The sequence below is a fragment of the Pipistrellus hanaki genome, assembly GCF_964339955.1.
Source record: "Pipistrellus hanaki genome assembly, chromosome: 5".
Taxonomy (NCBI): domain Eukaryota; kingdom Metazoa; phylum Chordata; class Mammalia; order Chiroptera; family Vespertilionidae; genus Pipistrellus; species Pipistrellus hanaki.
Genome location: NC_140507.1, coordinates 80,136,261 through 80,197,208, shown reverse-complemented (window position 1 = coordinate 80,197,208; position 60,948 = coordinate 80,136,261). Strand labels below are relative to the sequence as shown.

At 49.0% G+C, this 60,948-nt stretch overlaps 2 protein-coding genes and 1 long non-coding RNA gene across 4 annotated transcripts; 2 read left to right on the top strand and 1 right to left on the bottom strand.

Moving 5' to 3' along the window:
* The first annotated feature begins 789 nt into the window (after nucleotides 1-789).
* On the top strand, nucleotides 790-45,874 carry MED26 (mediator complex subunit 26). 2 transcript variants are annotated; one of them, XM_084885937.1, is made up of 3 exons: nucleotides 790-1,159; nucleotides 41,930-42,004; nucleotides 42,424-45,874. In XM_084885937.1, the coding sequence occupies exons 1-3, from the start codon at nucleotides 1,088-1,090 to the stop codon at nucleotides 44,056-44,058; spliced, it is 1,782 nt and encodes a 593-aa protein (XP_084742063.1). In that variant the 5' UTR covers nucleotides 790-1,087; the 3' UTR covers nucleotides 44,059-45,874. The 2 variants fall into 2 exon arrangements, with proteins under 2 accessions (XP_084742063.1, XP_084742064.1); XM_084885938.1 differs by lacking the exon at nucleotides 790-1,159 and adding an exon at nucleotides 38,382-39,102.
* Nucleotides 32,450-46,920, bottom strand: LOC311623708. The gene is made up of 3 exons (XR_014795198.1): nucleotides 46,648-46,920; nucleotides 36,486-36,571; nucleotides 32,450-34,517 (listed from the first exon to the last, which is right to left on the bottom strand). It is a non-coding gene; the product is annotated as an uncharacterized lncRNA (long non-coding RNA).
* Nucleotides 46,921-47,016: 96 nt separating this feature from the next.
* SLC35E1 (solute carrier family 35 member E1) lies at nucleotides 47,017-58,620 on the top strand. The gene is made up of 6 exons (XM_084885968.1): nucleotides 47,017-47,480; nucleotides 47,779-47,849; nucleotides 50,641-50,778; nucleotides 52,516-52,641; nucleotides 56,572-56,817; nucleotides 57,285-58,620. The coding sequence occupies exons 1-6, from the start codon at nucleotides 47,072-47,074 to the stop codon at nucleotides 57,513-57,515; spliced, it is 1,221 nt and encodes a 406-aa protein (XP_084742094.1). The 5' UTR covers nucleotides 47,017-47,071; the 3' UTR covers nucleotides 57,516-58,620.
* The last annotated feature ends 2,328 nt before the right edge of the window (nucleotides 58,621-60,948 follow it).

Here is a 60,948-nt window from a genome sequence, read left to right as displayed (position 1 = left end):
CCTCCACCCCAAGCAGGGTGGGTCTTTTAAAGCCAGTGGTTCTCCAAATGGGGAGATTCGGCCGGCCCCTGGAGGAGCAGAGACCAGCACGCTGCTCAACACCCCGCCATGAACAGGACGGCCCTACAAAGGAGTGATCCGGTCCCAAATGTCACTGGGGCACAGGTTTGCAACCACGGGGGCGGCCCAGGGGCTGGCTTGGAAGCTATCCCAGCTGGGGTGGCGGCTCCTCCGAGGGACGCGTCTCTGTCTCAGCTAGGGCGGTGCAAACCCCCGCCCTTTGGGGTGCACAGGGACGCGGGCGGGGCGTTCCTCCGCGCCCCTTGGAAGACCCTTACAAGCGCATCACTCAGTGGGCGGCTGTCGCCCTCGCCCCAGAGAACGCCGATCGAGAAGTTCGGAAGGACCCCTGGCTCGGAAAACTTGGCAATTTCTCCCGCCCACGACCCCTGTCACCTCCGTCAGTGCGGGAAAGGCTTTTCTCCCCTGAGGGGGTCCCCACAGCGCTGGGTTCAAGGACTCCGCGCACATCGCGGCTATCCGTCAGGAAGCTCCGCCCACGACACGGACGGGGGCGGGGTCTCCAAACTGCGGCCGTTGCCCCGCCCAACCGCCTCTCAACGACTCCCCAGGTTGGGGGGTGGGGCGGCGCTGGGTTGCGGCGAGTGCGCCTGCGTGCGCCTGCGTTCAGGCGCGGGGCGTGGCTCGCGCGTGGCCCCGCCCAGGCCTGGCGTCTCCGCCCGCCCCATCTCCCAATCTCCTCAGCGTGGCGCCGACGCTGCGTGCGGCGCGGGTTACCCAGAGTGCTCCGCGCGGGGGCAGCTCACTGGAGTTTGGTTCTCGAGGCGGCGGCGGCAGCGGCGGCGGCGGCTCCGGCGGCTCCTCCTCCTCCTCCGGTGGCGGCGGCGCCCCGGGCCCGAGCCCCGGCCCCGGCTCCCCTCTCCGCCACCCCGCGCGCCCCCATCCTCCAGCGCCGCGGGGAACATGAGGCTCCGCTCCCGGAGGCCGGCGAGTGAGTGACCCTCGTCCCCCGTCTCAGCCCGCCCGCCCGCTGGCCTGGCCTCTCCCCCCCCGCCTCGCCCAGGCAATGACAGCGGCTCCGTCGTCTCCGCAGCAGATCAGGGACCGGCTGCTGCAGGCCATCGACCCCCAAAGCAACGTATGTACCCCTCGCGCGGGCCGGGACCGAGGCCTCGTGGGCCCGGGACCCTCCCCTTCTCTGGTATCCCTCATTCTCCGGGCTTCCGGGACCCGTCTGAGGCCCACCTTTCCCCGAGGGCCGCTGCCATCCCAGCCTTTCGCCCCCCAGGCCCAGACCCGGGGCGCTCGGTACGTGAGGCCGAGGCTTCGGTGCGGCCTGGGTGAAGGGAGCAGACCGGATCTGAGGCCAGAGCTTTGCCTCCCTTCCTGCTCCAGCTCTGTGGCCCTTGCTGCTCCTGACGGGGCTTACCTTCCTTGCTCTTCCCCCGAGACCCGAGACCCCCGGGAAACCCTCCGGGCGTGGGGGAGGGAAGGGAGAAAGGCTGTGGAGCAACTGGTGTCCTGGGTATAATTCGGGGAGCCCTTGCCACCCGCGTCTTGGTCTTCTGGGTGATCAGGGAAGTCCTCCTCCTCTCTTCTGGCTGGAAGCACATTGACTTCGGAGGGAACCCACCCCTCGTCACACACACACACACACACACACACACACACACACACACACACACGGCCCGTTTTGCCCCTAGCTGGGTGCTCAGGGCGATTGGAGAGGCCCCTCGGTTCTGGGAGTGGCCATGCCTTTGCCGGGTCCCTCTTGGGGTCGCAGCCAACGGAAGATAGTCTTGGGGAAGGTGGGATTCTTCACGTTGCCTTTCTGGGCCTAACTGCCCCCTGCGTCTCTGACCAAACCAGAGTCCTACTTTTTGGTAGAGAATTAGAGGTGATTCTTTTCTCTTTCTCCCAAGAGCCCTGTTTCGGTTGTCCCTTTCCCATACCTAAGGGTCCCAGCCTAATGTTTTGTGACCTAGAAGGTCAGGGTTAACCCCAAGTTGTCTTTTTCAGATGTCCCTACAATGAGGCTACTGTTTGCAGAGGGATCTCCCCTGCTCCCTCCGTGTGTGAAGGGAAAGACTCATCATGTTCTCACGTATTCTCCAGTGGGTGGTTGGCGATAGGGGTATTTTCGCCTGTGGTAGGAGCAGGTTGATCAATGGGAAGATGGTGTCCCGGTATGAAGTGAGTCCCTGCATTTGCTGGGAGACCAGGAAGTGGCCATTGAGATCACTTTTTAACATGCTGGGGATGGAAGGAAAAATCATCTTGGGCTTGGCCAGGTAACTTTCAGTTGGAGCTTTTGGTTTTCCTTTATGTGAGCTTGGCTAATTGCTCTTAGTATGCTTTAGCCAGTTTTTGTTGTTGTTGTTGTTGTTGTGTGTGTGTGTTTAAATCGTGCTGGATTGTGCAGTTTTGGTAGAAACTGAGGAATTATTCTTCTCTAATCTGGTTTCTGTGTCATAAGTACCCCTCGTCTTCAGGCCCCATTAAGACTGACGGTGGGAATTGTCTTTAACAAATGTATACATTTTTGGGGGTGGAGTAGGCACAAGCTATGTAAAACCTTCCAGAACTTTTGCAGTAACTGGTGTTGTTATACTTCTCAAGACAGAAATATTAGAGGATAAAGCAAGTGACATACAAATGTAAGTCTTGATGACTTTTGTATCTTTGTGGAGTCCCAGTGTAATTTCTTGAATTCCACGTGCTGGTTTGATTTTGGGGGAGTCTGAGAGTGGCTGAGATGTTAGCATTGATCCTTAATGCTACCTAGGAGAGCTTTGGGATCAGAAGGTGCTTTCACAAGTGTTCATGATTTTGTAGATTAGGTGGGGCAGCAACCTCAGGGGTTGCATTATGTGTAAGGCTCTAATCTAGAGGTTTCCTACAAGTAGGGGAGGAAAAGGGACTAGCCAGAATCTGGAGGAGGGAACAAATCTCAGCTTCATGTATCCTGGTGCGTGCAGGAACATTACAGCCATATGAGCTAATGGCTGTGTTACATGGCATAGAATTCACATTTCATGTAGCTTGTTTTGGGTGACTCTAGTGATAGGTGTGCATAGAGTCCTACTAAATAAGTGTAATGGATGGAATTTGGAAATTGTATCTTTGAATGTGAGTGATGAGGAAAGTACCTCCTTTAAATGCTGCCATTGTTAGTGTTTGTGAACATTGTTAATAACCATTTGACTAGAGCGTGGCTTACAGCAAACAAAGTATAGAAACTCAGAACCAGGGTGGAATGGGTTGCTGGTGGAGAATGTGCAACAGTATGGCCAGTACAACAGGCTGTAGTTGTCTTTTGACCTGGGTCCAGGTAAGAGTGAGTGGCTCCAACAAGGCATTGCTGCTCTACAGCTGCTGCTCTTCTTTACCCAATTATGAACTCCACTTCTGGATAGTTAGTTGACACATATTTAAGATGCTCATGGAAAAAATGGGGACAGAGTTGAAGAGCCTACACTAAAATTAAATGCCTTTTGAGAGAAGCAACACAGAATTGTGTCATGTAATGCTTACCTTTATGAGCATTTATGGTTAACAAACAGCTTTTGCTTGAAAAAAAATCAATGTGGCACTGCAAGTATCTGAAAAGTTAGTGAAGTAACAAAGTAACATTTACTGACCTCCTTGACAGAAGAGTTCTTAAGAGAAAAGATGTTTCTTTGCTTCTTTGCTCTAAATTCTAGCCTCTGGAGTATTTGAATTTCTATAGCATCAACTCAGTACTGAAGTAATTCTTCTACACTCCTTTTCAGATACAACTAAGAGTTTTTTCAGCTACAACTAAGAGTTTTTCCGAACAGTCGAACAGTCGAGCCTTACTCTTCTGGTGTGTCAGACCAGAGTATTAATACTCAGTTTCTCTTGAGTGCAGTGTGTACATTTGTTACAGCTTAATCTTGCTTCATTAAAGATGAAGTTGAGGCAGTGTCTTTTCCTGCCCAGAAATCAGAGTTAGTCCACCCTAGCAATCTCTTCAGCAGGTGATTAGGTTCCCACTTTTGTTTCACAAAAGTTCAGACTTTGTCTTCCTGACCAGAATGAAAGTTTTGTGAGCATGGTTTGTTTCTTATCTTCTCTCTGTAGAACAGAAGCATTAGTATGTACCTTCTAAGTGCTGGTTAAACTGACTAACCCCTAGAATCCTTCTTGGACTTATGACTGAGGAGTTAGCATTTGAGCCATCTTTTACAGAAAAGCCCTTGTGATTGCTATAGGCCCTGGGGTTCAATGTGGTGTATTCTAATGCAGGATTCTGTAGAACTGTAAGGAACATGGGATTCTGAGTAAAGGTCTGACTGGAATGGTGAACAGGTACTGAAGCCCCATGGCAAGTTTAATAACAGCATAAGACAGGCTTTGCTCCAGGCAAGTGAGTATCGCTATAGTCAGAGCAGGGAGAGGCTAGCGGAGGCACTGAGGGGAAGAGGGACTTGAACCGGCCCTGGACGCTAGTGTAAATGCCTGCCAGCAGTCAGGCTCTTCGGCAGGAAACTTCAGGCATAGCTTTCTTCTTCACAGTCTGCAGACATCAGGTTCCAGCAGGAAGTGACCAAGGGTCTCTGCAGAGAGACACACTAAAGAGGATAATTTTCCCACCTAAGAATTTGAAGGTTAAGATGCTGCTTAGGCCGAGACCGGTTTGGCTCAATGGATAGAGCGTCGGCTTGGGGACTGAAGGGTCCTGGGTTCGATTCTGGTCAAGGGCATGTACCTTGGTTGCGGGCATATCCCCAGTAGGGGGTGTGCAAGAGGCAGCTGATCGATGACTCTCTCTCATCGATGTTTCTAACTCTCTATCTCCATTCCTCTCTGTACAAAATCAATAAAATATATTTATTAAAAAAAAAAGAAAAAAAGATGCTGCTTAGTATCCCTGGGCTGCAGGTTCCCCACCTGCAAAGTGGAACTGGGGACTGGAGTATGTGCCACTCCTTCCCAATCCAGGGTTCAGTTATGGAAAGGGCAGCCGAGGCTAATATGAATTGTCTTTAAAGTTTTTTATTTTTTTATATATATATTTTTTTAATATATTTTATTGATTTTAAAAGTTTTTTAATGCAATGTGCATTGTGTGAACTTTCTAAGATAACCAAGTTTTACACAGATATACACACTTCACAGGACTTTGAATAGCATTTTAACAGCATCTTCTACTTCCCTTCACCAACCTGTAAGGAAGGTGAGCTGAGCCACCTGTCTCTCATTTCTGCAGTGATGGTATATGCTGCCCAGTGAGTGTCTCTTGTGTCCAGGAGAGGACAAGGTGCTTTTGTTACTTACTGACTTCATGTGAGGTGACTGCCCCAATACCCAAAGTTACCAAGTGATATGCCTCCAACACTGCTTTCAAAGATGGAGAGATGGCTCTGAAGAGGCCTAAGAGGGCAATGTCCTCAAGCTGATAAGACAAGGTGCGAGAGCCTCTTCTCTCTCACATAAGTTTATATATGACTCCCAGTTAGTTGGGTTAGATTTATCTGTGCCAGATCTAACAGGTTGACAATATTAGGCAGCCTGCCCCAGAAACATCTTAAGGTTACTATTAGGGACAGAGTGCTGGGCCAGACCACACTGTGGTGTGGCAGCTGCCAGCTGACGTGGAACTTTTCATGAGTCTTGTTCCAGCTTTGTTTTCTGCTTCCAGGTTACAGCAGCTTTTATATTAATTTCAAATGCCATTGATTTCTGCAGAAAAGACTCTTGTAAAATAGAAGACTATTTGTTCTGATTCTCTCCAATATATTGGAGGATATGAAATCTAAGTATGTCTCTGCCTGATCACACTGTTGTCCAAATTCAGTGACATTCCTGTCTTTGTTCTTTTTTTTTTTTCTTTTAAAATATATTTTATTTATTTATTTTTTACAGAGGAAGAGAGAGGGATAGAGAGCTAGAAACATCGATGAGAGAGAATCATCGATCAGGTGCCTCTTGCACACCCCCTACTGGGGATATGCCCGCAACCAAGGTACATGCCCCTGACCGGAATCGAACCCGGGACCCCTCAGTCCATAGGCCGACGCTCTATCCACTGAGCCAAACCGGTTTTGGCCTGTCTTTGCTCTTTATACCGTAGCCAGGATCTTGGGGAGAGCAGTGTGGTGTGTTATGACTGTGGGAAATAGACAGGTAACAAGTGTCCATTGTGAAGCAGGTGTGTGTCCTTGTTGTGACACTCCCTCAGGAAAAGGTGGACTTTCCATTGCATCTTCATGGAGATCTCTGGGTGGTCCTCAGAATGGCTTTAATTATGTTGTACTTTTTTGAAAAAGCAAAAACTATGTTTTTACTGATTTTTGAGAGAGGAAGGGAGGGGAATAGAGAGAGAAACATGGATTGGCTGTTTCCTGCATGCCCCCTTCTGGGTATCGAGCCCAAATCCCGGGCATGTGTCCTGAGGGAGTATGTTGTTATGACAGAAGGTTGCAAAGGCCTGGATAACTGTCCAGGATCAGCCTGTGGGAAGTGGTTTTTGTCCTGATACAGTTTTTTAAAGGCACCATGGTCAACTGAGCTTCTAGGCTCAGGAGACAGATGTGTGTGGCAGGACACACACCTGGGGGTTAGGTGTAGGGGAGGGTAGCTATGTTCACCTATGGCTTGATTTTGGTGTCTTTGTGGGTAACTTCTTAGATGGAGTTCTAGTTTAATCAGAACCAGGCTCCAGCCTGATCTCTATGCGACTGCAGTCCAGTAGGTGGGTCTCCTACCCAGTCCCTCACTGCAAATTGTCTTCTGGAAGCTAGGGGCTGTGTCTCTGTTGTGCTTTTTCTTTTTAATCCTAGTGGTGGGCCTATCCCCCAGAGCCTACTAGCTAGTTGTCAGAATGGGTAACTGAGATTGTGGCTCAGCTGGTGGCAGTGTAGGTAGTGCATTTTCAGTTCAACCCCCGAATGCCCATGCTTAGAGCCCTCTTCTGCAACAGATTCTTTTCACTCTCCAAGCACAGGTGTGGAATGGAGCAAGAATTGACATAGGGAGCTAAAACCGGTTTGGCTCAGTGGATAGAGTGTTGGCCTGCAGCCTGAAAGGTCCCAGGTTCGATTCCAGTCAAGGGCACATCCCCAGTAGGGGGTGTGCAAGAGGCAGCTGATCGATGACTCTCTCTCATTGACGTTCCTAGCTCTCTCTCTCCCTTCCTCTCTGTAAAAAATCAATAAAATATATTAAAAAGAATTGACATAGGGAGTCTATGAACTGGGGAGCATTTCCTGCATAAGGAAGGCCTATTGGTATTGTGCATGCTGTCTAAAAGCACTCTTTGAATGAATTACAGAGGCAATATACTTAACATTTCAATCACCAACTGATATATTGTTTATGGAGGAATATGGTAAAACTGGAAATGGTAGCTCAGCCATTGAATAAATGTTTCTAGCAAGAGCTTATGTGCTGGGTACAAAGGATACAGACCTGGACATGCCTGGACCTTACCTTCCAGGGACCTGGAGCCTCCATCGTAGGGAGAAAGGCAGGCATAGAGTGTGCACACGGACTATTTGGGATGGGAGTGGGGATCTGGGGTTGAAGTGGCCTTAAAAGGCTTATAGTTCTGACTTGTTCTAGGATTGTCAGAATTCTTAAGAGCGTGAGAAATGGCTTTCTAGAATACTTCATCATTTGAGTTTCAGAATGAAAAGTTTTGGTCAGGTGCAGGAAGTCAGATTTTGGTTCATCTCTGATCCTAAAGGATCAGAGAATTTGGAGGAATAGCTGGGAAGTCTTGAAATAGTTTTCCCCTCAGCGGTCGGATAGGAAAGGGCAGGTGTCAGGTTCTGTGAAGAGCTTGGGAGCTGATTTCAAGTATTTGAAGTGCTGTTGTACCCCAATGTTAGGTTTACTCTGGGTGGCAGGAGTTCCTGGGAGGGAGGCCCTGCTGTACTTTGGAGAGCTCTTGATTATTGCTGGAGCTGGCTGGAGACAATTTGGGACTATCATACCAGGTTGGGGTACAGATACACCCAGGCCCTCTGTCTGGATCCACAGACTCCTGGTATATGAGTTCCTAGAGATTCTGTGACTTCATGTGGAGCCTGCAATAAAGGAGAAGGACCATGTCAGGTGAGGTGCCACTGCCAGACAGATGGAGTTCAAAGCCTTGGAGTGTCCTTAGGACTGCAACGAAGTTTCCTATCTTCATGGAAGGCTAGGAAGTGAACAGCTGCCGTTTTCTGAGCACATACTGTGGGCCAGGCACTGTGTGGAGTGATTCACATCCTGGTTGCTTTTCTGAACTTCGTTTTAGGGAAGATCTGTCCAATATTGAAGAGGAGGCTGTTGGAATCTGGGCCTAACCCCAGTATTGGTTAGCTCAGAAGCCAATGGGCTTAACTACAGCAGTCTTACACACACACACACACACACACACACACCCCAACACGCACAAGCAGTGCACTAGTGCATCTTCTGAAGTTTAACCTTACAAACACAAAATGTTTTAAATGTTAAGTTTTGTATTTCCTGCCCAGTTCCTACAACCTTTCCACCCTTAAAATTACTAGCCTAGCTGCTCCTAATCTTTTTTTTCCTATCAGGATCCATTTTAATGATCTGAAACATTCAGGAACTCCCACATAATGACAGGTATATTTTAAGTAGCTGTTTCTTGAGAAAATTCAAGGGCAGAGCTAATCTAGTCATGCTTTGAAATGAAGTTATGTCTTGTCATCTAAACAATATCTACTTAAATCTGTAAGCTGACCTTTCTTGTCTGTATATGACACCTAGGGCTGGAACCTTTGTACCATTTGTTGCTCCCTCACCTCACTCCCTCTTCCAGAAACCTTTCCTGCTTTAATCCAAGACAGTTTTCCCCATGTACTGCATATGACTTAGAACCTACATTCCTGCTGATAACAGGTCTTGTTATTCATGTTCTCCTTGGATTGCAAGCTCCCTGGTAGAGGACCAGGAGTTCCTCCTCATGTATCTAGAACTTCATAGCAAGTGGGTGCTCAGATGCTTGTTGATTTTCCTGTGCAAAGGATTGATCTTGGGAACTGGCGGTCAATGCTGGGTAGGTATTAAGTGCTGTACTTTTCAGCATTCCTTGTGTGTTAAAGACTCATTTAACCTGTACAGCAACTGGGGAGGCAGGTACTGTGCCATTGTGGAAACTGATGACCTGGGGGCACACTGCTAAAAGTGATCACGCTGGATTGAGACCCACTTCCAAGTCCTCACCCACCTGCTGAGACCTCCCATGTCACTGTGACAGCACAGTGGGTACAAGATGTTCTACTCTTCTTGCCTGGGTCTGCATCTTTACGCAGGATTCCTCTGTAGACATTATATATATTTCAGAGAGGAAGGGAGAGATAGAAACATCAGGGATGAGAGAGAATCATCAATTGGCTGCCTTCTGCATGCCCCCCTACTAGGGATGGAGCCTGCAACCCAGGCATGTATCCTGACTGGAAATTGAGTTATGATGTCCTGATTTATAGGTTGATGCTCAACCACTGAGCCACAGCAGCCAGGCACTGTAAGCTGGGCACACAATAGAACTTTTTACTTAGGCCAGAAGGAAATGCTTTGTGTTTCTCTTAAACTTTCTGAGGAAAGGGTATGAGGTGATTCTTCCTTTTTGCTTCTTGGCTGGCATTTTTTACTCCTGACAGAGAAAAGATAGCTCGTGATCTTAGATCCTGGCTTCAGTGTTCCCAAGAGATACTATTCAAATGCCACGTTGGGATCTTTGGCATTTTTGATCATGTGACAAACCAGACCCTTCCTGGACACTCCTCTGCCCTGGGTTTCATTCGTTAGGGTTAGGAAGTAGGTGATGCTTTTTCCAGGACACACCTCTGATGGGTCAGCCTCGTAGCTGCTGTGGAGAATCCAGTCACAGAGTGATGTTGTAGGTGGCTGGCCTAGCTTCTGTGGTGAGGGGTTCTGTGGTGTAGATGTCAGCAGTCCTTGACTGATAAAGGACTGCTGTGTGTGGGGTCGTGCCTCACTGAGGGCCCAGTAGGTGGCTCCGCTGCCCTGCTGCTATCTTCAGCTCCATCCCCTACCTACACCTCTGGTCATACTTGGCTTCTTGGGTAAGTACCCTGACCCACCAAGCTGATCGAAACTCCACTTGCATGCACTGGGGACTGAGGACGTCTTGTCTGCTTGATGGCTTATTTTGATATCCCATCCCCCATTCCCAAATTAGCTCTCCTTTCAGGTCCCTGGCCCAGTCCAGGTTGGGCTGTGGGGTAATGGCCACATTCTCTTTTCTCTAAGTAGCTAGCTAACTGCCCTCTTCTTAAGGCCAGCCCTCCTAGAAGCCACTTCCTAACTTTATTTACCCCCTCAGTTCATCTTGCTTTTGTGCTGTGCATGCAGTTGGCAAGCTCCCTCTTTCATGCTGTCTATGGGGGTGAGTGACATTAGTGTGTAGGTATCAAAGTGTCCCCTCGGAGTTCGATCACTCACTATGATGTGCACTGACCACCAGGAGGTGTGGAACAAAGGAAGGCTCCAGCCGGCCCTGATCCCCGGGCAGGCCTAGAGACCCTACCCATGCACAAATTTCATGCACCGGGCCTCTAGTGTAATGTAGGAACCTTAGACCCTTTCTGCTAATTTCACATTATTTGCCTCCAGTGTTTAGTTAGATAGTTGGTAGTACAGTACTTGTCCTCTACTTTCTTTACTAATTCTGTTTGCAGGTCTCCCACAGAGGAAGGGTAGCCTTGTGCTCATGACAGGAGCTTGAAAGCAAAGGGATTGATAGCTCGAGTCATTCAAACGCCATCTTTCTGTTCTACTTTTTGTGTTGCTTTCACACAGAGTGTTGTCTTCCCTCTAGCCTTTGCAGCTTCAGGATTCACCTTTGTGGAACATTATTCAAGGGAAGAAAGGCCAGGGGACTTTCCCAGAAACCCTAGTAGACATGTCCTGGTGCTTTCAGGTTTTGCTGAAATTATCAGGCTATGTTGGTTGGTTTGCCCAGAATAGAGGGGATGCCTCAGGAGACATTGGGACCTGTTGTGAGTGAAGGGGGTAGTAGAGTGGGGAGCAAGCTGGCAATGTCCCCTGGTTGCATGCTAGTTTAATCACATCTTTGATGTGATAGCACCATCAAATAGTTGGGTGACGTGCTGGGGCTGGGAGACTTGGGTCCAGCTGGCAAAATGGAAGTAGCTGAAATGTAAGGTCTGGATGGGCTGGTTTGAATGTTGTGAGGTTGCAGCACTAAGTTCTGAGTAACCCATTCCTTCTGGTCAAACGCACAGACTCTGACTTGCCTGTAGTCATACTTGGGCATCTTGCTGTTTACGCAAGTGCCAGTTGCGACTTCTGACTCCATCATGGACTGAGGAGCACTCAGGAGTCCAGGAGCTCCTGCCACAGTGCTGCTTGTTGTCCTGTCCCTAGCAGCTCTCCTGGTGCTGCCTGGACCCAGTCTGGGCAGAAGAGGTGGTATAGTTCAGGAGACCCAGACCACCCAGGCAGAGCCCATGGCCCAAGCAAGAGCCATGCTCTGCAGACTTCTGTCCTTTGGGTTCAGAGGCATGGACAGGCCCCGGCTATGGTCTGGTTCGATCTGATTGTCCTGTCCATTACCTCTTGTCTGTCCCCTCCCCCTGGTTAACCTGGTAACCAGAAACTGGTGCCTGCATATCTTGGCCTAGCTTCTTCCTCTTGGGTAACTGAGAGGAGTAAGGGCAGGTGATTTCATGACCTTGCTTTTCCCCCACCCCTCTCAGCAAGCACATGAAGGTGGGGTTGTCTGCTCCCCCTTTGCTGATGCTGGCAGCCTGGCAGTGATAGAAGTGAATCACAAGTTAAGTTTTAGGCACTGGGTCCATAGACATAATTTTTATATGCTGTTAGATTTTGCTTGGCTTTGGTAATTACTATGGAGAAATTCTGTTTACAAGTGGAGATGATAAAACTTAGGACCATTTTTAGTAAACATTTTGTAATTTATAAGCATTAGCATTCCTAAAGAATCCATGTTCTTCTCTTTTCATTTTTATGTAGTGTTGAAATACAATAATGCAGATGGATTCTAGTTGTATTCAAACGTTATTTTAAGTACTTTGAAATAATGAAGAACTCTTAATTCATTGTATGGTGTGCCAGTAAATGTTTCTAAGAAAAAAATTTCATTTACATATTTACATAAGTTTATGCATTCTGCTGATAGGAAGGATCAGTAGCACACAGTTTACAAACAAGGAAATAAACGACACTGCTGTCAATTCCATGTAGCCAATTGTTTCTCACTGACCGTTTTCTTTGATTGTTGCTGAACTTTTGTATCTATAGTCATCTTGGGAGTATAGTTCTACTTAAAGATCAATTGATATTTTTGCTTATGTTAATGAATTAAGTGATATCTGCTGAATCAGATAATATTTTTCAAAGACTAGAAAAATATGTCCTCAATTGTGCTACTTCTAATGTAACGGTTATGGGCAAGATACACTATTAAGTTTAATCTGCATTATTAACATTTTCTCCATCACCTTCTTAAATCTAAACCACAGGGTTGCAAACTATTTCTGCAAAGGGTTAGATAGTAAATATTTTTGGCCATACAGTGTCTTTCACAATTCTGCCTTTATTTATAGCACAGAAGCAAACATAGACAACTTGAAAATGAAGGGACATGGCTGTGTTTCAATAAAAACTTCACTTATGTGGTTAATTTTATATTATGTGAATTTTACCTCAATTATATATATATATATATATAAAATGGGTGGGAACATTTTTTGCAAAAATAGGCATTGGGATGCCCGGCTGGTGTGGTTCAGTGGTTGAGTGTGGACCTATAAATCAGGAGGTCACGGTTCAATTCCTGGACAGGGCAGGTGTCTGGGTTTTGGGCTCTATCCCCAGTGAGGGGTGTGCGGGAGGCAGCCAATGAATGATTCTGTCATCATTGATGTTTCTATCTCTCTCCCTCTCCCATTCTCTCTCTGAAATTAATAAAAATATATTTTTTAAAAACTGGTAATTTAAAAACAAAAAACACAACACCAGGTGTTTTAAAACCAGCAACAAAAAGCAGGCATTGGGATGTATAGCATTCACCAATCTGACAATAAATCAAGACCCAATTTGAGTGTTTGTCAATTTCCACAGCTTAAATGCTTCTACCAGGCAAATTTCAAGCCAGTAACATGATGTTAGGAAAAGATTTCTGAATAACCTTGGGCTCTCATAGGCTGCTGTGAGCTGGCTCCAGCACACTCCTGGTGGAGTCCCTATCCTAGGCCAGGTTGGAACCTGATTCAGGCAGGGTACAGCAGCCCCAGGAGAGCAGAAGTATTGGTGCATGTGCAGATGGAGATCTGGACTGTGTAGGTCACAGGTTCCTTGTCCAAGATGGCATCAGTGCCTTTGCATCTAGCTGCTGAAAGGTTCTCCTAGATTGAGTGTTTGGGGGCCATGCCCAGAGCCCCTTGAAGGTACTTGATGAGTCAGCTGCTCGAAGGTGGAGCAGGATGCTGTGCTCCAGTCCTTTGCTGCCCATTCTCTCCAGGGCTCTGGGGCTGAAGTGACCACCTCTCCTTGGCCAGTGATTGGGAGGAATCCTTTCTCTCACGTGCCATGCAGTTTATTTTCTTCAAAGCTTTCAGGACAGTCACCTATTCTGTTTCCGTGTCTCCCTGATTTCCTCCTCAGCACATATGCAATATATTTGTATTTTCCCAATAAATAAATAGCTGCTAAATGAACATTTATATCTATTCTCTACTGGCTGCAGTGGTTGCAGTGTGCACTCAGAATGGCTTTAGGCTCCCATGTGGAAGTTTTTCTAATGTGTCGTGTGTGTGTGTGTGTATGTGTGTATCTGTGTGCCTATCTTCTGACGACATTCTCCTTCCAGATGTGTGTGTGTGTGTGTGTGTATGTATGTGTATGTGTGTATGTGTATGTGTGTATCTGTGTGCCTATCTTCTGACGACATTCTCCTTCCAGATCAAGGAAGTCATTGTTGCTAACCTCACCATTGAGCCATAGAAATTGTTCTAGATCTCAGCATAGCTAATGCCATCTTTGTTTCTGCCCCCTTCTTCCAAAAAAGAAGGAATGAAATCCACACCCATTGTACCTTGAGGCTGCTTTTGTACTGACTATGAGGGCCTCATTTACAGGCCAGTCTTCAGAGTGTCTCAGTGGTCTCTATCCTGCTGGCCATGGTATTCAGAATTGCCACTTGACTGAGAATCACACTGCTAGTTAATGAGATAGAAGAACTGGCTAAGCGTGCAGACTTGTTTCTTTCCTAATTAGATGAAGGCAGTGTGTTTCTGGGGATCCAGACCAAAAGCCATCACATTATGGGAGCAGGGAAATAGCAGCCCTAGAGAGGCCTGCATTGTAGCCTCCTTACACACCATCTGGGTAAAGCCAGGTGATCTGATAAAGGACCAAGTGGAGCCCCAGCTTTGCTCTGAGCTGCCTGGTAGGTTAGTGACTTGACACCCATCCCTTTCCAGGAGGTGGAAGTGAGGAAATGTGTGAGTTCAGTGAGGAAAGGAGGAGGAAAGCTGGCCTGACTGAATGACAGATTTGCTGAGAGTCCGATTTGATAAGGAGACAGATATGAAAAGACACTTGGTTTAGTAAGAGCTCCATGCAGCCTTCAGATCTTCCTTTCCTAGGGGCTGCCATTTACAGGATGAGCTTTTGGCACCTTCCATCTCAGTGCTGTGCCCTCTCTCTGGGCATCTTCCACCTGCCCCATCCTCCACTTTGCCTTCATCATGTCTGTGTCTCATGGCCCACCATTCATCTGAACCTCTCACCTCCTCCAACCATCCCAACCAGACCAGCCTGGAGACCCTCCTCCTGGCCTCAGAAACATAGAGAGGCCACCTCCTGGCAAGGTGTCCTTGTGCCAGTTTCTTCTGCTGTTGCTCTCTGTGTGTGGGATATATGAGGACAGCAGCTTCCATGGGCTGCATGAGTGTGGCAAAGGCCAGTGATGTTTTTTGTGCCTCCCACCTTGGAGGTGTTATATCCATATTACAACTGCCTATGTTACACCCATTTCTCTTTTTAATTTATCTGGGCATCCTGGCCTTCATTCTGAGGATCCCAAGGCCTTATGAATCCCTGCCCACATTGCTGTCTCAAACTGTGTGTGAGCTGTGTTACCTTAGGCAGAATCTAATTTCTGAGTCTTTGCTTCTGAATTTGTAAAATGCCCTACCCCAGCGCAGCTCTAGGACTCTATGGGACAGTGTCCTTACAGTGGTGGCAGTAGTTCGGGGTGTGTCAGGAGGTGTGGCTGTGCTTCTTTTCCTGTCCTCATAGCCAGAGCAGCTATATGTCTTATACAGGCCAGGACACTGAGTCAACAAAACACTGTTAAAATTACACTGAAGCCCTAACTAGTTTGGCTCAGTGGTTAGAGCGTCAGCCTGCAGACTGAAGGGTCCCGGGTTCGATTCTTGTTAAAGACATATACCTTGATTGCTGGCACATCCCCAGTAGGGGGTGTGCAAGAGGCAGCTGAATCGATGTTTCTCTCTCATCGATGTTTCTAAATATCCCTTTCCCTTCCTCTCTGTAAAAAGTCAATGATAGATATATCTATCTATCTATCTATCTATCTATAGATATAGATATAGATAGATAGATAGATAGATAGATATTAAAATTACACTGAAAACAACAGGTAGAAACGTGTGATCTGGCAAACCATGCCTAGGGACACCTTCCACACTCCCGTGTTCCTCTGTGCAGTCCCCTTAGATTCTTAGTCCTCTTTGCAGAACTAATTTCAGCAGCTCACAGCCCCCATCTCCCCCAGATCCTTAGCCCACACCAACCTGCACATTCAGGTGTTGCCCACTCTCTGGGGCTTTCCTTTGCCCTGTTCTCTGCCTAAAATGTTTCATTTTCTTTCTTTTTATTCTCACTGATTTATCAGTACACAAGTAATAAAACACCTTTCTTCATTAAAACTTTAAAAGTCCCCTTTGACCTCTGTCACTGATGCAGTTTCTTCTGTTTCTCTGTAGAAAACTGTCGTAGGTCTGGAGCACATGTGTCAAACACAAGGCCCACGGGCCAAATCCAGCCCGCCAGGCCTTGCAATGTGGCCCGCACCGCGCTGTCATCACTGCACTCCGCTGTCAGTTTATGACATTGTCAGTTTATGACTGTTCAGTAAACCATTTGGCCCGCGATTTAGGCTGGATTTTAGATTTTGGCCCCTTCTCTGATTGAGTTCGACACCCCTAGTCTGGAGTATGTCTCCTGTGCATGTAGAGATAGATACACCCCAGAATCCTGTGTGTGGTTTTTAAATAAATTCTGGCACACGTGTCTTTTTTTTTTTTTTTTTTTTTTTTTAATCCTCACCCAAGGACATTTTAGAGACAGGAAGGAAGAGGGAGAGAAGCATTGATCGGTTGCTTCCTGTACCATAGGGAATCGAACCTACAACCTGCGCTTGTGCCCTGACCGGGAATTGAATGCATGGTCTTTTGGTGTATAGGATGATGCTCCAACCAATGAGCCACACTAGTCAGGCACAGGGTCAGCCAGTTAATTTCTCTCAGCGTCTCTCTATTCTTGTTACATGAGTATAACTCAGTCCATTAACTGCAGAATAATATTCCATGATAGGAGCTGCTTTATTATCGTTAAGCCAGCTTTCAGAATTTTGCTAATAAAATGATGTTTTGAATAGTGTGCTAAGTCTCTGCTTGAGTAGGTCTGTCAGTTAAAGTGTGGAGTGGTGGTTTCCACAGCAGCAATATGGAGGGGTACTTTCACAGCTGTGCGACAGCTGGTGCTCTAAGGCTGAGGGGTAGGGAGAGGCAGTGTCACCCTCTCACCGAGAGTTTCTGCCAGCACTCTCTGGAGCCTCACCTAGCCAGAGATCTTCCTTGAAGCCTCAGCACACACACACCCCTAACCCCCCCCTCGCCCCCCTCCCTTTTCTCAAAAACTGAGGCTATGTGTGTAAAGGAAAATGCAGGTGGAGTTGGCCGTGGCTTCAGGAGGCCTGCTGTGCTGAGCACGGGGCAGGCGGGGGGGGGGGGGGGGGGGGGCATAGCCTGGGGACACCGGAGGATTTCTCTCCCAGATATCAAAAGGCAGCCAGTGTTAGGGCCCTGCACCTTACAGTGGGGAAACCATTGCCCTGAATCTTCTGTAACTCCCCTCAGATGTCACTTTAGCATTCAGGATCACATGTGCTTTAGCAGGGGCCCAGAGAAACTGAGTGCAATGATTCTCAGTGACAGATTGGGACCCCCATCTGGCCAGCACTTAACTATGTGCTGGGCAGATTCTCACACAGTCCCATAGGGGAGCAATTGCTGCCTTATCTTAGAGACATGGAAGAGACCCAGTGTGATGACTTGCCCATGACCTTCTGGATTCCAAGTCCAGCCCTCTCACTCCTTCAGCTGCTCCTCCATTTGCACATGTGCCCATCAGCCACAGTGCTGAGTGGGCATGGACATGGTAACAGGATGACAGCAAAGAGTGGCTCTGTGTAGAAAAGCAGCAGAGGAATGCTGGTGGATGAGGTGGGTGGAGCATCAAAAGGGGGGCTTTTGAGGGCTGCTTGAGGGAAGAAAGTCTAAGCGGAAGGACCTCCTTGGAGGTTAGGAGTGCAGAGGCTTTTTCCATTAGGGCCCCACAGCTACTTTGAATTGAGTTTGGAAAGGTTATTGGTAAAGCCAGGGATGGGATGGGCAGGGAGATGTGGCATTCAGGTGTGACTGCTGCTACCCCAGTCTTGGTAGGAGGAGAGAAGCTGAGTGTGCCAATCTTGAGACCCGTGCAGTCATGTTTAAGGGGAGGGAACAGTTGCGGATAGCGTCTGGTCCCAGATGGTGTGCTGGGTGTGAGGAAGACTGGGTGCCTCTGCCACCTCTGAGCGCTCAGGGTCACTCTGGAAGCAGCAATGTGTCTTTTTCAGTCACATTTATTATCTCTGAGTCAGGCTGTCTTCCAATTGGCACATTTGTCTTTCTTAGTGGTTGGTGATATATTGGTGCATCTCAGTGGGTGAAACATGGGAAGTCCCTAATCAGAACCTGGCGAAGTAAACAAGTGAGGAAGCACACATCAGTAAGACAGCGCCACAGCAGCTCCCTGGCATCCAGTTACATACAGACTCTCCCCTCCTGCCCTGTTTCCTCTCCTCACGCAGGCCTTGCCTCTCCCCGGCTTCAGTGACCATCCTTCCCTCCTTCCTGTTCATGGCCTGTCCAGCTCCACGTGATGGCCTCCACATCCTGAGCCCCTGGGTTCTCCTTGCCTCATTGTCCCCTTTCACCTCACACCCACCCCAACCTGTCTTTCACCATCTTGTTCCCTGGAATTGGGCAGCATCTGCAGATTTGTCTCCTTGCCTCAGGTATGAGATCTCCACCAGGCAGCTGGAACCAGCTATTTAAAACTGCAATCTGCTGAAAACGGTTTGGCTCAGTGGATAGAGCGTCAGTCTGTGGACTGAAAGGTCCCGGGTTCGATTCCGGTCAAGGGCATGTACGTTGGTTGCAGGCACATCCCCGGTGGAGGGTGTGCAGGAGGCAGCTGGTCGATGTATCTCTCTCCTCCACGTTTGTAGTTCTCTATCCCTCTCCCTTCCTCTCTGTGAAAAATCAATAAAATATATTAAGAAAAAAACAAACAAAAAAACTGCAATCTGCTCTGAGCATGGCCTGAGATCCATTACATGGCCTATCTGTGGCCCCCTCCCACTCTCATCTGGTATTATCTGCACTTGCTAGGCTGCTCTATGCCCCTGACCCTTGGCTCCTGTTGTGCCATCAGTCTGGTTTATCCACACCTTCCTTGTCTGGTTTGCAGCCTCTGATTTCTTCAGGCCTCCTCAAAGGCCCCAGAATACTGGTAGTGGTCAGCAAACTGCAGCTCATGAGCCACACACAGCTCTTTGGCCCCTTGAGTGTGGCTCTTCCACAAAATACCATGGCCTGGACGAGTCTATTTTGAAAAAGTGGCATTAGAAGAAGTTTAAGAAATTTCAATCATTGTACTGTTGATATTTGTTTCTATTGACTAATGAGTTTGCCGACCATTGCCCCAGAATATGGAAAATCCCCAGCTTACACTGTTTGAAGTTCCCTAATCATGGTCTGTCCATGCAGCCAAGCAAGGAGTGCCTTCAAGGCTACAGCAGGGCCTTATCTGTATTTCTTTGTGATGCAGCAAAGCATGTAGTGAAAAGCCATTGCTTGGGAGAAAGGCTGCCTGGCACGGAACCCAGCTGTGTGACCTCTGGCAGATTGGATGACTTCTCTGTGCCTTATCTTCCTCCCTGTAAAAGGGGGCTAATAGAGCATGGAGTGTCAGGGTGATTATTTGTAGAGCTTAATGTAAGAATTTCTTAACAACAGAAAAGAATTTTTAACAAAGTCATGTCTGATTGGCCTTACTGAAGATATAAAAAAAAAACAAAAAAAACACCCAACTCTTCCTAGTGCATCTTTTAGCCAAACTCCTACAGCAGGCAGGGTCTTTAGTAGCTTATCACTGGGAGGAAAGTTGGTACAGAGTAGGGTGGTATCTGCTGTGCCTTCACTCAGCCTAGTGGGAATCCAGGGTTATGCCAGGAGAGGGCAGAAGCAGAGCCCATACCTTTGTGATAAGAGCTGGTTAGTCTGCCTCTAGTCCTCAGAGCACCCGTAAGCTGGATGACACTGTCTTACTGGTGCCTACATGAGGCTTTTGGCGAGGTGAAGGGAAGTGACTCTCCTGCCCATTGCAGGGTGCGATTGCCTAGCCCCAGTTCTAGCCTGAGGCTGGCAGGGGCAGGGAAGCAGTGCCAGCAAGATAAGGAGGAAGACTTCGGGTACAGATGCTTTCTACCAAGGGAGTCAGATGAGCTTGGAATACTCCTTGGGAATGATGGGAATCATAGCCCAACTCGGCCCTCCACTATAATGCCCCAAGATACCCCATATTCCACAAAGCGAGCTGATCTCCCAAATCCTTGTTGCTGGCACACAGGGCCTCTGCCCACCTCCCCCTGTCCCATGTCTGTGCATGTCTGCAGTTCTGAACCCCCATTCTTTTCTCGTGAGCCCCATTCTAAGATACTCTCTTCTCTCCACCACCAAGATGGGGATCTGTGAGCCAGGGCTTGAGGACTATCCTCCACGCTTGACCCTGCACAGAAAAAATCGTATTTAAAGTATGGCTTTGCCCTTTCCTCCAGCTGAAGCTTGCACAGTAGCTTCCTGCAGACGAGTAGAAACCTTGTATCTATTTACAATCTTTTTTTGTGTGTGTGAGATGAACGTGGCATCTGTTTGGAGGGGCAGAGAGACTCAAACTTATCTGTGAAATGAAGAGGCTGCCAGTACATCACATGAAGATCCTATGCTGGGGGCTCAGTGTGGCCTGCTATGTAAAAGGACTTTTTCTGACTTGAAGGGGATCCCATTTTATTTTAATAGCTATGCGTTTATTTTAATGGCACTAGAAAAAAATATAACCTGCTTCTCTAATTGCTTATGACAAGAGTAAAGTGGGAAAATGTAAAGGGCTAATTTTCAAGTGGCATTTGGAGCTCTGACCTGACTAGTGACCTCTCTCCAAAGCTTATTCCCACCTCGGGATCCAGGGGAGCATCTGAGGATACGAGTCCCTCCAGGAGGCCTAGAGGGAAATTCAATCCAGGATTTGGTATCAGTTATTTTCCCAGTCAATGTGCTGTGTGTGTGTGTGTGTATATATATATATATATAATTGATTTCAGAGAGGAATAGAGAGGGAGAGAAAGAAACACTAGTGATGGGAGAGAATCATTGATTGGCTGCCTCCTTCTGGGGATCAAGCCCGCAACTTGGGCATATGCCATTAACCAAAATCAAACCAGGGACCCTTCAGTCCATATGCCAACACTCTGTCCACTGAGCCAAACTGGCTAGGGCTGTGTGCTCTATTTTTTATTACTTTACTAGAGGCCTGCTGCATAAATTCATGCCCCAGTGGGGTCCCTCAGCCTGGCCTGCGGGATTGAGCCGAGTCCCAGATTGTGAGAGGACACAGGCCAGGCCAAGGGACCCCACTGGTGCACGATCAGGGATGGGGAGGGGCACAGGAGGTTGGTCAACTTGGAGGAACCGTGGGAGGGGTCCAGGGCATGTCCCGCCCATATCACTCAGTCCCGATTGGTCGGATCTCAGCAGTAAGCTAACCTATCGGTTGGAGCATCTACCCTCTGGTGGTCAGTGCACGTCATAGCAAGCAGTTGAATGGCCTTAGCATATCATTAGCATATTACACTTTGATTGGTTGAATGGACAACCTGATGACCAGACACTTAACATATTATGCTTGTATTATACAGGATTATGTAGGATAGGACTAGAGGCCTGGTGCACAGGTGGGGTTCCTCGTAGGGGAGGAACCGTGGGAGGTTGGTTGGGGAAGCTCCTGTGTCTTCTCCCTGGTGGTCGGTTGACCCGTCATTTGGTTGTTTGGTTGCTTAGGCATATATATATATTTTTTTCACTTAGGCTTTTATATATATACTAGATAACCCCTTGCAAGAAGATTCCTGCTGCAGTCTCCGCTGCCCCGCCTGCTTCCCTTCCTTCTCTGCCACCCCACCGGCTTCTCTTCCTTCTCTCCTCCCCGCTTGCTTGGTTCTCTGCAGCTTCGCTCCCTTCTGCAGTGCTTGGCTTCTTTCTTGCTGTCTTAAGTCTTCCCCCTGGCCTGGATATACAAATTAACTGCCATCTTGGTGGGGTTAATTTGCATACTCACCCTGATTGGCTTGTGGGTGGGGCTTGTGGGCTTAGCGAAGGTGCGGTCAGTTTGCATGTTTCTCTCTTATTAGGTAGGATGTGTGTGTGTGTGTGTGTGTAAATTTTACTTATTCTAGCTGTTAAATTTATATTCAGTAACATTATTCTGACTTTCAGCTACTGGTAAACTTAAAATATTTGATTCACTTGTCATCTTGGCACATTTTCTCTCATCCACACCTAAAACTTGTTATAGATGATGGGCATGGCTCAGCAGCCCTGATGCACCCTCTCAGAAGTGAGGTTATATTTGTTAGTGTTGCAGATGCCCTGAGGGCTGTCGACCTGTCTGGGTGGCAGAGCAGCAGGGCACCAAGTGAGGTGTCCAGTTCTGGAGCAGCTTGGGAGACTGGGATTGTTGGCCAGTGCCATGCAACTTGCATAGTTCAGCAGCTGTTGGAGAGAGTGCAGGGGATAATTGTTGATGTGATTTCTTGATAGTAACAAGGTTTGTGGGTTTTATTTGCTGTTTTGGAGAGAGAGACATGGGATTCTGGACCCTTGGTAGGGCATGCTTCCAGCAGGTGCTTCTGGGTTAATTAGCTGAGGCAGGCTGGGCCATCACCATGTCCTCTGAACCCACGTGGGGCCTGGGCTAAAGGAATAGTTCATGATAGTTCGTGTTTGGTCAGGGCCAGGACTGGGACTGGGATGGGGCTGGACCCCAACTGGGCCCTGGGAGCTGTGATATTGAGGGGATATGGGATGGACAATGACTAAGACAATCTGGGACACCTCTGTGTGCCAGTGGGGACCTGGAACAGGAGAGGGCAAACTTGGGGATGATGTTGAGTGTTCTTTCCCTAAGGTTTTCCAGTGTCAATTTTTGAAAATGAACTTGTCCCAATGCTTGCCCATGTGTGATTATCTCAGTTGATGGTTAGAATTTCTAATCTTAAGTACTGTGGATATTGAACAGTGGGAAGCTGGCTTCTTGCCATAATAGGTGCTGCCAAAATAGACTTTGAAAGTGGAAATATTAGATATTTTGTTATTCAGAGATGTAGTTTATGGCGTAGCAGCATCAGAGCCCTTAGATTTGGAGTCAGACAGGTGTGTGTTTAGATCTGCATACCCTGGTCTGGTCATGGACAAGTTCTTCTACTTCCCTGAGTCTCTGTGAGCAATTTGGCCTCAGTGCCGGGCCTGGAGGGTTACTGCACTGAGGGTTACTTTCTTCTTTCCCTCACATTTGGAGACACCCTGACATACCTGTGTTGAGTCAGAGGTTAGATAACAAAGGCAGGATAACAGCCCTCCACCTGTGTGCACTTTTGCCAGACAAGTGGGCCCACCTCTCAGGGACTCTTTGCTTTCCTTCTCTCTCCCCTTGGTTAACAGAGTCATTGCCCTATGCAAGCCAGGAGTTAAAAACAGTTGAGGCAACAACAACAAAAAAATACAGTTGAGGTTGTACCAGTTGCCATTGAAAGTGTTTGAATCCTTGGAGCAAAGTTAACACCTGGAAGTTTATACCCAAGTGAAAAAAGAGGAGTGAGTTGTATGTTCATTACAGCACTGGTTGTAGTAGGAGGACTCAGAAGGAAGTGAAATGTCCAACAGTTGGAGAAGGTCAAGGAAATTATGATGCATTGATGGAACATTTAGCTGTTAAACATGGTCATTATGAAGATTATGTAGCAACAGGAAGAGGAGAAATATTCAGTGAAAAAGAAAATAGTGCCTATGGTGAAGTTTGAATTTCAACTACATAATTTTCACAGCCTCTGGACAAGGTTGTGAAAGTTACCCGAAGAAATGTTGTCATGGCCCAGGCTGGTGGGAATGTGAGAGTCTCAGGGGAGACAGTGCCTGAGACCTGGGTGGTGGTGATGTCCATTGGCATGCTTCTTGGGGCTGTTGGAGTTCAGGAGGACACACATGCAAAACCAGTAGTGGCTTAGTAGATGCTCTCATAGGAGAGGAGGAACAATGATGGGGTGGGACGGGACTCCACATACTCAGGCACCATCAAGCTCTGGATCCCCATTGGTGTGCCCACCATGCTCCGTGTTAGGTTAGATGTGGTCACATTGTCTAAAAAATTAGGGGGCTATATGTCGGCATAAACAGTCTGATCACTTAGGTAAGAAGTGGGCCTCAGCCCACTGTATCAGGGGTTTGAAATCAGGGGCCTTAACCCACCATATCAGGGGTTTGAAGATACATCCTAACAGGGTTAACATGGGTTGGTTTATTTGGTGGTGTAGTGCCTGCATAAGGTGAGAGAAAAGGGAACTCACTCGGACTCGGGCTTGCCCGCTCCAGGGTGCTGCTGCTGCTGCTCCTGGGGCAGGAGCCAGGGTCAGGGGAGTTGGCTATTGGTCTGGGACATCCACACCTTTGAGATGTGAAAGAAGAGCCACCAGGTGGGCCTTGGGGTCCAGAGGCCATACCTGGGCCTATAATGCATATTTGGCCCTCTCTGAAGTGGGGAAGTGGAGGGAGAGAAGGAAAGGATCTGGGGTTGGGGCTCCAGAAGGATGGAGCGGCCTTGTGTCCGAGGAACTGCTCTGAGAGATGGGGCTGAGGTGCTTAGGCCGAGCTGTTTTGGGATGACAGGTAGAGATTTGCAACCAGCACAACCTTTTCTCTCTCTCTTTTTTTTAAAATATATTTTATTGGTATTTTACAGAGAGGAAGGGAGAGAGAGAGCTAGAAATGTCGATGAGAGAGAAACATCGACCAGCTGCTTCCTGCACACCCCCTACCGGGGATGTGCCCGCAACCAAGGTACATGCCCTTGACCGGAATCGGACCCGGGACCTTTCGGTCTGCAGACCGACGCTCTACCACTGAACCAAACCGGCTTCGGCACAACCTTCTCTTTTTTCTCATTGACATAGGCTGTAGTAACAAATGTGCTTGCATCTCCCCTAGTCACACTGTTGCATTTCTCTTGCATTTGGTATTATCTATGTGGTGAGGATCAGGAGGGAAAAAATAGCAACTCAAGAAAACACATTTGAAAAAATAGGTTTAAAATATTGAGGAATTAATGAAGCAAATACAGTGAAAAGCATAATCTTTTCTGTTCCCAGTTCTCAGTGTTTTTGCCAGCCTGCATTTCAAACAAGTAAATGATACTGCAATGCTTCTGGATTGTGAGTCTCTTCTGACATTTCGCGATGGGGCAGGCTCCTGGCCTTCCATGGATTTTGCTGCCCCTCCACCTCCTGTGTGATGCAGTGGTTCAGGGAGAGGTAGAAAGTGCTGCCATTACGTGGTCAGGCTCCTCTCCCTCAAGCCCCCAGCAGGAAAGGTTGGGAGGAGGTGGTTGAGTTGGTTGTTGGTGGCAAGTAACCCCAAGCTATGGTGATCCTCCACTATCCCTCACCCTCTACTAGCATCCTGCCACTCATCTGCCATGTCCAGCAGTGTCACTGTCACTGAGTTACCATGTGGATTGTGAGGTTTGCTTTCCACATGGCTTTTGTTTCTGGCTCTGCAAAAATCTCCTGTGACTCCTCGCCTTCTCCCTCCTTATGTAACCCTCTGGAATAATTTCAGGGTTGCCAGGAAGGTAAGTTGGAGAAAATATTTGTGGTAACTTCCAGGACCACTGTGTTGAAAATGGAAGACTCTCCCCAAAGCCATTGGGCCCCGCTGAACAAACATGTTTGCCTGAATGAGTAACAGAGCTTGTGTTACCCTGACCACAGCCTCTGCTTGCCCTGGCCATGGCTTCCCTTCTGTCTGGCCGCCCAAATGTGGCACCCTTTGCCTTGTTCTTTGTGGAGGTGTGTGAGGACCACTGAGAATCATCTCACTGTTCCTATGACCCTCGGGGTGAACAACGCAGGTGACAGCTGGGAATTGTCAAGACATGTTTGCTCTCCAGATACCAATTTAATGGCTGCAGATCCTGACTTGGAATAAATATGGTGGGACCTAACACTGTAAGATGGAACCTCATTCATCTGTTCATCCATCTGTTTGTTTATTCTTCCGTTTGTTCATTCATTCATTAGTTGGTACTTATTAAGTCTCTACTCTGTGCCAGACACTGTTCCAGGCACCTAGTTGGTAATAGTGAACAAGACCAAGGTCCTTGCTCTGTGATGCATACCTGAGGGGAGTGTCAGAAGTGGAGAAGGTAAGGGAAGGCAGGGCTGGTACAGTAGTTTACTTTCCAGAGCTCCTGGCCAGTATAAGGGAGCAGCCTGGTCTTGCTTTCTTCACTGCAGGGGAGGGATCCTTATGAGATTGACCATGACTTCCAGGTGGGTTCCTTGATGCCAGGTTCTTGGTCTGTGAGGATTACTGGGGGCTGTTGAAATCTTCCCCTATTTGGGGACTTGTACTGTCCTCCTTGCAGGTGCTGTGCTAGTGGCCCTTGCAGGAGCCTCAAGGTGGAATCTTGCTGGGTGGTAGGAATCTGGCAGAGGCAGCACCAACCCAGACAAAGACAACTTAAGTCAAATCCTGTGGAGGGTTTGGGTGTGTGTGTGTTAATTATGTTTTTAGCCCTAGCTGATTTGGCTCAGTGGATAGAGTATCGGCCTGTAAACTGAAGGGTTCCGGGTTCAATTCCTGTCAAGGGCACATGCCCAGGTTGCAGGCTCGATCCCCAGTAGAGGGTATGCAGGAGGCAGCCTATCAATGATTCTCATTATTGATGTTTCTATCTCTCTGTCCCTCTCCCTTCCTCTCTGAAATCAATAAAAATATATTTAAATAATTAAATAAAATAAAATTATATTTTTATTGATTTTAGAGAGAGAGGAAGGGAGAGGGAAACATAGAAACATTAATGAGAGAGAAACATCAATGGGCTGACTTCTGCACACCTACCACTGCGGATTAAGCTCGCAACCTGAGCATGTACCCTGATTGGGAATTGAACAGATAATATCTTGGTGCATGAGTCGATGCTTAGCCATGGAGCCATACTGGTTGGACATTGTATGAATTTTTATTTTAATTGATTTGTGTTTTCAGAAAACACGGTTTAGTAATATCTTAACAACTGTCATCGTTTGAACAGTTGTGATCCAAGGTTGTGGTTTGTATAGGCATTTGACTGAAAACTGGAAAAGCATGATTTCTCCTTAGAAAATGTCACCAGTGTTGTAACAGTCATTGGTCTTTGTTGGAGTTGAAATAGAATTATCTTGGAAACCCTTTGGGGTTTAGAAGAGAAGTGCCTTTTTGGGCAAGACCTCTGGGAGAGGATGAGGCTGGGGCCCTGACAATTCAGGTTGTGGAGCTGGTGTCGGTGGTGATAAGGCTCCACGTGTCAATAGGGTGAGACTTGCTGTGGTTGGACTCTTGCTTGTAGGGGATGCATGTGGCACAATTTGCTAATACCATCTTGGAGGGGCTAACTTGTGTGCAGGTCTGAGCCTACATTTGTCAGGTGCCATTGTTAGACATATTATCCTCCACTAGCCTAGCCATTAACTGTCCTTCCATCCTGTGGTGGTTCATCTGGACCCATCACATTACCACCTCTGAGTGAGGCCTTCTCCTGGGGTGGCAATGGATGTGTACGAGGCGGGGCTCTGCAGACCACCGCTGACAGAACAGGACAGTGACCAGCAGGCTTTGCAGACACATTGGAGCTTCGGCATATCACATCCCTGGATTTAAGGTTTCATTGGGATTGGATGAGATCAACCTGTGAGGAACCCTGTGCTCTGAATAGTAGGGTGAAGGTGGTGCTGGTGGGCATTAACTGATGGGGAGGATCCGAATTGGCTGGGCACAACATGCCAAGCAGAACCCATGGCTTTGGAAGGATTGGTTCTGCCCATCATCTCTCTGTGTGAATCTCATGGGCTTATTAAAATACAGCTTCTGATCCAGGAAGTCTGGGCTTGAGCAGAGATTGTATGAGTGCAGTTGGCTCCCAGGAACACTGGTCTGGTTGACTGTAGGACACATTTGAGAGTAGTAAGGATCTAACTCAGCTGAAGGGGGAAAAGTTGGGGTTTCAGAAAAAATTCAGTCATAGGAGCTTAATTCCCTATGACTGGAAAAAAAAAATCATGTAGCGCTGAGGGGGAGAAGCACTGAGGCTATTCCCATGTCAGGAGGATGAATATTTATCACTCAAACTGTCATTTGCCTAAGACCGTGGTTGGCAAACTGTGGCTTGTGAGCCACATGCGGCTCTTTGGCCCTTGAGTGTGGCTCTTTCATAAAATACCACAGCCTGGGTGAGTTTGAAGAAGTGGCATTAAAAGAAGTTTAAGTTTAAAAAATTTGGCTCTCAAAAGAAATTTCAATTGTTGTACTATTGATATTTGGCTCTGTTGACTAATGAATTTGCCGACTACTGGCCTCAGAGTTTGTGCAGATATTTGTGGGTGCTCGCCTGGGAAGTTGGCTCCCTCTCCTGGGTCTCCAGTTAAAGTATAATGAAACCTTGCAGCTGGGCTGAAAAGAATTCATGTCCTTAAATTCAGCCCTTGATGACTGGTGGGCCTTTTATTTTATTTTAAAAAGTATATTTTTATTGATTTCAAAGAGGAAGTGACAGGAAGAAAGAGGTAGAAATATCAATGATAAGAGAATCATTGATCAGCTGCCTCATGCATGCCCCCTACTGGATATTGAGCCAGAAACCCAGCATGTGCCCTGACGGAGAATGGAACCATGGCCTCCTGGTTCACAGGTTGATGTTCATTACTGAGCCACACCAGCCAGGCTAGTGAGCCTTTTATTTCACAACATAGAAAACACCCAGCTGCAGCATGGTGAGTCTCCTGCTCTTGGCTACACAAGTGTTTTGGGGGCACGCAGAATGTCCCAGAAGGAAAAGCTGTTGTTTACTGATGCCTGCCAGAGTCCCTTCTGCTATGAAGAATGCGTTACACACACTTTGCAGTTGTTGTTTGGTTCTTACTATATCCTTGAATGCCCAGGCATGACAGTCCTCTTCATTTTACTGAGGTGAGAAGTAACTTTTCTGCTCTATTCTTCACCCGAAGGTAGGGCTGAGTCACCACGGGGATCTGATACCTCACCTTCAACAGAGCCTTCCTTCTCTTTGCCTACTACTTTCCTACTTTTCCAGGACCTTGTTGCACCTATCATCTGCCTCTACAGTTGTTTTATAGCTCTATTGAGGTGTAACTAATGTACAGTAAACTGTGTACTTCTAAAGTGTACCATTTGCTACATTTGACCTATAAGTACATGTAAGAAATCATCAGCACAGTCAAGATAATAAACATTTCTATAATTTTCACAAGTTTCCTCTTACTCCTTTGTAATTTTCCCAGCCACCCCTGTCCCCAGGCAACTGCTGATCTGCTTTCTGTCATTGTAGATTAGTCTGGAATTTTGTGAATCATGTAATATATACTCTTTTTGTTTTATTTTGGCCTGGGCTTTTCTCTCATTCAGCATGTCTATTTTGAGATTCATGCACTCTGTACATTAATAGTTCATTTTGTTGTTGTTGCTGCTGAATAGTATTTCATTTTATGGGCATATAATTCATTCATCCATTCATATGTTGATAGAATTTAAGAATCTGCCAAAATGTCTTCCAAGGTGATTATACCACTTAAACTCCCACCCAGAGTGTATGAGAATGCTCCATGTCTTGGCCATCACTGGGTATGGTTAGTCTTTTTCATTTTAGTCATTCTAATAGGTATGTAGGAGTGTCTCGTGGTGGTTTTAGATCTTTGCCCATCCTCCCCTAACCCCCGTTTTGGGTTCTTTGTGTAATTATTCACTTGAGAGAGTTTTTATATGTTTTAGGTACAAGTCTTCTCTTATATCATTGATATGAAGGGATGAATGAATTATATGCCAATATATATACATATTTCCCAGTTTGCGACTTGTCTTTTCATTTTCACAACAGTGTCAATTTTGAAGAGCAAAGATTTTTCAACTTTGGTGAAATCCAATTCATGTTTTCTCTATAGTGTGTGCTTTTTGTCATATTTTAAGTCTTTGCCAAACTCAAGATCACTAAGATTTTCCTCCTACATTTTCTTCCAGATGTTTTATAGTTGCATGGAGGCAGGCCTAGGGTGACTTTAATAGGTTAGGTTAGCAGGTTAGGTAAAAAATGAAAATGTGGCCAGGTATGTCACAAGTGCTCTTGCTTCCTTGTTGGGGGCAGTAGCACAATATATACTGTGGAGGTTTGTGGTCTCAGAGGAGACCACCATGTGGTAGAGGACAGATATCCAGCATGCTGGCAGGTGATGCCCAGGCAGTGGGAGCTGCCTGCTTGTTTTGCTCCAGTAACCTTAGACTTGCTCCTCCTGGGAACACTGAGCTGCTTACTGAGTGCTCCTTTCCTGGAACCTTCAGAGTGCCCTTGATCTCCCCAGACTGACCCCTACCCAAGGCAGGAATGTGTGGACATGTTTCTATATGAGCTGTGAACCATAGTGCATGCTGAGTGTCTCAGAGGTAGCCTGGGCTCATGGTGCAGCAGGTTTCAGACCTTGCTCTGCAGAACTCTCAGAGAGTCTGTGCCTCTGTGAAGGAAGGGAGTGAAGGGCTGGCATTTGTTTCTACGACAGGATGGCCTTTAAAATCAGATTCTTATTAAAGTACTAGAGGTCTGGTGCACAAATTCATGCATGGGTAGTCCTTGGCCTGGCTGGTGATTGGGGCAGATTAGGGCTGGCTGCAGGGGAGGGAAAGAGAGGAAGGGGCCAAGGGAGGTTCCAATGGGGGCGATTGGGACTGGCTAGCTGGGGGGAAGGGCCCACAGGAGGTTGGTTGGCGGGGGGGGGGGGGGGGGGAAGGGGGGAGGGAGAATTGCGCAGGAGGTTGGCTGGCTGTGGAGAGGAGCCACAGAATTTTGCCGGCCAGGGGTAGGGATCATGGGAGGTTAGCTGTGGGACTGCACTGACCACCAGGGGGCAGCGCCTGCATTGGTATTGAGCATCTGCCCCCTGGTGGTCAGTGCGTGTCATAGCAATCGGTCAAATGGTCGTTCTGATCATTCAGTCATAATGGTTGCTTAGGCTTTTATATATATATAGACTAGAGACCCGGTGCACAAAATTTGTGTGTGGGTATGTGTATGTGTGTGTGTGTCCCATAGCCCAGCCTGCACCCTCTCCAATCTGGAACTACTAGATTGATTGTGAGAGGAATGTCAATTGCCCGGTGAGATCGGCCTAAACAGGCAGTCGACATCCCTCTCACAATCCAGGATTGCTGGCTCCCAACCGCTTGCCTGCCTAATTGCCCCTAACTGCTTCTGCCTGCCAGCCTGATCACCCCCTCACCACTCCCCTGCCAGCCTGATTGACGCCTCACTGCTCCCCTGCTGGCCCAATTGCCCCTAACTGCCCTCCCCTGTAGGCCTGGTTGCCCCTAACTGCCCTCCCTTGCAGGCCTGATTGCCCCCAACTGCCCTGCCCTGATGTCTGATCACCCCTAACTGCCCTCCCCTGCCAGCCTGGTTGCCCCCAGCTGCCCTGCCCTGATGTCTGATCACCCCTAACTGCCCTCCCCTGCCAGCCTGGTCACCCCCAACTGCCCTCCCCTGTAGGCCTTGTCCCCTCCCAATTGCCTTCTTCTGCAGACCTAGTAACCCACAACTGCCCTCCCCTGCTGGTCTGGTCACTCCCAACTGCCCTCCCCTGCAGGCCTTGTCCCTCTCAACTGCCCTCCCCTGCAGGCCTAGTTGCCTCCAAGTGTTCTCTTCTGCTGTCCTGATCACCCACAACTGCCCTCCCCTGCTGGCCATCTGTGGTGGTCATCTTGTGTCCACATGGGGGCGGCCATCTTGTGTGTTGCAGTGATGGTCAATTTGCATATCACCTCTTTATTATATAGGACTAGAGGCCTGGTGTACGAAATTCGTGCATCGGGGGAGGTGGAAGGGGTTGGTGGTATCCCTCAGCCCAGCCTGCACCCTCTACATTTTGGGCTCCCTTGAGGGATGTGTGACTGCCTCTCACAATCCAGGACTGCTGGCTCCCAACTGCTCGCCTGCCTGCCTTCCTGATTGCCCCTAACCGCTTCTGCCTGCCAGTCTGATCACCCCCTAACCACTCCCATGTCAGCCTGATTTATGCTTAACTGCTCCCCTGCCAGCCTGTTTGTCCCCAACTTCCCTCCTCTGCCGACCTGGTCACCCCTAACTGCCCCGCCCTGCAGGGTTGATTGCCTCCAACTGCCCCCCTCCCCCTGGCCATCTTCTGGTTGCTATCTTGTGTCCACATAGGGGCAAGATCTTTGACCACATAGGGGCAGCCATCTTGGGTATTGCAGTGATGGTCAGTCTGCATATTACTCTTTTATTAGATAGGATAGAGGCCTGGTGCATGGATGGGGGCCGGCTGGTTTGCCCTGAAGGGTGTCCCGGATCAGGATGGGGGTTCTCTTGGGGCATGGGGCGGCCTGGGGGAGGGGCCTGTGGTGGTTTGCAGGTCAGCCACGCCCCCCTGGCGAACCAAGCGGAGGCCCTGGTATCTGGAATTTATTTTATTTACCTTCTACAATTGAAATGTTGTAGCTTGGAGCGGAGCCAAGCCTTCTGCTTGCTCCATGGCTGCCGCCATTACTGTTTGGATTTGTTTACCTTCTATAATTAAAAGTTTGTAGCCTTGAGTGGAGGCTTAGGCCGGCTAGGGCAGGCGGAAAGCTTGGCTTCCATTGCTTGGGAAACCCAAGCCTCCCTCCTCCTCTCTGTGGCTGCAGTCATCTTGGTTGGGGGTAATTTGCATACTCACTCTGATTGGCTGGTGGGCGTGGCTTGTGGGCGTGGTGGAGGTATGGTCAATTTGTATATTCTTATATAAGATAGCATACATACAAAGAAAGGACTCAAGGTGTAAGTTTTACATTTCAGTGAATGTTTATGAAGTCAGTGTATCCAAGTAACCCCCACCCTGGTCAGATCAAGAAATAGAGTATTTCTCTAGAGGCCACTCTTATTCTATTTCCTGATCACTTTCCACCCCTCCCCCACCTCCTTCTCTCCCTGACCCCACTTCCTCCACTTCTGTCACCATCAAGAAGTCTTGCACTCCAGTATAGAATGTATTCTTTTGTTTCTGGCTTATCACATGACAATTTTGAGATTTTTCTTTGATGTTATGTGTAGCATTAGTTCCTTTGTTCTATATTGAATAGCTAAGTCATGATTTAGGCATCACTTACACTTTGGCCAAGCCATGCAGGTGTTTTTCAGTTGTGGTGGTTCTCAACATGCTGACCCCACCATTCTTGGTACTCTTGTTTCTGTTGATACATACCCTGGAGTGGAATTGCCGGGTTGTAGGGTATATTTGTCCCATCTTGCATTGATGTCTGAAACAGAATATCCAGGCTTACCCTCCTGTTCCATGGGTGACAGTGGCCTTGGTTTTCTCCACTGTGGCCCCTGTTGTAGGAATGTCCACGGAGAAGATCCTTTTGCCCACTGCCATTACTCTGAGCCACACACACAGCCCAGGAGTGTGGACTGGGATAGCAAGTTGGGGGAGGGGTGGCCTCCTAGCACCACACTAGGATCATAGAGGAGCTCAACAGTGAGTGTGCTGGGCATCCCTGGCTTACCCCTTGAGAACACAGAATCTCTAAGGACGGTGGTCAGTGTGCCATTCAGGACCTGCGGACTTAATTTGCCCTGGTTCCCCAGCTTATGGAGAAGCAGGGTTCAGGTTGGTGGCTGATCTTCCTTATATCAGAGTTGGGACCCACTCTGTCCCTGCCCAACACCACTACTGGGCATTCTCAGTTGACACACATGAGTGTACTGTTTTCACCTTGCTGTTTTACTTAATAGTCTCTTGGATGTTGGTCCCCATCAGTTCCTAAAAAGCTGGCTCATTCTTGTTTTGGATTGCTCATTTTATAGGTTCATGTGGGTTGAATATTGTGTGTGCCCCTCTCATAAGCATTGTGTCATTCCATCTTGTACAGCTGGTGTGCTTACTAGCTGTTCCTACAGGAGCTAGGCTGGGAGGGAAAAACCCTCACCCAGAATACTGTTAGATACACTGCCAACTGGACCCTTCTGTGAGTATGTCTGGCAGAAGTAAATGCTCTATTTGGTATTCAGACTTTCCAGTTGTGTCAATGTAGAGATGAGAATTGAGAGTTCTCAAAAAAGGCTGAATTACAACCAAAATTGTACATCCTGTTGATCTAATTCAGGGGTCAGGAGAGTTGAAGTTCATACCTTTGTTGGGAAGAGCTGCTGAGATATAAAGCTTGGGGCTGTGGAGAGGAGTGCTGCCTCTCCTTGTCTGCAAGCCTCTTTTGAAGAGTCTTATGGATGGCAGGCACTCCACTCATGCTTGCACCCTGGGTTCTCTTCTCATTCTGCTTATGGGGCACAGGCTATGCTCTGCCTGCTGCATGGGTCCAGGCGGGAGTTTCCATCCCCTGCGCTGAGTTACAGCTTCAGTTGCATGCTCTGGTCGTGGGTCCTTTGCAGGCAGGCAGGGCACTCAGATGGTGGGCATGCTCCAGCTGAGGATGCCTCTGGGGAACAGATGGGCCCCACTGATGAGGAAGTGATATTGTGCTTTTGCAAGTGAACTTGGCGGCCGCACAGGGGATACCTTGCACCCCAGTGTCTTCCTCTGAGAGAGACTTTGCTCCTGTGGCTCTGAGGCTTCCATGGGCTTCTGGCAGAGGATGATGCCTCTGCAAGGCAGAATGCTGGCATGGCACTGTGCTGGCATGGCACCTGTCTGAGGGAGGTGCTCCTCACTCCAGTCTGGCTGTGGGACCAGGCAAGGCAGAGCAGGGCCAAGGAGGCTGCACCTTCCAGAGCTGAAAAAAAGGGTCAAGTTGCACTGACTTCTATTACTCAGTGAGACTGGGTGAGACGGGTCATGCTCTTACAGGCCCTCTGGGGGGTGTAGGTGCCACCTCTTGCACCAGCTTGTGACGGAGGTAGTTTGAGTCATAGAACAGCATCTGCCAGGGGACATGTGTGGTTATCAGAAGCAGGAAGACTTGCTGTGGCTGAAAATGGTGCTGCTGGTACAAAATCACACACACTTGTCCAGCAGAGCCCAGTTTCATTCACCCTGTCCACACACCTTTAGCAGACACAACTGATGCCTGTTGTGTGACTGGCAGGGAACCATGACTCAGCCGGGGATGGCATTGAAAAGCTCAGCACATTGAAAGACTCACAGTCTGGTTGCTTTTGGATGCCATCTGTGGCATGTTTTAGTTTGGAAGGACAGCTTGCTTGCTGAACACTTTCAAAAGTCTTTTGAGCTAGTGGTTTTGTAAGTTTTGTAAGACCATTATGCATTTAAAAAGAGGGGGGGAAAGACAACTTTCACATCGTTGGTTTTTTAACTAAACTGGCTTTTACTGATCTGACTTCCTTTGAGCTCATTGAACAAGTTGGTGTGGGTGGTTGAGGGACTGTCCAGACAGAGAGGCGGTGAGTCCGCCCTCAGTGTACGCCATCTGGGGCCTGGAGGAGAGCAGGCTCCAGTGCCATCATCATTAGCACTAAGTGGCTTGCAGCTCAGGGTGGGCTAAAGCCTCAGCTTTGGTGGGAGGGTGTGGGTCTCCCTGGCTCTAGGGAGGAAGGCAGAGGCAGCCTGGAGACTATCTGAATGTGCTGCTGGGCATGAAGCTGCTGGCCCTGTGTGGCTTCAAGGAGCTCTTTGTAACCTGTGCATTTCCCTGTTGTGTAGTGGATTGGAGAGAGTGTATGGATGGGATGCCGATACGAGGCCAAAGTCCACAACCTTCCAGCTGCATGATGATCCCTGGACCCTCAGTTTCCTTATCTGTAAAGTGGGGTTTCAAGGAAGGATAAAAAACTAGAGCTTGGCCCCTGGAGGAACCCAACAAATGGTGGTCCTGTGAGAGTCAGGCCAGGTGTTCCCATCAGTGCTTAGACTTCAGGGAGTGCAGGGTTTCCCCACTTTTATCACAGCTGTACATATCCAGCTTATTGACCAAGACATTGGGTATTTTTGGTGGAGTGGTGCCCCTTGAAGCATGGAGAAAAGGGAGTCGTGAACCAGGGGCCTCACAAACACCAAAGTTTGGTGTCTCGGTTCTTTGTTTCGCATCTGGATGGAAGTCCCCCTCAACCCCCCCAAGGATGGTAATTACTGAGAGCATGGGGTTTACCTACCTATCCCTGAAATAGATCGATGGCATCCATAGTTGGACAAGGGCTTTTGTGTGGCTCGTGGTTGACCATAGCCTCAAAAGCCAGGGATCCTTCTTGCGGACTCGGACTCTTCCATTCATGGCTGACTCCTCTGGAGAGCCCCTTGTGGACTCTGAAGCACTTCCCACTCAGTGTGTGATGGCTGAGGCAGGTGGGCCTCTCCTGCATGAAGGAGCTGCTCAGCGAAGTTCTGGCCTTCTGGGCTCTAGCAGGGAAACCCGGACCCCAAGCCCTATTCTTCCCCAGGAGTGCAAGCTGTTTTGGCACCATGTGCCTGGTAGTGTGAACCCAAGGTAGTTTGAACTCGCAGGAGACAGGCTCACTGTGGAACCACTTAGTCCTCAGCTCCTCCCCACACAGGCACCAGGTGGTGCAGCACAAAGCCACTGTGAGGAATTGGAAAATGGTTATCTGATCACTTCACCGCCACACAGCTGCCCTGACATTCCAGGTCTAGTGAAGTACCCCATCCAAATGTAAGGAAATATGTGTATTTAAGTAAACTTTTTAAAGATTATGTAAATTTCAAACATAAAATAAGAATACTGTAACCATCCTGGCATCAGTAGATACCAACTTAAAATCTTACTTACCAAATCAACATTGTTTCCTTTGTTCTGCTTCCTCCAACAGACACCCAAGTGGGTTATTTTGTAGCAAGTTTCAGTTGGCATCATATCTTTAGTAAATAGTAAGAAATATGTCATTAAAGATTAGGATGAGCAGGGTACCTTTGATGTTCACAGGGAATGTAGCATGCTGTGGAGTCTTGTGCAGGTTCCTCCATTGCTCCCACGTTACCCAGGTGTAGGAGCATAGGGACGTCACCTGAGCAGGAGTGGTGGTACCCAGCACTGGCATTATCCAGACTTTTGTTCAGACTGCTTCTGAGGGTTGTGCTCTTCTGCCTTGGGCTGTTGCCTGTGTGTGTCCAACCCCCTGCTTCCCGCTCACTGTGAGTCGAGCAGCAAATATCTCTAGCTGGGCTGGCTGGAGTAGTAATTTAGGTGCTGAGGGGCTTTCTGAGGACGAAGGCTGTTTTACTTCCTTTGTGCCTACTCTTGGTTCTCATGTGTGGGAGTCTCCGTTAGAACCCTTAGGAGCCCAGGGACTGGGTTGGCGGAGTGGAGCATCCTCCGCTCCCTGGCCCCAGTGAGGATGTGCTCCGTGGGGGTTCTTTCTTTTCCCTGGCCCGAAGCCAGGAGGTGCCTTAGTTTAGGGGTTGCCTGCATGTTTGATGCTGGAGACATTGGCTGCCTGAATGAACAACCAGGTTCAAGCTGTCTGAATCCAGTATAAACACCATCAGCAAGGTGGTTATGGAGTTAGTCCCACCAATAGTCATGGGTAACTTTATAGACACCTGTGTCACACCCAGGATGACTGCCCTTCCTTTGCAATGGACACCTCAGGTCTTCTCTGAGTGTTCCCCATTGCGTGGCCTGCCCTGCCCGCTCTCTGCCATTCCAGAGTAGCTTTGTCCCATCTAGTACCTCCCCTGAGGACATTTAGGTATCTGTGTGTGGAGCAAATGCCACCACACTGGGGGTTCCATGACTGGGCAATATTTATTCCCAATAAAGAGGCCAGTAAATACAGAAAACAAATGGGTTGAGAATGTGAGCAGTTCACACAGGAAGTCATCATTGGCAGAAAAGGGACATGATACTCGGCTCACTAGTTGCTCAGGAAATACAAATTAGTTTGCATCTATTGTGGGAGCCCTAATGAGGAAATGAGAGGCTACAGTGCTCAGACTCCCTGGTGTGTGGATTCTGCCCCTTTTGGGAAAGCCGCTTGGCTGATGGTTTTGAGGTGTGTGCTTTTGTTTTACTGGGAAGATTCTCAAGGCATCCATGACAACAGCGGGCTGCATGTGGCCCTCAGCATTGGCCTGCAGACTTATTCCAAAAACAATTCAGTCTCCCTCCCCATGCAGGATGGAGCGTGATGAGATGTGCTGTGGTGACGAGAACATGTGTTTTCATGCAGACACGTACGTGGTCTTTGGATGATAGTAGCCGTCAGCTCCCATTGGGGCTGGAGTTGATAGAAGGCAGGCTATGTTCTCCTGGCATCCTCGCTCATACCACTTTCTTCACTCTGGTTCCCTCTCCCCTCTCCAGGCTCTGTTGCCTTCTCATCATTTTTCAAGGCCCTGGGACCTCTGCTGTAGGAGACCCCACTCAGGGGATGTCCTTGCCACAGGCATGCCTGCCTGCCTTCCAGCTGACACCCACATCCTTTCCCTGAGCATATGTGCTGGGCTTTGTCCTCGAGCCTGGATAAGAGGGCCCCCCCCCCCCCCCCCCCCATGGCATGTTATCTAGGTGTCTCTGCTACCCACAGGCCCTCTCTATCCAGGGTGAGAGGCCTGCTGCTCCTGGATAGGTGGGTGGGTGGGTTGGCTGGTAATACAAGTTCAGGAGCCTTCTGTCTGTGGTCAGGCCACTGCCTACCAACAGGCTGGCTAGGGTACACTGCCAACTAGATCTGAGACAGAGGCCTGATCTGATGCTGCACAGACCCTCCAGGATTCTTGCCTGTCCAGTGGGGTAAGGCCAGAGCTCAGGGACAGACGCCTGGTAGCATTTCTCAAGGTCTGCAGACTGACTCTATCTGGAATGTTCAAGTACTGCTTCCCACACAGTGCTCAGTGCCCTGTCTGTCATGGCCAAGAGGGGGGCAGAGCCAGAGGGGTGAGCCCTCAGGGAGGTTCCGAACTTCCATGAAGCGAAGGCAGAAGGAGGGAGGCAGGGGTAACATTTTCCACAGGGCTGAAGGCACTCTCTGTACACCACCCAAGTTATGGCAAAGCCTGCAGGCCTAACCTGTCTTAGCTCCTGTGAAGCTTCCGAGGGTCCTGGCTGCAGGGTGTCTGCGGCTGCCAGTCCCAGGCTGCCCAGGTGTTCTGCCTCTCCCTCCTTTCTGGCAGTGGGACAGTGTCTGCCCAAGGACAAGGACACTCTGTGCTGCTGGGCTTGCTTTGCGGGGACTGCTGGTTCAGGAGTGTATGGGGACTTAGGGCTCTAAATATACCAGAGTGAGGTCACTAGGGTAGAAATAGGCCATGTGGCAAGCTCAGGACCCTGTCAGGCTGAATCCCGGGACTGGGAACGGGGAGCTGGTGGCCTTGCTCTCCCTGTGTGACTGGCCTCCTCACCATGCAGTCTCCTTTGCACCACATCCCTACTCGAAGGCACATTAAAGGTATGTAGGGGGTTGATTGTGTCTCCTCTCAGATCCGCCCCTTCAGCTCAGTAGCTTTCTAGAGCCAGCCATAGCCCCAAATGAAAACATGAGACGAGGCCATTGTTGCCAGGGAGCAAATTGGCCCCTGGCACAGGGGCAGCTTTTCAAGAGATCTGTTGGGCACAGTGAGGGCTACTGTCGTGATCTGTGGTCACTGTGCAGTGTACACCCACACTGCCTTTAACAGGAAATGGGGCAGATAAAAAACAAAAACAAAAAAAACCAGGAATACACAATGCCAGCAGAGTAACAGCTCCCAAGAATACCCACATTCTGGTCACCGGTACCTGGGTACATGATACCTTACATGGCAGAAGGGACTTTCGTGACTAAAGGAGCAGACCTGGATTGTCCAGGTGGGCACAGCTAACAAGGTGGTGATGACATATGGAATCTTTACAAGCAGAGACCATTTCCTTGCTGGTCAGAGGTATGATGCAGGGTTGGGGCGCAAGCCAGGAAATGCAGTGCCTACTAGACGCTGGGAATGGCCTTCAGATGACAGCCATGCAGAGAGCAGGGACTTCCGTTCCGCAGCACTGAAGAACTGAATTCTGCCAACACCTGAAGAAGCAGGAAATGAGCCCCAAAGGAGGGTAGTGTGCCAACATCTAGATCACAACCCAGGGAGACCCAAGCGTACTTCTGACCTTCAAACCTGGGATGATGCATGCATTTTGTTTAAGCCGCTCAGTCTGTGATCATATATGAACACTTTGGCAGCAAGAGGTAAACTGATACACCATGGTGCTGGCAAAGATATAAAGATATGGGAAATAGGCTTCCTCACCTTCCAATGAGAGCAGCCCCCCTAGGGGCTAATTACAGTAGTTGGTGTGCTGGGAGCTTGTTTGCTAGCCTAAAGTCACATCCGATAAAGGTGGTGACAGCAGCTTTGTCTATAACAGCCAGTGAAAACACCTAAGTGTCCCCCAACAGGCCCTGCTTGGTGGGGCCTCCCCTGGAAAGCTGAGCAAAGGGAGGAATCTGTGCTGCTGGGCATTTCAGATGAGAGAAAGAGAAGACATAAAACCCATGTTTTGTTTTTTAAATATGTGATAAGGATGTAAACAAGCTTATGTATTATATGCAAGGAATATTTCTTGGAAAGCTACAAGGAGATGCTGCAGTGTCTGGTGGGAGATGTCCCTTTCCTTACTGTATCATGTCTACATAACTCTGCTGTGTGTGTGTGTGTGTGTGTAGGGGGTGATGTGCTCACGGTGTGATTTGGGTGGGAGAAGGGGCTTACTCCAGATGTGGGCTTCCCCATTCCAGCCAGCCCTCTGGAAACCAGCAGCTGCTCGGTTTGTGGAGATGTAGGCGTTCTTATTCCCTATTCAAATCCTTCAGCAGGAATGTTTTGTCAGCATGTACTCCTAGGCCAAGGCTTGCTTCTTCATTAGCAGTGTCTTTTAGTAAACCTAAGTTCTTGGATTTTAATGAAAATAGTTTCCAGTTTGTCCATGTTTTTTTCTTGAATAGTTAGTGTTTGGGGGTTCCTAAAAAATCTTTGTCTACCCCAAAGTGGCAAAGATCTCTTGTTTCTTCTAGAAGCCTGAGGGTTTTTGCTTTCATATTTAGGTCTATGATTCATTTTTAATTAATCTTGAGGTGCTTGGTGTAAGTGGAATCAGCCACATATATATTTTTAATACTATGTCTTTATTGATCTTAGAGGAAGGGAGAGGGAGATAGATTAAAAACATCTATGAGAGAAATGATTGGTTACCTTCCTGCGTGCACGCAGACACGCACAATCAAGCCTGCAATGCTGGCATGTGCCCTCACACACCAGCTGGGTAGCCATATACAAGTATATTTTATGTGATACTTCCCTCCCTGTGGTTTGAACTCCATTTTATTAGTGCTCAAAAGCTGCAGTTTGCTCATTTCTATGGCTTTTAAACTTCCCTCTGTTCCTTCAAATTCCTAGAGGACACTGGTGTCATCATAACGTTTGAACATATCACCTGCAACTTTCTGTATCATCCCTATCTGTAAAATGTGATAATAATAGTATCTACCCTGAGGTTGTAGAGACAACTAAACCAAGGTGGTGACATATGGGAACACGTATTAGTAGGACAGGGCCTGTCTTGAACAAGTATCATAAAAGATTGTAATTTCTTGGTCATAAGATATACATGCATGTTTGTACTAGACAAAGCCCATCACTCCCAGGTCAGCTGTGCCAAGAACTCCTTGAGGCCTTGTCAGGTACCATTTCTGCCAGGTGGGTGTGTACAGTGTGTTCGGTCTATACTTCCTGATTACTAGGAGACTTGAGCGCTGGTGCTACAACCTCCTGTGTTTTGCTTAGGGTCTCTGTGTGTTCCAGATTGGGATCATCGGGGCCTTGTGGCATCTGTCTTCTCCCATTTCACGACTTTTTGCTCTTTCTATGGTTTCTTTGGATGAACTTTCATTTGGCTTAAGGTAGCCAAATCTGTTGGATTATTATGTATCAATCTTTTATTTTAAACTAGGTAAATTTTATTTTAACACTTTAGTCTCCCATCCCATCAAATGGCAGAGTAGAGTGATCTTTGGTCAAGAGCAGATCTTGTTTCATTAAAGTCATGAGTTTTGGTTGTGTGGCAGACACTCGAGAGTGTGGCCATGTACATGGATAGGGGAGAGAGAGCTGGGTGCCATGTTGCCCTGGGTGCAGGTGTGCAGTAGGGGCTTCAGAGATGCCAGCTCCACTGGCTCTTGGTGTGTGCGAGGTGGAGGAAGGGTAGGGAGAAGGACAGGGATGTGATGAGTGGCTCTTGTCTTGCAGATCCGGAACATGGTGGCGGTGTTGGAAGTCATCTCCAGCCTGGAGAAATACCCCATTACCAAAGAGGCACTGGAGGTGAGTGGCCCAGCCCTTAGCACATGCCTGAGGATGTCATCTTTCCTTGGGCACTGAGGAACCTGGGGTGGGAGTGGGGTTCAGTCCCAGAGTTTGGGTTCTGTCCTCCACAAGATGCCCAGGGAGACTGCAGTGGGCGTCGCTGGGCTCTTTGCTGTTGCCTTTCCCACAATGTACTGTCATGCAGAAAGCTTCCTGGTCTTTGCAGTGGCCTTGGCACCAGTAGCCTGCGGGATGATACTTCTAAGAATGCTTCCTCTGGCCCTGGGACCCTAGGGTCTGAGGATTATATTTGAGAATTTAGATGTCACAAAGAACCCAAATTTCCCTTAGGTTTTGTGTCTGGTAAGCCAGTGGTTTAGGGGCCACAGTGGTTCTCCTGGTCCCAAAAAAGTCCCATGGTCTTTCTCTGGTTGTAGGAGACGCGACTTGGGAAACTCATCAATGACGTCCGCAAGAAGACCAAGAATGAAGAGCTTGCCAAGCGGGCCAAGAAGCTGCTGCGGAACTGGCAGAAGCTCATCGAGCCTGTGCACCAGAATGAGGCAGTGCTGCGGGGCCTGGCAGGGGCCCCTGGCTCTGCTAACGGGGGTGCCCACAACTGCCGGCCAGAGGCGGGGGTGGCCGGCGCACCCAAGAGCATCCATGACCTGAAGAACCGCAATGACATCCAGAGACTGCCCGGGCTGCGGCTGGACAGGCTGGGCAGTCGCAAGCGCCGGGGGGACCAGCGTGACCTTGGCCACCCTGGGCCACCTCCCAAAGTCTCCAAAGTAAGCCATGACTCCCTGGTTCCCAACTCATCACCTCTCCCCACCAATGGGATAGGTGGGAGCCCCGAGAGCTTCCCGGGTCCCCTGGACAGTGGCAGGCACGTGGGCCCTGAGGGCAGCTGCCTGGAGCAGGGCGAGAACGACAAGCACAGTGTCAAGATCCCCATCAATGCTGTGAGGCCGCACACCAGCTCCCCAGGTCTGGGCAAGCCCTCCGGGCCCTGCTTGCAAAGCAAGGCTGCAGTGCTACAGCAGCTGGACAGGGCGGACGAGACCTCGGGACCTCTGCACCCCAAAGGGCCGCCTCGCTGCTCCTTCAGTCCCCGGAACTCACGGCACGAGGGCTCCTTTGCCCGGCAGCGGAGCCCATACTCACCCAAGGGCTCTGTGCCCAGTCCCTTGCCTCGGCCCCAGTCACAAGATGTCACGCAGGTGCCATCACCGCTGCCACTTGCCCAGCCACCCACACCCCCTGTGCGGCGGCTAGAGCTGTTGCCCAGTGCTGAGAGCCCAGTGCATTGGCTAGAGCAGCCTGAGGGCCACCAGCGACTGGCAGGGCCACCTGCCGAGCCCATCCTACCCCGCGCTGGCTTCTCCCCAGACTCTTCTAGGGCGGACAGCGATGCAGCCTCCTCCGGGGGCTCAGACAGCAAAAAGAAGAAGAGGTACCGGCCTCGTGACTACACCGTGAACTTGGGCGGCCAAGTGGCCGAGGCAGGTGTCAAGCCTGTGCGGTTAAAAGAACGGAAGCTCACCTTTGACCCCATGACAAGACAGATCAAACCTCTGACTCAGAAAGAGCCAGTGCGGGCCGACAGCCCTGTGCACACGGAGCAACCACCCAGGACAGAGCTGGACAAACCTGAGGCCAAGACCAGCCTCCAAAGCCCCTTTGAGCAGACGAACTGGAAGGAGCTGTCACGCAATGAGATCATTCAGTCCTACCTAAGCCGGCAGAGCAGCTTGCTCTCGTCTTCTGGCGCACAGACCCCAGGGGCCCACCACTTCATGTCCGAGTACCTGAAACAGGAGGAGAGCACCCGGCGTGGGGCCAGGACGCCACACGTGCTACTGCCTCCAGGCCCATCCACTGACCTCCCGGGGCTAAGCCGCCAGGTCACGCAGAACGATCTGGACAGAATCCAAGCCCATCAGTGGCCAGGGGTGAATGGGTGTCAGGACACACAGGGTAACTGGTATGACTGGACGCAGTGCATATCGCTTGATCCGCATGGCGACGACGGGCGATTGAACATTCTGCCTTATGTTTGCTTAGACTGACTGGCCCCTCAGCCTCTAAGTGCATTCCCACCTTGCAGTTAGCCGGAGGGTGGCCAGGCCTGGAAGCCTCCAGTGGTTTGGTGCCCAGCTGAGGCAGAAGGGAGGGGCGGGGGTCTAGAGGTCTCTAAGCTCTTCCCTCAAAACTCTCCTTCTTTTGTGAAATGCTGCTACCAGTTTACTAACAAAATTACAAAGGAAGGACCGCGTGGAAGGAAGGCCGGCAAAGTGAGTTCAGAACTCTATAGCAAACCAGCTATAAAACAAGTCAGTTCCCCACCCCAGAAAGGTGCGGACACTTCCCAGCATCCATGAGCTGGGACCTCGGTTGCAGGCAGGCACAGAAAACCTGTGGGAGAAGTTACCTTTAACACAGTGACAGAAGCATGCATCTCATCTCTCTGCATTTTCTGTTCTTTCATTTGGCCCTGAAGTGTCTGAGGGGCAGCCTCATGGCCTATTTGCACCCCATCCAGCCAGTGTTTCCATCATGGTGCCAGATGTAGTGAGCTGCTGGCATCGGGTGGGCCACCTGGTCAGCCTGTTTGACCCACACTCCATGGGCATCCACACATGAGTATTTTGTTTCAGTTCAAACTCACTTTTTAAAGAAATGCTGCAAAAATTTGTTTTCTAGAGTTTATTTTATTCCATTTCAACACCAGCCAAACAATTTTCCTTTCTACTGTTTCATTTTCCCTTTCCTGCACCTATCTAGAAAATTTCACCTTTCTAGAGTCTCATCCCCAAAACAAAAGGTTCCCACAGGTGCTACTGGTGTGTAAAGCTGTACGGTTGCAAGGAGACCTGTCTGTGTGCTGGAAACACTCATGACCATTCCTTTAGATTCGTTTGCCTTATGGTTGTCATAACGCGATTTGCAAAAACAAGGAGCCTTAGTGAATGTACAGTATCTAGACTTCTGTGTTCTCAGGATGCAGAAGGGAGCAACTTTGCTATTTGGTCCAGTAAGTGGACACCTTGTGATATAAATGTGGAAATAAAAAATAAAAAAAACCATTTGCACAAACCGGTCTGAGAATCATTTCTAATTTGGTCCTTTACAGCCAAATCTGTTTATTCTGGATGATCCAAGAAAACGTGTTCAAGGTTTGGGCCCTACAGTATGAGTCTACACAGAGGTGGGTAGGCAGAGTGACCAAGTCAGCCTGTTAACATTCTTCATGGGCACTGACCTCCACCTGCCCTTCATTTATTCAGGGCCACACGTTGCCTCTCCCACCTCCAGAGTCACGTCCTGGCTTTGGGTGATAGAGACCACGGGTCCACATCAAGAATGTTATCCTGTCTCCATCCAGGCCTCACCTGCCCTGGAGAGATTTTTGTGACCTTTACTTACACCCTAAAATATTTAGTTTTTTACATGGCATGGCACAGAGCCATGTCTGGCAGCGTACTTCTTGTATAACTTTTCTTAACTATAAAGGAATAATACATTTAATTCACCTTTGTTCCTGGAACAATTACTGGTTTTCTAGTTTTTCCACTCCAGGATGGTCATTTTGGACATATCTACTTAATTTCATAGATGAAGAGTAGCTAACCTTTAAGAAGGATAATCTCATAGGGGTTAACCAAGAGGTCCAGGCCCTGCTGTCTACCTGCTGTGTGGCTCACTTCACTCCTGTATGTGCCCCCATTTGGGAGATACAAGTGCTTGCTTCAGATTTGTGAAGATCAAGTTAAATGATCAAAGTTTTTAAAGAAGTGCCTCAGTGAAACCATCCGTGCTGTGGAGTAACTAGTTCCTTTCCTAACCTCAGTGTGCCTGTTTTTCTTTTTAAAAAAAAAATATATTTTATTGATTTTTTTACAGAGAGGAAGGGAGATAGATAGCTAGAAACATCTATGAGAGAGAAACATCGGTCAGCTGCCTCCTGCACATCCCCCACCGGGGATGTGCCCGCAACCAAGGTACATGCCCTTGACTGGAATCGAACCTGGGACCTTTCAGTTCGCAGGCCCACGCTCTATCCACTGAGCCAAACCGGTTTCAGCTGTTTTTCTCACTCTTAATGTGGCCAGCCCTGCTGCCTGTGGATGTCTGAGGAAGTGACATTACTTTGTGACAAATGGTAATGACAAATGATCCCAACAGCTGGGAGATATGAGGGTTCAGGTTAGTATCGCGAGTATATCCTTTCCTCAGACCTGCTCCCTGCTGTAGGAACCACCTCTCCTGTCTGAGTATCCAATAAGTTCCATGGTAGATATTGCCTGCCTTTGAGAACCCAAGTTTAAGATAAGGTTTCTCCAACATTTTGAAGATCGATGGACTGCCACTTTCTAATTTGCCAAGTAAGGACACTGTAGGAGAATATTAACACCATTTCTACCCCCAAGCCCACCTCCAAAGTTATTTAGTACATGTCTTTGGAGCAGACGAAAGTCCTTTAAGTAGTACAAAGTCATCTTGCCGAAAACACCGCCTTATTTTCCTCCGCGGGGGCCCAGGGTATCAATGGATGGGGCGCAGCACCTCCTCCCAGACCCATTGGAGACTGCCCGAGGAGGCGGCCGAGTCTGGGCTTCCGGTCTGTCCGCCAGTGAACTGGAGAGGGTCACACCTACCGCGCAGAGCACGTAGCGGCAGTTCCTAGGTCGTGCTCCAGGGAACAAGCCACAGGAGTCCGCTCCCGGTTTTCAGGAAGGATTTAGCTTTTCACAATTTGGCCTTCCATCCCTCGGTGTCTGCCTACCAGGAATCTGGTTGAGGGCGCCGGTGCTCCCAGTCCCCGAGCCAGCCCACCGCTTTGCAACCCCATTGGGCTCTCGGCCTGCGTGTCCTTCCGCTTCCGGGATAGGTCCTGCCCCCACCGGAAGCTCATCCGCGGGAGGCGGGGCCTGCGCTTGCTACGTAATGGCGGGCGCGGCGGTGACGGGAGGCGGCGGCCAATGGGGAGTGGTGTTGGCTGGCGCGCCCGCCCCCTCCAGCCCCGCCCCAGCCCCGCGTAGGGCCGTCGAACGGGCGGGAAGGGGTGGCCGCTGGGGTAGGATGGCGGCGGTCCCGGGCACGGGGGGCCCGGGCGCGGCGGGCGGCGGCGGCGGCGGGGCGCGTGAGGGGGCGCGGGTGGCGGCGCTGTGCCTGCTGTGGTATGCGCTGAGCGCGGGCGGCAACGTAGTCAACAAGGTGATCCTGAGCGCCTTCCCGTTCCCCGTGACCGTGTCGCTGTGCCACATCCTGGCGCTGTGCGCCGGGCTCCCACCGCTGCTGCGCGCCTGGCGCGTGCCCCCCGCGCCGCCCGTCTCGGGCTCCGGGTCCGACCCGCACCCGTCGCCCGGCCCGCTGCTGCCGCCGCGCTTCTACCCGCGCTACGTGCTGCCCCTCGCCTTCGGCAAGTACTTCGCGTCCGTGTCGGCGCACGTCAGCATCTGGAAGGTGCCCGTGTCCTACGCGCACACCGGTGAGTGCGGCGCCCGGTCGTGGGGGGGCGTCTCACCTGGAGGCGCCTGGTCTTGCGGGGGCGTCTCACCTGGAATGCCGCCAGGCTCTGAGCTGGGGAGGGTCTAGCACCCGGAGGGGGGCCGGGCCTCCGGGAGGGGAGGGGTTGAAAGGGAGCAGAGTGGGGTTGGGGTGAAATCCCACAGAAAGAGAAGGGCTGCAGAGTTTTGAGGGTTTGCCAAGCTGTCTCAGCCCGCGGATAAGTTGGGACAAGAGCTCTCAGGGTGGCCACCTGAGCGCCCCATTGCTTCTCTTTGCAGTCAAGGCCACCATGCCCATCTGGGTGGTCCTCCTGTCCCGGATCATCATGAAAGAGAAGCAGAGCACAAAGGTAACCCAGAAGGACTCTGGGCAGGTGGGGACTCTGAGGGCTTCCAGGAAGTTGCCCAGCTGGTGACGTGGTCCAGGCTCCTGGCCTGCAGGCTGCCAGGCTTCCTGTCAAATAAGGAAGTCAGTTTAGATGCCTCTGGTGGCCCTTTTGCTGTTAATTTTCTGCAGTCACCCTGGGAACAGCGGTGTGTGTGTGTCCCCGAGTTGTTTCTCATGTGTGGTCTCGTGGACACTGTCCTCTCTCTCTAGTTCCACTTTCCTCCCTCTTTGGTCTCCTACCCAAAGTGTCTGGTAGATGATGACTTGATCCCATCTTGGCCAGGTACCCTTTCTCCTGGAGTGGGACAGAGGGTGGAACATCTGACTTCGTGCTGGAATGGAGTTTCACTTCTTTACAAGCGTCAAGCATGGTCGGGTTGGAGGTTTTTGGGGTCAGAAGTGAGATGCTTGTCAAAGGAGTCTGATTTTTGGCAAAAATTCATCAAAGTCTTTGAAATAAAAGCAGCCAAGAATTGGGAATGTTTGAGAATGGAAGTTAAAATAACAGACAGAACCCAGAACTGCATGAAGGAAGGTGCTCTGGGCACAATCCAGGGTCTGTTCGGTGTGCCAAGCCAGGGTGTTTCCTGCCTTGGGGCGAGAGAAGCTGTGGCTTTAGCCGGAGACAGCTTTGCCCATCCATGCCCTTAAGTAGAAGTAGCTCCTGTTGTCCCAGCTGGAATTCATTTCATGCTGGACAGAGCGCCTCTTTTATACTTGATTGGTTTCTGGCATCCTGTGTTTTATGAGCAGCAGTGCCTTGGATCAGCTTATAGAAATTGGGCCAGCCCAAGCCAGTTTAGCTCAGTGGGTAGAGCGTCGGCCTGCGGACTAAAGGGTCTCAGGTTCAATTTGGGTCAAGGGCACATGCTGGGGTTGCGGGCTTGGGGTGTTTGTGAGGCAGCCAATCAATGATTCTTCCATCATTTATGTTTCTACCTCTCTCCCTTCCTCTGTCCCTTCCTCTCTGAAATCGTGTGTGTGTGTGTGTGTGTGTGTGTGTGTGTGTGTGTGTGTTTTAAAGGGAATTGGGCCGCTCTGGCTGATGTTTTCTTTCAGCCTATTTTTCCCCCTGCGAGAACTGGGTGTGTTCTGCTGCCTGCTCCCAGGGTAACGTCAGATGTGACTTGTCTCCCGAGTCGGAGTTGCTCAGGAGGTGTGCAGCTGCATCACTCGATATCACAGCATGTTTATCAGGTTTCCCCGTTGTACAGGACATTGGACCTGGCTTGGACAAGGAGCTGGAAACTTCACCCAGTGAGGAAACTGTAGGGAATGACTTGGGCAGGAGTCTGATAATGAAGGAATGAGTATGGATCCACCCTGTGAGGAAGATAAAGCAGGTCATTCCAGATCTCAGGGGAGGAAATGGGACTTGTAAGGGGAGAGTCGTGTGCCCACGGGCCATAGCCAGTAGTGGGGAAGCTGGAGTTCAGAGCCCTTGCTTTGCCCTGGGTGGAGGCTTGGGGGGCAAGGAGGTACTTGGGGCGGGGTGGGGGGCTTTAACCAGCCACTCCTAAAATCTCACAGTACTTTAACAAAGTCCTTTGTAGAAGAGAGATAAACCCTGCCCAGCTCCCTCACCGCTGGATCTGTGGGGATCGGCAGGGCAATTAGGCCTCTGCTCACACCAGCCTTGGCCTGGCGCTGCCCACTCACCTGCTCCACCATCCCACTGCAGTCCTGCTCTTGGCAGAGCCCAGATAAGTCAGAAGAGCTAAATGTCAGGAATTGATTCTGTTTATCTGGAAATGGGGAGCCGCTTAGCCAGCTGAGAGCTCAGGAGCCATTGCATACACCAGGCCCTGGAAAGCTTGGACCTGTGGAAGGCCTCCTATCCCAGCACGTTACTCGGTCATTCAGCCAGCTGTTACTGGATGCCGCTGTGTTTTGGACACCAGGATAAAGCAGTGAACAAGGACCTGCTCTAAAGAAGTGCAGGGACACAGACTATGTAATGGATACTTATATTTTATTGATTTTTTTTTTTTTTTTTTTTTTTTTTTACAGAGAGGAAGAGAGGGATAGAGAGAAACATCGATGAGAGAGATACATTGATCAGCTGCCTCTTGCACACCCCCTACTGGGGATGTGCCCGCAACCAAAGTACTTGCCCTTGACCGGAATCGAACCTGGGACCTTTCAGTCCGCAGACCGACGCTCTATCCACTGAGCCAAACCGGTTTCGGCTAATAGACACTTATAATGGGTGGAGATCTCTAGGCCCAGGAACTTGACAGGGTGGAGGTGGGGGAGGGGACGGGGTGTGGGGAGGTGGGGGGGGGGAAGTTCTCTTGAATGGTATGTGAACTGAGGCCTGAGCAGGTAGGAGCTCTCCAGGTAGAGAAAGCACTGGGGGAGGGTTCCAGTCAGTGGTAAATGCAAGTTGGAAGAGGGACCCTGCCAGCCCCCTGCAGGATCGGGGTTTCAGACCCTGGTGTGTTGGTGGTGGCAGCTGGATAGATCTGTTAGGAGCAGCCCCGTTGGTGGCCCTAAGCAAAGGCTCTTACTGGGGTGATGGTATAGGGAGTGGGGCTGCCCATAGTGACACAGCCTTGCCCCAGGTGCTACGATAACCATCTCTCTGCCCCCAACCTCCGGAGCACGGCTGTCCCAGCTGACACTGTTGTCCAGAGGATAGGTGGTGCCCCTTCGTTGGAGGAGAAGAGAGCAGCTGAGGCTTTCCCCTGGGTGTCTGTGTTGGGCGGCCCCGCTCAGCTCCAGCCCATCAGCCCTTCCTGCCTCTCCCACAGGTGTACCTGTCCCTCATCCCCATCATCAGCGGCGTCCTGCTGGCCACTGTCACCGAGTTGTCGTTTGATATGTGGGGACTCATCAGTGCTCTTGCTGCCACACTGTGCTTCTCACTTCAGAATATTTTCTCCAAAAAGGTATTTAGATACTGTCTCTGGTACGATGATGTTCTGGGGTGCATGGGTAGCACTGAAAAAGTGACCCAGTAGGGATTTCTTTGGTGGTGGAGTGAAGAAAATCATGTCCTTCTGCTGGTTTTCTATTGTTTTATTTTCCAAGAATGTGTTTTTGTTACTTTCCTATTTATTTATTTTCAAATGCAAGCAAAAGTTTATTTAGAAAGTCATGGGTGGGGGAGGGGGGGCGGTGAGAAAGTAACAGAGGAAGAAAAAGCGAGCCAGCTGGGCTGCATGGGCTCAGGAAACAAGGTCAGAGGCACAAAAAGGACCTGGAGCTGAGGGGAGAGAGAGAGGAGCAAAGATGCTTGCTTTGAGGAAAGAAGAGGGGGAAAGGTGGGGGCATGCTTCAGAGAGCGAGCGAAAGAGCGAGGAAGAGAGAACATTGTGTACCAAGAGATTATGTTTTTTATTACACAATTAACATATGCTTGATGAGGGGGGAATAGAGAAAAGTTTAATGAAAAAAATCAGAATTGAGTACCTACTTATGTGGCAGGCACTGTAGTAGGTGCTAGAAATGAAGAATCAGGAGGCTTGCCTTACCTGCCAAGGGGTTTCTATGCTCTTGGGTAAATTATTAATGCTAGGGGTACTTTCTGCACAGCTTTTAGTTTTATAATATTTTAGACCAGAGATCTGGTGCACGAATTTGTGCACAGGTGGGGTCCCTCGAGGTGTCCTGCGGGGATCGGCCCCAGCTTGTGCCCCCCGTCTCGCAGCCCCAGCTCATGTCCACAGCCTCTCGGCCCTACAGCCGCGCCTGGCACCCCACTGTGGCCTGGTGCTGCCCCCTGCATCATCCTGCCTGCAGGGCGATCAATCAGAGCCCGGCACCCTGCCCAGCTCCCTCACCGCTGGATCTGTGGGGATCGGCAGGGCAATTAGGCCTCTGCTCACACCAGCCTTGGCCTGGCGCTGCCCACTCACCTGCTCCACCATCCCACTGCAGTCCTGCTCTTGGCAGAGCCCATTGGAGCGAGCAGCACCTCCACTGCTGCACGTTGCCAGCATGTTCCATGCTGACTCCTGGTGGTCAGTGCATGTCATAGCGAGTGGTCAAACTCCTGGTCAAACAATTTGCATATTAGGCTTTTACATATATATAGATACATGTTAGAATTTTGTTTTGCTCATTTACTATTGTATCATTGCATTCTCTGATATCATTAAAAAATATTGCTCTTAACTCATGTAACAATCACACTCCTCAGGTACCACAATTAATACGTTTAGTTCTTCTATTGCAAATGCAGGTTATTTTCAACTATTCATTGTAAGTGATGCAATAATTTACAATGTCTTTCTCGCAGGTTATTTCCTTATGATTGGCTTACATAAGGATATAATGATAAAGGTCAGAAGATGTTTATGGCTCTTGATATGCTTTACCTGGTTGTGTTCTGAAATAGTGATATGCCAATTTAGTGGAATTTCACAGTGCCTAGCCAGCATTGAGGCATTGGGTGTTGCTATTTTGTTTTTGCTTTGGGTTTTTTTTCTCGGTTCTTTGTGTATAAAACATTGTACTTGTTTCAGGCATGAGCTGCCTGTCCCATCACAGGTACCCTTGCAGGTTTAATAGTCAAAGGTGTGACTTCAAGGTTAATGTAAAGTCACTGTGTTTGGAGCCTGCGTAACTCAAGTCCTTGACACTGACAGTGTCGCTTGGCCTTTAAAGAGATTTTCTCTCTCCAGGTATTGAGAGACTCACGGATCCACCATCTGAGGCTGCTGAACATCTTGGGCTGCCACGCCGTCTTCTTTATGATCCCCACGTGGGTCCTGGTGGACCTCTCCACTTTCCTGGTCAGCAGTGACCTGGTGAGTTGACCGGCACCACAAACACACCCTTTTCTTGGCTGGTTCCAAAGTGGCTGCTTTGTCCTCTGTGTTGACTTGGGGGCTGTCGGGGCCTCTGACAGCCTGGTCTTTAAATACTCATCTCTTTGTCAGGGCTCACGTTGTAGGAAGTTGGCTTTCTTTGCGTTTCCTTCTCCAGCATGCTAGATCCCGGCTGCTGATAGCAGTGGCACGAAAGATGACAAGACTGCCAGCACAGGGGACTTCCCTGTCTTCTAATCTGTTCATACCTCACCCTAACTTTAAAACTGAGTTTGTTCCTTTCTCGGTGTCCTCTCTACATATTTCCGTGTACTGCAGTTGTAGCTGTAGCTCTCTGGAGCACAGGAAGTGGTGTCTTCTCACCGCCTGTGCCGGGCTAGCCTCCAGAGAGCACGCTAGACGCTAACGCAGGCGCAGTGATGAGGAGCTGTGCGTGGTTCTTCCACACCTGAGTTACGGAGGAGTAAATGATTAAGAGGCTTCATGAGATCTGGCTGGGTTCTTGACATTAGTCTTCAGTCCTTAGCTCCACCTGTGGCTGTCGTGGAGCTTACCTCCAGTTACCAGGTAAGAAAACTGTGGCTCCCTGCTCCAACTTCCCTCCCACGTTGCTTAGCTACGATTTCTCTGTGAAGAACTTTTCACCCTCGACCAGGAGTAGTCTGTTATCTTGAAGTACAGGGCATGAGGGGCAGTGCAGTGCTCCTCTTCCCTTTTAATTACCATTTTCAGAGTAAAGAGTTGGAGTGACTGCAATTAACCAGTGAGTCAAAGTGTTTTTCCTTTTTTGGGCGTGGAGTAGGGTTCTTTTGTTTTTAGGAAGGTGTGTGAGTTGTGCATATTATTATTTTCATAGTAAAATTAAAACTGTCTTGACCAGTCGAGTCCTCTTATTGGCTCCCTGCCCTTCTGACAGCACCTGTCAGCCTTTGGTGGCTTTTGGTTCAGGAAGATTTCCTCCTTTGTGTACCTCCAGCCCCAGGCCTGCCGTCAGCACTGGCTGGGGGACGCAGGTTGCTTTTATTGGAGAGCGGTGTGTAGGAACACAATCGTACGGTGTGTTCACATTGCTGTTGGGCTGCCATTGCTGTTAGGCCTTTGCAGTGAAACATTCAGGAAAGGAGTATTTGGGGGCAGAAGAGAGTTCATTCCAACTCTTTTCAATTCCCATTTAACATCACATAATTTATGACTGCTTTGGTTTTTTATTAATATCTTTTCTGGAACCCTTGGTTCCTTGCAACATTTTCTATTTTGTTATCCTTCTCCAGGTACTTACATACATGGTTCTATGTACACACATGTTGCTTCAGAGTGAGCACCTCTGGGGACAACTGCAGGTCAAGCAAGAAGTTTAAGATTTCCGTGCAGTTCTACTTGTCCGTAGAACATGTCCCATTAAAAATGTCCAGCAGGCCCTGGTAGTTTGGTTCAGTGGTTCGAGTGTTGGCCCGTGGATTGAAGGGGTAGTGGGTTCGATTCCTGGTCAAGGGCATGCACCTCAGTTGCAGGTTCCCCAGCCCCGGTAGGGGCACATGCAGGAGGCAACCAATCCATGTGCCTATCTCGCTCTCCCTCCTCCCTCCCTTCCACTCTCAGAAATCAATGGGAAAAAATTATCAGGTGTGGATTAAAAAATGTACAGCAGATCATTTTGTTGGAGCATTGATGAGATGCTGATATCACTTAGCCTCTGGTAAAACTGGTTTCATTCATATGTCCTTTCGCTTAAAGTCTCAGAACCTTCAGTGTCATTGAGGCCTTACTATACAATTGAAATCCTCTGTTCTAAGGGCACTTGCAGGAATTGTTTTCACAATGTGTCTGTCAATGACAACTGTTGGGTTCCTTTTCAATTTTTAGACATTGCTTTCTCTCCATACCCCTTACTGAATGTCAGATCTTTATATTTCCAAACCAAATGATATGTCAAGGTTTATTCAAAGATACATTCATAATTTCCCTCCTCCTTATACAAAAAGTGACTTTTTAGATATTTAGAAAAGAACAACTTTCTTTTTTCACTCAATAATATGTCCTGGAGATCACTCATGTTGATGTATTTAGGTCTTTCTCATTCCTTTTATTGGCTACAATATATTGATAGGTTTGATGTCAGTTCTCTTATGCTGTCCTATGTTACAGTTCTTTGGTGTCTCTATGCATATACATGCACAAAAATATATATAGGCTTAGCTCTGGTCTCTTTTCTTTGCTTTTTCCTGTATTGAGGGCATTTTTCAGTTTTCTTCTAGTGATCACGTTTTCTTTTCTTTTTCCTTTTGTCCCATGTTTTACACTGAGCTACCGTGCTTTTCTGAAAATAAGACATCCTCCGAAAATAAGACCTAGCTCATGGAAAGATAAGGCATCCCCTGAAAATAAGACCTAGCGCAACTTTGGGAGAAAAAAATTAATGTAAGACACTGTCTTATTTTCGGGGAAATAGGGTAGTACCATCCTTCAGCTCCCTACCTTACTTTCTGCGTGCACACATCTTGGGGCCTCCTTTCTCCTAACTGTAGTTCCCCCATACACGGGCCCTGTTCGGGCGCCACTTGAGGGTAGCGGGCATGGCCAAGGCATACTCAGTCCCAGGCGCCTTATGTGCTGCGCCAGCCCAGCCGAGTGGGCAATGAAGGATTGAGAATAGACAAGAGAATGAAAGCTGGGACTCAGTGGGATGCTGTTTCCCTGATGGGGACCCACCAGCGCCCGATCACCTTTTCTTTATTTTGTAATTTTCACCCAAGGTTTTTTCCCCCCCCATTGATTTATTTTTAGAGAGTGGAACTTGGGGGGAGCGAGGGGGAGAGAAACATCAACATGAGATAGACACACCAATTGCCTTCTTATGTTTGTGTGGCTTTAAATTTTTTTAAAGCACTCTTGGAGCCATGATGGCGTTTGATCTCCACAGCGGAGGCATTGTGCAGGCTCAGCAGGGATCATCCCCGTTGCAGAGAGGTCACCACAGTCAGAGAGGTCAAACAGCTGCCCAGGCTTCCAGAGACGGGGCAGACCCAGGTCTTCTGTCTCCCCACCTCGGGAGGTTTCTTCATATATCAGGGGCTGCCTTCCTGGGACCTCCCTGTCTTACAGAATGTATCATCTCTGCTGTGGTCTGAATGTTTGTGTTCCCCCAAAATCCACATGTTCAAACCAACCCCCAATGAGATGGTGTTAGAAGGTGGGGCCTTTGGGAGGTAATTAGATCATGAGGGTGATGGGGCCCTCATCAAGGAGGATCAGTGCCCTAAAGGGACCCCAGAGAGCATCCTTATCTCTTCGACCACTTGAGGACACCACAAGAAAACACCATCTGTGAACCAAGAAGCCCCACCAGACACAGAATCTCCTTGATCTTGGACTTCCAGCCTCCAGAACTAAGAAACAAATGTTTGTTGTTTGTAAGTCTCCAGGCCTGTGGTATCTATTACAGGAGCCCAATTAGAGTGAGATCTTACTCTGTCATCCCCAGAGCCCTGACCGTCACTGTCCAGGGATGAGGGAAGGCTTTGGTTCACGCCATGCTCTGCACCCTTTGGACACCTGATATCCTTCTCGGCGCCTCCATTCCTCAGCGGAAGGGGAAGGTGGTGGTGGTGATGTGATGGCTATCATGATGGTGGTGGTGGTGGTGGTGAGGGCAGTGACAGTAGTGGTTGATGATGATGGTGATTGTGACAATGATGGTGACGTTGAAGGCAGTGATGAAGGCCATGATGCTTGTGCCAGGCAGTGTCGTGAGGGTTAGAGGCTGTGTGTGTATAAAGCACCTGCTATCACACTCGAACCCATCCTGGTCTGCTCCCCACCGGCTGGCCCCAATAAACCACTCTGTGCCGTTCTCCCAACCTCTGCCAGGGCTGGCATGTGACCATGGTGCTGTCTTGCTCCCGTCTGTAGACCTATGTGTCCCAGTGGCCCTGGATGCTCCTGCTTCTGGCTGTCAGTGGCTTCTGTAACTTTGCCCAGAACGTCATCGCCTTCAGCATCCTCAACCTCATCAGCCCTCTGAGCTACTCAGTTGCCAACGCCACCAAGAGAATCATGGTCATCACCGTGTCCCTGATCATGCTGCGGAACCCCGTCACCAGCACCAACGTCCTGGGCATGATGACAGCCATCCTGGGCGTTTTCCTGTACAACAAGGTGAGTCTGGGATAGAGGGATTGTCTAACCCACTGACACTGCGGGAGGCACTAAGAATGGTGGAGAGGGGAAAAGAAGTGGCCTCGCCAGAAGCTAAGAGGCCCAGGTTCCAGCTCCCAGTTTTGCCAAACTGGTTTATGGTCTTGGCACAGCCCCTCCCATCCTGACCTGCCTTTTCCCCCATGGATGGCCCCAGTCCTTGCCTCCCTCCAGCTGTGGCTCTTGGGTCCACTGAGGCTTTGTCAGGATGTCACTCTCCTATGCAGGCCCTGTTTAGTCCCCTGTAAGGACATAGGATGACTAACAGCGAGGGCCAGTCCATTAGCCGTTCACTGGGCACGTCCAGCCCTGCTGGGTTGACACTCGCATGGCCTTGAAGGGCTACCTGGCAGTGAACCTTGAGCTCCCCTTTGTCTTGTGTGTGTTGGGGAAGGAGCCAATGTCCTTCTGCTGTCTTGCCCCTGCAGACCAAGTACGACGCGCATCGGCAAGCACAGAAGCACCTCCTCCCGGTCACGGCGGGGGACCTGAGCAGTAAGGAGCACCACCGGAGCCCCCTGAAGAAGCCCCACAACGGCGTCCTCTTCCCCCAGCACGGGGACTATCAGTATGGCCGCAACAACACCTTAACAGACCACTTCCAGTACAGCCGGCAGAACTACCCAAACTCACACAGTCTGAACCGCTATGACGTGTAGAGCCTAGAGGATAGGGTGGGCTGTTCTGCAACCCCCCACGCCCACCCACCCCAGCAGTACCAGGAACTTCTGACAACTGGTGAATGTACGCCCCGCCGGGGTACGGTGCGCAACCATCAGAGGACCCCGGGGTTCCCGGCCCCCGGGGCAGCTGGATGCCTTCCCTGCCGTGAGGACCACAGCCCTGGAGCACTGGTGTTCACGCCCTTTCTTCCTGGAGTTTGTCATCTGGGGGCGGCAGGTTTTCCCTTTCTGTGTGGGCTCAATCCCCAAGTCGTGTATTCCGAGTTCTCGTTCTGCTTCTCGGATAGCATTTCCAGAAAATCCTCTGGAAAGGTGGCGTCGTCGTGGATATAGACCCTGGTGCAGGCGAGGAGATGGACGGTTTCCCTTCCAGCCTCATGGCTATTTGCAGTAACTGGCAAACGCTCCCCAGTGAACAGCTGTTGGCAGTGAGCATTGAATTGACCAGCAAGTCAGAGCTGTGTGTCAGGATCCAGAGGGAAGAGCGAGCAGGGCATTGGTCCTCTCAGAGCTGGGAGAGGAATCATTAGGAAATCAAGTTCAGTGTCTCAAACTCTATTTCTGCCTTTTTTTTTGGTCTTTTTTGGTGGGTCTTCACTGCTGTGACGATTTAGTAGGATGTCGAGGAGATGTTGATTTCATGGAGATCTCTCAGTTTTGTAGGAAATGTTTTGTAGTTGTGTATTTATGCCTTGGTCCCCAGTAGGAGGTGCATACAGACTGGCTTAGAGATTGAAAACCCTTTTGCTTTAAATGTTTGAAAACAAAAAAAGTTCCCACTGCTGATGCCTGTCTGACACATATCAGCATTTGGTAGGAAACAATGAGGTGTTGAGAAGCACCTCTCAAATGACCATAATCGCTAAAAGCAGAATGAATCAGGAATACCGATTATCTGGACGGTTTGTGTGGCAGACAAGAGCAGCGGTTTGATTCCGTGTCCTATTCTTGTGGTGCTTACATTGGGATCTGAATCATGTTCTGGTGAAGGGAAAAGAGGCGAGCAGCAAGCTAGGATCTGGTTTGTCAAATCAGATGCTTTGGTCAAGAAAAAGTTGGCTTAAAAAAGAAGAAGAAAAAGCAGGAAAAGTTGGTTTGGGGAGGCTCACATTGTGACCTGTGTGCCAAGATCCAGGTGGGGGGTCCAGCCTTCTTGGCACCACGAAGGACTGTTACCCTCCCTCCTGGGTCCATGGCTGGGTCTGAGGTGCTGCTTTCTTCCTTTGGCGCTGTCCCCAGCAGTTGGGACAGGAGTCATCCTTTACCTCCCGCGAGACATTTCTCCCACTCGGAGAGTACGTGACGGTTTACGCTTGACTTGGTTTGTTTCTGATAATTGGAATGTTGTATTTAAGAGGTTGTTTTGTCAGCTTACATTGGGCCGCTTCTGGAGAGGTCTGGGATATCTTTGGGCCTGTGAGCTTAGGAATCGCCAGCCTCTGAAGTTCCTGTTTGCTGTCTGTTATTCGCTTGCTTTCTAATTACTTCGGCCCCAAATTTCAAGGTGATTGCTATGTGGAATCTGAAAAGGCGATCCTGAAGGGTGTTATTGGTGATGAGCTTGCCGAGTGCCTTCACCGGAAGCAATCAAGTCTACAGCTGAATTTTTCTCAAAGTTGAATAACAAATGGGAATAATTTTGAACTGCAAAGATATTGCAGTGTTTTCTTTATGATTAGAGTAACTGACTCCGTGGACATATAATTGAACTACAAAATGAATTATGCCTCCATTCAGATTTAATGACATTTCTGATGTTGCTGAAATGTGTATATTAGGTTTTTTTCCTTTTCCAATGCAAAAATTGCTGGTGAGGGGAAATGACTGGTTTTATTATGGTTTATAAATGAATAAATGGGATATTTAATTCTGTACATAAATTTACAGTAAGTACATACACTGGAATAAATGAGACAATCGTATTAGACCAAATTATCAAATCAAAAGACAAAGACATACTTTTGAGACTTGACAGTTCAGAGCTGACTGACCCCTAGAAGGCTGGTTTTCCGGCCACTACTGCCCTGGTCCGCCTCCCAGTCATATTTGCCACTGTTCCCCTCACTCCTCACTACTCGGGTTTGTGGTAGCAAGTTCAGTTCACCCACTTGTGTTGTGGCCTGGCCTGCAACACGAACCCAACTCCTTCATTTTACAGAAGGGGAAACTGAGGCTCAGAGGGCATTTTTAAATAGTGTTTGGATCACTGTATTGAGACTTGGTGTAGGATTTTTTAAGTCATGACTGTATTTTAAGTCATTCATTATAGGAAAAATCACACCCTTCTTACAAAGGAGAGAAGCCAGAGTATGTTCCAGTGAAGCACTGGAACTTCTGCATTTTGCTGTGTATTTGGCATAATAATGCAATAGGCCCTTTGTTATTGCTGGGATGCAACTAGACCTGATTTGTTTTTGTGTTTTTTTTAAATATATATTTTTATTGATTTTAGAGAGGGAGAAGAAAAGATAGAAACATCAATGATGAGAGAGTATCATTGATTGGCTGCCTCCTGCACGCCCCACAATGGGGACCGACCCTGTAACCCAGACATGTGTCCTTGACGAAAATCAAATCTGGAACCCTTCAGTCCACAGGCTGACGCTCTTTCCACTGAACCAAACTGGCTAGGGCTAGACCTGATTTGCTAAGGGTCTAACAGCCTTAAAGGGCAGAGAACGTTAAATTATTAAAGGATCTGAAAATTGTAAATTCTCTTTAATTATCACCTGTTTTCAAGACTTAAATGCTGTAGACTATCCTTTGGGAATGACACTGTATGTTCATTGATGGCATTTACCAAAAATAAATGATGGTCTCTAGGGAATCAAGACTGGTCCCAGTTTGTCAGTGAGGGTCTCTTTCTGAGTGACTTGTCTTCATTGTGCCCAGCAACAAGATGAACAGAGATATAGAAAGGACAATCTACCTGGTTCTCATATCCAAGAGTATTGCAAACCTTATTTTCCTGAGCCAAATTTAGGACCTGTGATTAGTGAATTTATGTCATGGTAGAATGAAACTAGAAATTCCAGTTTATCAGTTAATGACATGCCTTTATTGAAGAGAGTAACAAAATCCAAGAACGTCATGGCAGCTTGTGCTTATGGAGCATTATCTCTTTTTTTTAAATTTTATTTTATTGATTTTTTACAGAGAAGAGGGAGAGGAGAGGGATAGTTAGAAACATCGATGGGAGAGAATTATCGATCAGCTGCCTCTTACACACCCCCTACTGGGGATGTGCCCGCAACCAAGGTACATGCCCTTGACCGGAATCGAACCCAGGACCTTTTGGTCCACAGGCCGACGCTCTATCCACTGAGCCAAACCGGTTTCGGCTATCTCTTCATTTTTTAAAATATATATTTTATTGGTTTTTTGCAGAGAGGGAGAGGGATAGAGAATT

What these genes read in the sequence shown, in the direction of transcription:
- MED26 (XM_084885937.1), top strand. Translation starts at nt 1,088, where the DNA reads ATGACAGCGGCTCCGTCGTCTCCGCAGCAGATCAGGGACCGGCTGCTG. An exon ending in CCATCGACCCCCAAAGCAAC is followed by an intron (nt 1,160 to 41,929) that starts GTATGTACCCCT and finishes CTTGTCTTGCAG; the next exon opens with ATCCGGAACATGGTGGCGGT. An exon ending in TTACCAAAGAGGCACTGGAG is followed by an intron (nt 42,005 to 42,423) that starts GTGAGTGGCCCA and finishes CTCTGGTTGTAG; the next exon opens with GAGACGCGACTTGGGAAACT.
- SLC35E1 (XM_084885968.1), top strand. Translation starts at nt 47,072, where the DNA reads ATGGCGGCGGTCCCGGGCACGGGGGGCCCGGGCGCGGCGGGCGGCGGC. An exon ending in CGTGTCCTACGCGCACACCG is followed by an intron (nt 47,481 to 47,778) that starts GTGAGTGCGGCG and finishes TTCTCTTTGCAG; the next exon opens with TCAAGGCCACCATGCCCATC. An exon ending in AAGAGAAGCAGAGCACAAAG is followed by an intron (nt 47,850 to 50,640) that starts GTAACCCAGAAG and finishes CCTCTCCCACAG; the next exon opens with GTGTACCTGTCCCTCATCCC.